General features: G+C 38.2%; 3 protein-coding genes across 5 annotated transcripts in view; all 3 read left to right on the top strand.

Moving 5' to 3' along the window:
- Nucleotides 1-33,186: 33,186 nt before the first annotated feature.
- Nucleotides 33,187-35,703, top strand: LOC149821936 (cyclin-dependent kinase inhibitor 5-like). The gene is made up of 3 exons (XM_089980717.1): nt 33,187-33,783; nt 34,872-35,081; nt 35,483-35,703. Exons 1-3 carry the CDS (start codon nt 33,284-33,286, stop codon nt 35,550-35,552), a joined length of 780 nt encoding a protein of 259 aa, XP_089836843.1. The 5' UTR covers nt 33,187-33,283; the 3' UTR covers nt 35,553-35,703.
- Nucleotides 35,704-49,149: 13,446 nt separating this feature from the next.
- Nucleotides 49,150-62,868, top strand: LOC149821935 (protein NPGR2-like). Of its 3 annotated transcripts, XM_089980583.1 has the most exons (6): nt 49,150-49,262; nt 49,945-50,615; nt 57,079-57,328; nt 58,540-59,756; nt 61,999-62,149; nt 62,228-62,868. In XM_089980583.1, the coding sequence occupies exons 2-6, from the start codon at nt 50,358-50,360 to the stop codon at nt 62,563-62,565; spliced, it is 2,214 nt and encodes a 737-aa protein (XP_089836709.1). In that variant the 5' UTR covers nt 49,150-49,262; nt 49,945-50,357; the 3' UTR covers nt 62,566-62,868. The 3 variants fall into 3 exon arrangements, with proteins under 3 accessions (XP_089836709.1, XP_089836710.1, XP_089836708.1); XM_089980584.1 differs by lacking the exon at nt 49,150-49,262 and having other exon boundaries at nt 49,484-50,615; nt 62,255-62,868; XM_089980582.1 differs by lacking the exon at nt 49,150-49,262 and having other exon boundaries at nt 49,484-50,615.
- A 3,588-nt stretch (nt 62,869-66,456) lies between these two features.
- The window catches only part of LOC149821934 (rho GDP-dissociation inhibitor 1-like), a 5,876-nt gene continuing 243 nt past the window's right edge, over nt 66,457-72,089 (top strand). Inside the window, exons 1-4 of the mRNA XM_089980857.1 lie at nt 66,457-66,653; nt 69,826-69,889; nt 69,973-70,191; nt 71,497-71,621. Coding sequence (XP_089836983.1) covers nt 66,459-66,653; nt 69,826-69,889; nt 69,973-70,191; nt 71,497-71,621 — 603 coding nt within the window. The 5' untranslated portion in view covers nt 66,457-66,458. The remainder of the gene's footprint in view (nt 66,654-69,825; nt 69,890-69,972; nt 70,192-71,496; nt 71,622-72,089) is intronic.

Genomic DNA, 72,089 nt, shown 5'->3' with positions numbered 1-72,089 from the left:
GAGAATGATACTATCTGGATCCAACATTAGATCTATTCAATACGACACTATCCATGCATCAAACCATAATTGGGTACATATCATAATATTAGATTTGAGTCAAAACCAGTCAAAACCTATTCCAAACTGGATCTCAATACTTGATTCATGTTGAGTTACTTGCTCAATATCTAAATAACCTCAAAACACTCATAAAATGTATCGTTCAAGTATGTTCAATGATATTTCTTGAATCCATAACTTATTAATTGGATATATTTATATCTATTAAAGTTCAACAAGATCCAATAGTATTGTCTAGATCTAAACTCATTCAATTAGATTTATACCCAATAAATTTGATCTTATTCTCATTTTGATCAGTTCAGATTCAACCAGACCAAAATTATTTTACTGAATCAAACCAAGGTCTATGTTACCTTATTAAATCCAAGCATCTGATCCAATACTGATTAGATTCAATCTTGACCCAAACATTATATGTAATGTTTCGTAGTCCAATTAAACTTTGATCCATCCTAATACTAGGCCATACTGGATCTAGATCTATATATAATAAGATATGAACATTAACAAAAATACATAGCATATAATGCAATCATGTAAATCATTTGAAGATCCAATAAATAAATGCATTTTAAAATTCTTCTCCCATATCAGGGTAAAGATCCAAAACAGATCATAAATGGATCTAAAAGAAATTTACCAGATCCAACCAAGTTTATAAGAAACTACCTATATTGACTGGATCTAATTCAAACATGTCTGGATAACGCTTTTGGAGGTATTCCGTAAACCAGAAGCACTTTTCTGCGAAATAAAAAAAAGTCATAAACGATTTTGGGTAAAATCTGTAATGTAGAACACTAAACCATAATATCTAAAACTTTTTGAGTTAAATAGAAAACTCTAGGTAGTTTTTTTATAATTTTAGAAAGCTTTGGGGATGTTCTAAACAAACCACAAAACAGGACCCTGTCTCTGGTATTAACTAGGGGACTGTTTCTAAAAATTCCATAAGCTGAGCCTCTGCTTGAAAAATATAAGGACACATATGGAATAATATGAAAAGAGCAGAGGAAGACCTGTAATTCTATGTAAAGAGGGATAAAACCGAAATTATCAAAAAAAAAGTGAGGGGCCAAAGCATAAAACCATATTAGAAACCACCCTCTTCTTTCTCTTTTATTTTCTTTTTTTATCTCTTTTTTTTTCACCCTCTCCCATAAAAGAGGAGAGGCCTATAGGGTTTACCTCTTTTACGAAAGAGGGAAATCTAAGAGAGAAAAATGGGATTATGGGGCGGTCGCCGCCGATGCCTACAACGTGAATTCTGGTAACCAAGAAGAACTGGGATTGTGGGGCTACCATCATCATCGCCTTCAACGTGAATTCTAGTAACCGCCTCCTAGTGGACCGCAACTTTTGCCCGTCTGGTGGAGGAACCTACACCTCCTTCGATAGCCTTACTGCCTTTCATGACAGTCGTTGCTTCTCATGGCACCAGGGGTCCTCATGGTAGCAGAAGGTTCTCCTCTGCCTCTACCGCTGCCGGCTTCGGTTTAACCTCCTCTCTCTTAATCTCAGGATCGATGTGGTGGGGGCGGTGCACCGAGAAGGGGTATTAGCTCCACGCAAAAAAAAAATGGAGGTCCTTGGCCAGATCTAGCATTTCAAGGAGGTGAAGCTCCATGTTCAGTTGAAGCCGCTCCCTTGACTGGCTCTGCACTATGTCCACCGCCTCACCATTGAGCGCAGTGTTATTGAAAACGCGCCTCAAGGCGCAAAAAGCGCGCCTCGCCTCGAGGCAAGGCCCTTTTTGCCTTGAGAAGCACTTAAAAAGTGTAACATCGTTAAGGCGTACGCCTCATGCGCCTTGAGGCGAGGCACGCCTCAAAGTGAGGCGCACATTAAAAATCGGATGGCCCGGACCCGAGTTCGACCCGGATCCGGGCCCGTATTCTCGAAAGATCGAGAACCTGTGTCTTTAAAAAAGACACAGGCGCTTCGGGGCGAGGGAAAGCCCTCGCCCCTTCTCTCTCCACTCCGTCCCCTCTCGTCCCCTGCCACTGTTGTCGCCGGCCACCACTCGTCGCCGATCATCGCCTCTTCCATCTTCTTCTTTCCTCTGCTGAGAAGGCATCGGCGACCCGCCGCGCCAGCGACTCACAGCCACCGTCGTGCGACCACTCGCCGCCACCACTGCTGTCGTTGGCCACCACTCGCCGCCGGCCACCACCCGTCGTCGATCATCGCCTCTTCCACCTTCTTCTTTCCTCTGCTGAGAAGGCATCAGCGACCCGCCGCGCCAGCGACTCACAACCACCGCCGTGCGACCACTCGTTGCCGCCACTGCTGTCGCCGGCCACCACTCGCCGCTGGCAACCTCTACGTTTTCCGGTGACAGGTAAAGTTCTCTATTTTCTGAGACATCGTTATCTGAAGGTAACAATTTTCTGGGTTTTCTTCTACCCTTTTCGTTTTTTATTTTGTTTCTCTCTCTTTCTTTCTAGTTGCTTTTCGTGATTTATACGTAGATGTGTTTGTTTCTGAACAATATGTTCCCTTGTTTTTATGTTATTTTGCATCTAAATATGAATGAAATGATACCATTTTTATCTTTAAATGTAATTGGTATGTTTTCTTTCCCCTGTTGACTGATTTCGTTCATTAGAATTAGTGGGTTCCTCTTTTTATTAAGTTTCATCTTTTTTTTTGTGTTGATTTATGTGAACTCATCTGATTCAGATATTTTAAGTTTCATTAAAATATGTATTTTTTATCCCTGTCGAATTGCTGGAATCAAAAGATCTCAGTCCTCTGATTGGGAATTTTTCATATATTCCCCCTTTCTTATGTTTTCTTTCCCCTGTTGACTGATTTCGTTCATTAGAATTAGTGGGTTCCTCTTTTTATTAAGTTTCATCTTCTTTTTTTTTGGTTGATTTGTGTGAACTCATCTGATTCAAATATTTTAAGTTTCATTAAAATATGTATTTTTTATCCCTGTCGAATTGCTGGAATCAAAAGATCTCAGTCCTCTGATTGAGAATTTTCCAAATATTCCCCCTTTCTTATGTTAAGCATCTGAAATATTCGAACATAATGGTGACCTATGTTTAGCATATTCAATATATGGTTTTTTTTTTCGACATTTTCACAATTTCTTGGGGTTGATCTCCGGAGAAGTTCTTGATATATCTTCTTGTTGAATTCTAGGGATGGTTATTTTGTTGGTTTAACATGCTCTTCTTTCTTCGAAAAAAAGGAAGACAAATTTCGTTGGTGTTTTATTTGTGTTTTTAAGGATATTTTTTGTCTTTTGTTGGTGCTTTTTTGTGATGGTATTCATTTCAATCGATGCAAAATTTGTTTGGAGTGCCTTGGAGTTGGTTGGTGTTTTCTTTTTGTTTCTGAGAAGAAATCTTGGATCCAAACCACCTCCACTCTATCTCTACTATGTGTGTGTGGCTATAAGTGTGCATTATTGAATGAACTTTGAGACCCAATTAAAAAACTGACCTAATTATATTTATTATTTTTTTCTCGTCCATTATGTTTTTTTCTAGGATTCGTATATAGCTTATACACCAAGATTGTCTATTTTGCATTTGTTTTCATGTAATGTGGTCAGCAGAATGCATGATGTTAATATATATTTTGTGTTATGTATTTTTGCAGTTGAACAATGGCAAAAGATGTAGGATGGGATCATGGAGTTAAAGTTTCAAATCCTACTAAAGATCCCAAACTCGTAGGACATGTAATTTGCAATTAATGTCATAAAGAGACTACAGAAGGTGATCATGCATATAATTCAGGGTTAATTAACATTGAAATATGCATGATTTTATGAAATAATGTTTCAAAAATTCAATTTTATGTTAGTTTTCGAGTAAATGTGCTAAAATGATTTAAAAATAGAAAATGCATGAAAAATAGTTTTATTTTACATTTTTATGTATATTTTAGTTTTTGTTATATTCATAGTAGTTTAGTTTTAGTTTTCAATTAAAAATGAAATAAAAAAAAATAGAGAAAAATATTTTTATATTCATTTTAAGTGTTTTTTTAAAAGAAAAAATTTTTAAATACAAATATAAATTGTTAGAATAGTTTTTTTTTTAGTTCTTCATAAATAAGTTTTGTTTTTTTAAATCTTTGAAAATTTTATAATAAACTGGTACATAGTTTTTGATTTTTGAAAATTGCAAAAAAAAATAAACACAAACCCGTTTAACCGGTTTGCTTTTCATAATAAAACTGTTTCAACCCGGTGAACTGGTTTGAACTCTTTTAAAATCCCTCAAAAACGTAAAAAACGTTGTCTCCCCCTTCCTGAAGCTACAACCCTCTCTTCTTCTCCTTCCTCTCCACTTCTCCTGAGTTTTTCTTCCCCTTCTCCCTCTTTCTCTCTTCTTCCCTGTTTTCCGGTGGAGAGACTTCCAGCAACGGCGGTGGCGTACGGGAGGAGGCCGGCCATTCTCCTCTAACCCCTCAGATTCACGGTGAGTATTCTGCAACTTCTTCTTCTTCTTCTTCTTCTTCTTTTTCCACAGTAATATTCTTCTTCTGGTTCGTTTAAGGAATTCAAGTAATGTTTCTGTGTAATGAAAAACTAAAAAAAGAAAAAAAGAAATAAAAACAGAAAGAAAAAAATTAAACTCGATCATTGTTGTTTCTGATTTTTTTTCCCCCGATTTTTAATTCTGTAATTGATGTTAGATGAACGATTGATTTTAAATTCCAGTACATTCTGAAATCCATAGTTTCTTTGATTTTAAAAAATTTGTTTTCGGATTCCAATAATATTCAAAATTTTGATCGATCATCTGGATCGATTTCTGTTTTTATCCGGCGATAATTTTTCTGGTGTTCATTTTTTAAATCTTCTTAAAAGAGAGTTGCCTGCAACTGAAACTATGGATTTGCTGTAGATGTTGCCGGAATTCCCTGCGTTAACCAGAGAGAGACTGATTTTTGAATCAGTTTACTGTTTTTCCGGTGACTATTTTGTGATTCAATTTGCTGATTTTCCGGTGGCTATTGATTTTTTTTTCTCTTAATGATCGATTGTTGGAATTCAATTTAGTGTTGTGTTTTAATGATCTCCAAGAGGTGTAACATTTGAATTCCAAATGAGTCCACCTGTGTAAGCAGGAAACTTGAGAATTTCATCCATGATTCATGAATGAATCTGATAAATTTCAAGGAGATTTTTAAGGTTTTCCGGCGATATCACTTCGGTGGCTGAAGATGAATGAAGTCCGGCAGCCGTGAGAAAAATTTTGGATATCTTTGCTACAGGCAATAGATTGTCTGATCTATCTAGCAATCTGGAGTGCTGCTGAGCATTTAATCACTGCTGAACTATAACCTTTGCTGCATAATTTGTGATTTCTTGTACTGAAATTGAGGATCAAGATTTTCATTAATATTTTGGATAGTATATCTTCCGGTTTGTGATTTCAAGTTTTGATGAATGTTTTTGATCGAATGTCTGAATCCGATATGAGTGTGAAAATTAATGATTTTTTGAATAAATGAGGAGCTGGATCATTTAAAAATCTGATTTGTGATTAGTTGACTTGGATATTATTTGATCAAGATATATTGGTTAAGTTTTTCGGTGATGCTATTCGGTGATGCTACCAATCGCTGTCACTGTTCAATGATCCACATTGCAGCTGGAATTTTTGGTGTCCATTGATCACATGATTTCAGAATTTTTGGGCGGATGCATGGATTGCTTTTATGTTTACATTCTGATAATTAGGTGTTAGTTTTTGTTTTTCTTTCGTGTACTGCTCGTGTTTTGTTGGACTTGTGCAAGATAGCACATGATTGGAGCGGAAGCGATTACATGACACGAAGTACAATAAAGCTTCTTTTTACTTTTTAGTTTAGAATTAGGAATTTAATTGGGTTTGTAAATATTGCACTTTACGCCATCTGGGAAGGGTATTCATTTGTTGTAATAGTTAGTTGTTTTACTTTTCTTAAACATTTTACATTTCAATAATTCGGCAATAAAGATTAGTTTAGATTTGTGTACTTGAATACGATATATTCCCGTTCCCTGAGTTCGACCCGGTCTCATCCACTAGTGAGAACCGGTTTTTATTATTTGATGTCTGGTTTTCACATGTTTTTCATATAAAAATCTTTTCAAAATTACAACGATTATAAAGAAGACATCAAATTTTTGGCGCCGTTGCCGGGGAACGGCGTAATATTAGTATTCACTTTATTGCCTAGTGTTTGTGTTCCATTTAGTTTTAGAACCACGTATGTGCATATCTTAGAGAAGAGCTTACTTTTCTGCATAGCCCACCTACTAGGACCCCCTTAGAGGTGACTGTGTATGATTGGTACCGTACACATAGATTTTATATTTCTTTGCATCATCTCTGTTATGTTTACGTGCGTGGTGATTGTTTAGTTTTTGTCGTTTTTAGTTTACTCGCTTTGTGGTTTACGTGGTTTGGCCGCTTAGTGTGTTAGTTAGGTAGAAAACCCAAAGTTAGGACGTGAGCTACACCGGTCTATTACGAGGTGTATGCAAGGGCGACGCTCACTTGACCCCGAGCTGGTAGAGCCGATTGAGGACCCCGAGTCCCTTATTAGGAGAGCCCAGAGATCTGCAACCATGGCTGAGAATCAGCAGATTACTCGTCCTCTGAGGGAGTATTTCATGCCCAACACTTACACTCCCGCCTCCTGCATCACAAGACCTGATGTAGGAGCAAACCATTTTGAGATAAAGGCCAGTGTGATCCAAATGTTACCCTCGTTTTATGGCCTTAGCAATGAAGACCCATATCGTCACCTCGATGAATTTTTAGAGATTTGCTCGACAGTGCGAATCAACAACTTTGGAGATGACGCGATGAGGTTGACCCTGTTCCCCTTCTCTCTGAAAGACAAAGCGAAGAGTTGGTTAAAATCATTAGATACTGTTCGAATTACCACTTGGGAACATATGCAAAGAGAATTTTTAAAGAAATATTTCCCAATTGGTAAAATGAACCAGTTTCGTAAAGCAATAACCAGTTTTACCCAAATTGAGGGAGAACAGTTTCATGAGTCATGGGAGAGATTGAAAGATCTTCTCCGCAAGTGTCCCCACCACCAGGTGCCTCGCTGGCAACTGGTGCAATATTTCTATGACGGTCTTACTGAAAAGAACCGTCAAATGGTGGATGCCGCGTGTGGGGGCACATTTATGCTCAAAAGTGAGGATGAAGCATGGTCGCTTTTTGAGACATTAAGTGAGAATTCAATGCACCATGCGACAGCCTCACGGTTTGATAGGGCTGCACCTGCACAGGATAGCATTAAGAAGGCAGGTATTTTTGAGTTAGGGATGAACCTTGAGTTGGGCAACAAGGTAGACCAACTGTCCCAAAAATTAGATCAGTTTTTGTTGGGTCCCTCCCCTGCCATGCAGGTGTGCGCGTTGTGTGCGAGTCCTGCACACCATGTCTTCGAGTGCCCAGTTGCGCCACAATATCCTGAGTTTGTCCAAGAGCAAGCTCAGATGGCTCAAAACTTCGCTAGGCCCGTACCTAATCCATTTTCCAATACTTATAACCCGGGTTGGCGAAATCATCTCAATTTCTCATGGCGCAACTCACAGATCCACCCACCCAACCCTTCCCAGAGTCAACCAAGTCAAGGCGGTTATGCGCCTGGATTTCCAAGATCCAGTTATCCCCCAGTTCAACCTGTTTATACTCAACCTCAGTCTCATGAGCTTTTACATAGTCAATCTTTTGATGATAAGATTTTGCAAGCTTTGAGCTCACATACCCAGTCTATTGCAAAATTAGAGACTCAAATGGGGCAGCTTGCCGAAGCACTTAGCAGGCGAAGTGAGGGGACATTGCCTAGCCAGCCTATTGTCAACCCTAAGGGAAAGGAACCCATGCGTAGCTTGCATATGACTGATGCACATAAAGAGCAAGCTCAAGTAGTAACCCTTAGGAGTGGGAAGCAGTACCAAGCGAGGGAGGTTGCAGAAGAAAGAGAGAAGATAAGCGAGAAGCAGTCTGTCCCTAATATTTTACCTCAGGAAAGCGAGAAGGTTCTTCCATCTGAGCCTTCACCATCCTACATTCCCAAAGCCCCCTTTCCTGAGGCGTTAGAGAGGCCGAGAGCATTAGGTAAGTCCGGAGTGAACATGCAAAAGATGCTTGAGATATTCAAGCACGTTCAGATAAACCTCCCCTTACTAGATGCTATTCAACAGGTCCCTGCATATGCAAAGTTCCTCAAAGAACTTTGTATGCAGAAAAGGAAGTCGATGTCCCATGTGCAGAAAAAGATTTATTTAACCGGGCAGGTGAGCGCAGTATTGCAACATCAAACCCCAGCTAAGCTCAAGGACCCAGAGACTCCTATCATCTCATGTGTCATAGGAAACATCACTGTTGGGCGTGCATTGCTCGACCTTGGGGCAAGTGTTAACATCTTGCCGGGTTTCTTTTATGACCAATTTGGATTGAAAGAGATGAAACCTACACCTATGACTCTTCAGCTCGCAGATAGATCTATCAAGGTCCCAAGAGGGATACTTGAAGATGTTTTAGTCAAGGTGGAGGATTGTTATTTCCCTGTCGACTTCGTGATATTAGATATGGAGGGAATTGATAGTCCACAGCAGACTCCTATTATTCTCGGTCGCCCCTTCCTAGCTACCGCCAATGCGTGCATCAATTGCCGCACTGGTGCGATGGATGTGTCATTCGGAAATAGAAAGATACGGCTAAACATTTTTCGTGCTGCTATGGGGCATGCTGTTGAGGAGGCTTCTTTCGAGGTTGATGTCATTCAAGACCTCGTAGAAGCAGAATATGCTTGGTTATTGGGTAATCCACCTCATGAGGAGGATAAAGAATCATTAGATGAGGATCACCTAGAATTACGTAAAAATCAGATAGGTGAGTTGAGTTGGATCGGGCACTTCAAGCCATTTAGAGGTAGACAGGACGGGAACATAGTGCGCAGTGTCACAGATGACACTATTTTTCATAGAGAGCCCGATTGAGTCTGACTTCATGTCCATTGATCTCATGGACGATGAAGGATTTTTCCAGGGATCCGTCTGGCTGGAGACGTGAAACTTAGCGCTTTATGGGAGGCAACCCATATCTTGTACATTATTAGGTTTACTTAGAATTTATAGATTTTATTTTGTTTTTACTTTTTAGTTTTCTTCATGAGTTTTTCATATTCTTTTTGTTTCATTCATGGTTTCATGTTTTGTCATGTATACATTGCAATTATTACATTCATAGAACATGTATTTTTAATTCATGTCAGGTCATTCTACTCTTTTCCCTCATTTATTTCCTCTCATGTGCATTCACTTAGTTTCATATAAGCATGGGGGAGTGCCACTGGGACAGTGTCATTCAAGCATGGGGGAGGGTGTAGAGTGCACACCTTGATATTTCTGTTTAAGTTCTTGCACATGTTTATACATCTCTCATAAAAAGTAGATTTTTAAAGAAAGAGTTTGAACTTATATGAATGTTATTTCAAATCTAATGTTTTTAGAGGATTTTTAAGCCCCACAAAAAATTTTTCTGACATAGATCTAAAAATTATGGTTGTTTATGCGGATTTCGAAGAAATGATGATAGATACATGTTAGAATTTATTTTGAATCATAAATATGAATATGCACAGTTCCATTTTTTGAAAAACTAAGCAAATGAACAAAAGTGAAAAAAAAAGAGCTCAAAAGAGAAAAAAATAGCATGTGTTAGGTTGTTTGGATAATTCCATAATCCTTAGTAGATGGAACTTAGATGTAAGTTGAAACTTTTAATTCCATTTTCGAAAAGGAGAGTGGAAAACTTCGTGATCCTAAGTAACTGAGAACAGATACAAGTTGAAATATTTGACTCTCATGTTATAAAGGTGAATGAAGGAAGTCACTTTTATGTCTTAGTTGATATCTTTTTGTATGTATTGAAAAAGTATAGAAGATATTGACATTGCACAAGGCATAAAAGCAGACCACACGCAAGCTATAAGAGAAGAATAAGTGCGCAAAAAGAAAAAGCGTGAAAAAATGAAAAAATCGAGAAAAGAGCTGAAAAAGATAGAAAAGTTCAGTGCTTAGAAGTGTGATTGAGAAAACCTGTGCAGAAAACATATGAGTGAGGATAAGTAAATAATAATATGTTTTTATTAGATTTTCTAAGAATAAAACATAAATAATTGTGATATTTAGAAAAGTGAAAGGAATTCTTTTTCTGTGGTGGTATATAAAAGACTCTAATTATGTTTTGATTTTGAAACAACAAGAAATATTTGTGAAAATAAAGTCTTTAATTACCTACTGCTTATGAGGATGTGTAATATTATGCATACATGACAGAGATGTTTGTGGGTAGCATCACTGCAAACCCTCACGAGACCTTACTCGTCCACTGGGGTAACCCAGGGGTTGAAAGGGCTTGTTGCATGAGCTAAATGCAACCGTGATTCCTACGAAAGTGAGTTAGGTGATAGTTTGATTTCTTGCATTTTTCTAGTTTGCTCGAGGACTAGCAAAACATAAGCATGGGGGTATTTGATCATGCATATAATTCAGGGTTAATTAACATTGAAATATGCATGATTTTATGAAATAATGTTTCAAAAATTCAATTTTATGTTAGTTTTCGAGTAAATGTGCTAAAATGATTTAAAAATAGAAAATGCATGAAAAATAGTTTTATTTTACATTTTTATGTATATTTTAGTTTTTGTTATATTCATAGTAGTTTAGTTTTAGTTTTCAATTAAAAATGAAATAAAAAATAAAAAAATATTTTTATATTCATTTTAAGTGTTTTTTTTTAAAGAAAATTTTTTTAAATACAAATATAAATTGTTAGAATAGTTTTTTTTTTTTAGTTCTTCATAAATAAGTTTTGTTTTTTTAAATCTTTGAAAATTTTATAATAAACTGGTACATAGTTTTTGATTTTTGAAAATTGCAAAAAAAATAAACACAAACCGGTTTAACCGGTTTGCTTTTCATAATAAAACTGTTTCAAACCGGTGAACCGGTTTGAACTCTTTTAAAATCCCCCAAAAACGTAAAAATCGTTGTCTCCCCCTTCCTGAAGCTACAGCCCTCTCTTCTTCTCCTTCCTCTCCACTTCTCCTGAGTTTTTCTTCCCCTTCTCCCTCTTTCTCTCTTCTTCCCTGTTTTCCGGTGGAGAGACTTCCAGCAACGGCGGCGGCATACGGGAGGAGGCCGGCCATTCTCCTCTAACCCCTCAGATTCACAATGAGTATTCTGCAACTTCTTCTTCTTCTTCTTCTTCTTCTTCTTCTTCTTCTTTTTCCACAGTAATATTCTTCTTCTGGTTCGTTTAAGAAATTCAAGTAATGTTTCTGTGTAATGAAAAACTAAAAAAAGAAAAAAAGAAATAAAAACAGAAAGAAAAAAATTAAACTCGATCATTGTTGTTTCTGATTTTTTTTCCCCCGATTTTTAATTCTGTAATTGATGTTAGATGAATGATTGATTTTAAATTCCAGTACATTCTGAAATCCATAGTTTCTTTGATTTTAAAAAATTTGTTTCCGGATTCCAATAATATTCAAAATTTTGATCGATCATCTGGATCGATTTCTGTTTTTATCCGGCGATAATTTTTCTGGTGTTCATTTTTTAAATCATCTTAAAAGAGAGTTGCCTGCAACTGAAACTATGGATTTGCTGTAGATGTTGCCGGAATTCCCTGCGTTAACCAGAGAGAGACTGATTTTTGAATCAGTTTACTGTTTTTTCGGTGACTATTTTGTGATTCAATTTGCTGATTTTTCGGTGGCTATTGATTTTTTTTTTCTCTTAATGATCGATTGTTGGAATTCAATTCAGTGTTGTGTTTTAATGATCTCCAAGAGGTGTAACATTTGAATTCCAAATGAGTCCACCTGTGTAAGCAGGAAACTTGAGAATTTCATCCATGATTCATGAATGAATCTGATAAATTTCAAGGAGATTTTTAAGGTTTTCCGGCGATATCACTTCGGTGGCTGAAGATGAATGAAGTCCGGCAGCCGTGAGAAAAATTTTGGATATCTTTGCTACAGGCAATAGATTGTCTGATCTATCTAGCAATCTGGAGTGCTGCTGAGCATTTAATCACTGCTGAACTATAACCTTTGCTGCATAATTTGTGATTTCTTGTACTGAAATTGAGGATCAAGATTTTCATTAATATTTTGGATAGTATATCTTCCGGTTTGTGATTTCAAGTTTTGATGAATGTTTTTGATCGAATGTCTGAATCCGATATGAGTGTGAAAATTAATGATTTTTTGAATAAATGAGGAGCTGGATCATTTAAAAATCTGATTTGTGATTAGTTGACTTGGATATTATTTGATCAAGATATATTGGTTAAGTTTTTCGGTGATGCTATTCGGTGATGCTACCAATCGCTGTCACTGTTCAATGATCCTCATTGCAGCTGGAATTTTTGGTGTCCATTGATCACATGATTTCAGAATTTTTGGGCGGATGCATGGATTGCTTTTATGTTTACATTCTGATAATTAGGTGTTAGTTTTTGTTTTTCTTTCGTGTACTGCTCGTGTTTTGTTGGACTTGTGCAAGATAGCACAGGATTGGAGCGGAAATGATTACATGACACGAAGTACAATAAAGCTTCTTTTTACTTTTTAGTTTAGAATTAGGAATTTAATTGGGTTTGTAAATATTGCACTTTACGCCATCTGCGAAGGGTATTCATTTGTTGTAATAGTTAGTTGTTTTACTTTTCTTAAACATTTTACATTTCAATAATTCGGCAATAAAGATTAGTTTAGATTTGTGTACTTGAATACGATATATTCCCGTTCCCTGAGTTCGACCGGGTCTCATCTACTAGTGAGAACCGGTTTTTATTATTTGATGTCTGGTTTTCACATGTTTTTCATATAAAAATCTTTTCAAAATTACAACGATTATAAAGAAGACATCAGGAGGCATCTATAGGCTAAAACATCACTTAGCTGGCACAAAGCATGGTGTAATTATGTGTGAAGCGGTTCCACCTGACGTGAAACGATTTTTTAAGAATCATCTAAAGGATCAGAGGATAAAGAAAGAAGAGTTAGAACAAAACAAGTTGGATATCGAGAGAAGTGTTTATTTTGGATCATCAACCAGCGATAATGTGAATAAAGAAGCTAGTGGATCAGATAGTGATGCAAAAACAAGTACAGGTGGTCCTATGGACCTTTTTGTGAACAAAAAGCACGACAAACCACAATAAAACTGCTTTCAAAAGAGATAAAAGAAAAAATGTATGTCGTGCCATTGGTAGATTTTTTTATGCAAATGCCTTATCATTTAATCTTTGCAACAGTCCATATTTTGGTACAATGGTAGAAGTTATTGCAAATTATGGGCGAGGGTTCAAACCACCTTTTTATTATGAGATCAGAACATGGATTTTGAAGGACGAGGTAGATTGTACTCATGAAGTTTTGAAAGAGTTCAAAAAAGAGTGGCCAAAGGTTGGTTGCAGTATTATGGCAGATGGTTGGACAAATGGGAAAGAAAGAAACTTAATTAATTTTCTTGTGAACAACTCATCTGGGACAGTATTTTTGAAGTCTGTTGACATCAGCGACATGGAAAAAACTGGTGCAAATTTGTGTAAGTTGTTTGGAGAAGTTGTTAAAGAAGTTGGTGAAAGTAATATCGTGCAATTCATTACAGATAATGCACCAAATTATGTGGCAGCTAAAAATATATTAACAACAGGAAAAACATGTTTTTGGACACCATATGCAGCCCAGTGCTTGGATCTTATGTTAGAAGATATTGGAAAGATATCAATTTTTAAAGATACAGTGGAAAAGGCAAAAAAAATTATAAGATACATTTATAGTCATGCATGGGTATTAAATTTAATGAGAAAATTCACAAAGAAGAAAGAACTTCTGCGTCCAGCCGTCACTCGTTTGCCACAACATATCTTACACTTCATAGTATTGGATGTTATAAGAAAAAATTAAAGTCGATGTTCTTATCTTCAAATTTTAGAACATCTAATTACTATAAAAAATCTGATGTTAAGAACATTTCTTATATTGTTCTTAATGATCATAAGTTTTGGGTTGTCATATCATATGCAATTAAAGCTACACTACCTATCGTGAAAGTGTTGCGACTCGTTGATGCAGACGAACCTGCTATGGGATTTTTGTATGAGGCAATGGATAGAGCGAAGAAGGAAATTGCTTCAAACCTTGACAATGTCCAAAGAAAATATAAACCTATTTGGGATATCATTGATAGACGATGGGACTTGCAACTTCATAAGCCTTTGCATGCAGCTGCCTATTATTTAAATCCACATTTTCATTATGCTGACAACTTCAACCATGATGGAGAAGTTATGGGTGGATTTTATGATTGTGTTGAAAAATTAGTTTCTGATGCAAATATTCGGTTGAAAATTATAACACAAATCGATGCATTTAAAAAGGCAAAGGGCTTGTTTGGCAGAGAGGCAGCTGTTATAACAAGAAAAGTAAAAAGTCCTGGTAAGTTTGCAATTATGTTGTTATTTGTCAATATTTTTTTATGTTTTTGTTAATTATGACATTCTTAATGTTTTTATCAATTTTTTATTATTTTATTTGAATGCAGCTGATTGGTGGAGTTCATTTGGGCACGAAAATTCTGAGTTGATGAATTTTGCAATTCGAATTTTAAGTTTGACATGCAGTGTATCGGGCTGTGAGAGGAATTGGAGTACTTTCTCATTGGTTTGTGACTTTGTATTTTATTTTTGAAATACATTTTTATATGTTTAATTATCTTATATTTGATTATCAATGATTTGAAATTATAGGTGCATACAAAACGAAGAAATAGACTTGAACAAGAGAAGATGAATGCATTGGTTTTTGTAATGTACAATATGAAATTAAGAGAGAGAAATATGAAGAGGAGGGCTACCAAAGACCCTATATGTCTAGATCATATATAGACTCAGACGATGAGTGGATTGTGGAGAAGGAAGATCCAGTGTTGCCAAGTGATCCCAATTGGTTGGAGGATTCATGGTTGGATCTGAACTTCGACATAAATGCCATTGAGCATGTGCCTATTGAAAAAGTCACTTCACCTCATGTTTCACAAAGTGATTCTAGGCAAGACATGTCTTCAAGAGATCGAGGTAAAGTTATATTCCTTTTACCTAGCTATGAATATAAATGTATTTTTTTAATTACATAACATAAATATTTAATACATGATTTTTTATTGAAGGAAAAAGAAAAGCAAAAGAAGTAATTGAGGACGTTGATGAAGAAAGTGTAGATGATGAAGAGTCAGAGAATGAAGATGAAGAAGAACCTATTTATATGGATTCTTCAGATGATGATATTGAAGACTTAAATATTGATGATGACGAGACACAACAAGAGCCTAGGCCCTAATTCATATCATAGAGCTATTCGCCATTTATATGTTTTTGGTGACTTTCAGTTGTAATTGTGAATGTTAACACTCTCATTTTGAAGAATTCTGGACAAATACATTAACATTTGGTTGTTAATGTTAACATGCATTTTTTAATTATGACATGATGTTGTTAGTGCTAATATGCATTTTATTGTTAATGTTAGTTTTTTATTGAATGAATGCTCATATTTATGCAATTAGATACTTATATAGATCAAGTTGTTGCATTAATGTTACTTTTACATGTTAATCTCATATTTTTTTCGTATTTATTTGAGATTTTTTATTTCGTGTTGGTTGGCGCTTCATCAATAAAGCATTTCTTATTTATTTATAATTTTAGATCATTTTTATAGTTTTTTTTAAGTTAAAAAAAAATTTAGGCTTACGCTTTGCGCCTTGAGGCTTACGCCTCGCCTCAAATTTTGGTGGAGCGCCTCGCTACGCCTCAACGCTTTTCACAACACTGATTGAGCGTCATTGTGTCCTCTACTCTGGTATTGACAATTGCTAGATTCTATCGACAATCAAAAAATGACCTACTAACGAAGGCCCTCTCTATAGCAACCTCTTCTTTGCCACTGTTTTGTTTTGGCTCATTCGTTGGTTGTATGCTCGTTGTTGTGGATGTCAACAAGGCTTTGGTTGTGGCCTCGAGTGTCATCAATCTGGAGGATGATGCCACACATCCAACATTGGCAGGGAGGACAATGATGCCCTTTTGTTGTTCCTTGGGTTACCGCCGCAAGGGCCGCTCTAGTAAGGAGCTTAAGATATCGCCCTTTTTTTTTTAAAAATGACGATGTTGCACTCATGAATATGGTTCCCACCAAGTCGATGGTGGTCAGAGAAGGCCAATACCTTCTTTGAGTACTCTCTGTAGGGGTGTTTTATCGTCTGATATAAATTATTTTAATTAGACCATCCTTTTAAATTCGAGCACTGCTACGCCTCTTGCTGCTGGTCATCGACCGTATCGAAGGCCTGGTTGGCAAACTCTAGTGGGTGGATCAGGCTTCCTTCAGGGGTGGTTGCCACGATGTCACCTTCTTCACCTCAACCGTTGTCGATCTACTCCTCTTTTTTGCTTGAGAGGGATGAAAAAAACCTTTAAGGTTCTTGTTATATGCTTTCGACAAAAAGTACAGAGTGAAGCGATGTCGTTGGCAACATCGCCCTCATCGTTGGCCTCTAGCCGCACTACGACACTGCATTCTGGTGAGCTGCAAGTATTGTCGACTAGCGGAGATAGTTTCTCAGTTTTTGTTTTTTCTTTTGCAGCATTGTACTCTGGTTGCTCTGTCGGGATCAACCATCTTTGACTTTGACAACGCTACTGCTACAGGGGTCTCCTCCACCCCTAGTGCTGATAGTGATGTTGTGATAGGGGGGGGGGTCCACTCTCTGACACCAGCTATGTTCACCTTGCTTCGTTGCCTCTCGTTGAAGGTTTCGCTAGATTTAGTGGTGATTGCAACCATTTGATAGAGTAATCCTTTATATGTGGCAGTCGTCTGACCATCGTGCACACTGGAACCAAGCTTTGATAGCAGTGAAAGATTCTAGATCGTGGTATGCACAGAGAGGGTGGAGCACCGTAGAGGAGAGAGTAAAGAAGGATGAGAGATTTCTGGTAAATGGCCTGCTTCAGAGGAGATTTTCTCGATGTAATTATCGAGCTCATTTTTCTATAGAGGCAGATGTCGGGTTACTTATCCTTTCATGGGTAGCCATTATCACGTCATAACTGTTTCATTGGATTTTCAAACATGCTGGATATCCAATGTAATATGGGCCCACCACTATTTCACTTATTTATCACTCAATGGCCCACTACTCAAGTGGGTCATTGGATTCACTACTCTTGATTTAATACCTAGATCTATATTTCAGATCCACTACTTGGATCTAGTTCACCTACCTAACGGCTTAGGTCCCGTCACACAACCCCAAACCCCTTTGGGGCAAGCTATACCACCATCCTTGCAAAAGATCTTTACATTCTTCTGGAATAAGGGAATGCAAAGCGCTCAATTTAGATGTTTGTTGTTCATTTGCATGTGCTCTGTTGTGCGTATTTTTAAAACTAATGGTTTAGGTTGCATGTTCTCAAGTATCACTGAGCATCTTTAGATTTAATTATTGGGGACAGAAATATACGTTTATAAATCTACAGAATAATTGCAGAGCCGAACATCATTAGTGCAAGTGGCATGAGGAATGCTTTAATTTAGCACTCTTTTCAGCAATAATGTAATGCAGGCTGTTTAAGATGATGAAAGAATACATATTCCATGTACTATACACCATCTCTCTCTCTCTCTCGACAAAAGTTTTATACAGCAAAGAAACGGCAGTCAATTTCTCCTGAGAAATCGACATTTTTTAATATTTCCCACATTTTCAGCAAAATATTGACTAAAACAAATAATTAAGTATAATAAAAGCATACATGAAAATGGAATAAGATTTTGAAATATAACTTTTTTGTTTTTGTTCTTAGGATATAGACGGTAAAACTATAAATAGTATGGATCACATGTATATTCAAAATATGGTGATATATTGAACGTTTAAAAAAGGCCGAGAAAATATATTTTATGATATTTTCAGGCACGTTTGCTTTCTTCATAGGCGCGATGAGTTTCTCACACCTGGGAAAGTCGTTCCTACAGTTAGACTTATGACCAACTTTTTCAAGTTTCAATGGCACAATTCACCGTTCAAATGCACCTTGCATGTTTAAAATTTTGTTGGTGCAATTAACATGGTTGATATATCAACAACCTGTTAAATTAAGTAATTTGTGCTCCTTTCTGTATGAAGAGCAACTGGTCAGTAACACAACTACAGTCCGCTATTAGAGCAGGCACAGGAAAGTAACTATTTTTTTTTTTTTGAAAGGTAAGATGGGGTTAGGCTGACCCCTCGCAGAACAACAGCCGTACCATGTGGCAGAGGGATTCGATCTTGAGCCTTCAGCTTGGCACAGGACCCTAGGGGTGGCAATCGGGTCGGGTTGGCGGGTTGGCGTGTCAGCATACCTCAACCCGAACCCGACCCGTTTATTAAAACGGCTGTGGCAAACATGAACCCGACCCGTTTAATAAACGGGTAACCCGACACGACCCGCCAACCCATTTAATAAATGGGTTGGGTCGGGTAAACGGGTTTTCAGGTTCGCGGGTCAGGTTGGCGGGTTGACGGATTGGGTTGGCAGGTAGGCAGGTTGGTGGGTCGGGCTGGCGGGTTGACGGGTCGGGCAGACGGGTCGGGTTGACGGGTCGGGTTGACCCACCCGCCTAACCCATTTATTAAACGGGTCAGCCGGGTTGGCGGGTTGGCATACCCCCAACCCGAACCCGGCCTGTTTAATAAACAGGTTACGCGGGTCGACCCGTTTATTAAACGGGTTGCCTTAAGCCCAACCCGAACCCGCCTAAGAGGCGGGTTGGCAGGTCGTGTCAGAAATTGCCACCCCTACAGGACCCTGCTTATCACATGGGATACCGCCTCGGTGGTAGGCACAAGAAAGTAACTACAAAATGAATTAGTGATCACTTTACTAAATACTATCACCTTTCAGGGGAAAACAACAGAAGTATCACTGATCAATTAACAGCATTGCCATATTGGAACCACTTGAAAAGGGTGACTAGTAAGCTATACCACCATTTTTTTTTTAATATTTACAAGGATAAACCTTTTCCCAGGAGGATCAGAGACCTAGCCGCTGGCTCTGCCTGCCATACTTATGGTCATGCTTAAAACTCAGTGGGCTTACTCATTGCCCTCTGCTTTGGCTTGTGCAAGACATCTGCCTTTGGCATGGGCCGCACATCCAATGCAAAAACGGAGGACATTATTTCCTCCTCCTTTGAATGTTTATTCTCAAATTTATAGGGGTGTTATCGGATCGGATTTACCCCGACCCAACCCCAACCTGTACAAAACCTTATAAGGTCCGGATATTGTGATAAATAAGAAGACCCAATTAAGACCCGGGTTCAGATCTGAAGGTTTGATTAATACATGGAACCAGGTATAGTTTGTGAAATTTTATACCAAATCTGCCGGGCCTGACCTAAATTTCGATTAAGACCCACAATTTTTTAAATGTAAAAATGATAAAAAATAGTATTTTATTGGGTATGGCCCCTGGTTCATGTAATTCTTATCTGGTCTGCGTATGGTTTCTCTTATGATGGGTCTGACTAGATCCGGGTCTGGTTTCACCTTACGAGTGTGATCTACATGCTTGGATTTATATGAACCTGCTCTTGAATCATCCGATTTTGATGAATAAATAAGATTTTTTAAGGTTTTAAAATCAATGGCAGATAATCTTCATAAATATTCAAGCATTCACAAATCACAGTTTTCATCCAAAATACATGATCCAATGGTTGATTCCTAGCAAATTCACCATGCCAAGCACATCCACATTATTGGATTTGCAAAAAAAATGTTAAAATGCTTATATTTCTAGTTCATATATTCTAGTGACCAAGCTGCCCTCCAACTCTCTTTTTACACCACAGTTCAGAAAGAAAAACTTACACCTCTAGGGCACGTTTGGAAGTGAGAAAATAGTAGAAAAAGTAAAGTACGAAAGAAAAAAAGTAAATTTTTTTCAACCATTCTAAAGGAGAGAATTTTTGAAAAAAAATGCAGTTTAAAAAGAAAAACTTACACCTCTAAGGCACGTTTGGAAGTGAAAAAAACATTAGGAAAAGTAAAGTAACAAAGAAAATAATAAAAAATTTCAACCATTTTAAAAGCGAGAAAATTTTTCAGAAAACGTTTTTCTAAAAATATAATTTTTTATATAAAAATTTTCTCTCTTTCTCTCCCTCTCTCTCTTCATTTTTCTCTTAGCTCTACTTCGCTAGAGTAGATAGAGAAATCTCTAGTCTTCGTCCCTTCTTATTCCTTCTTTCTCCCTCTCCCATTTCCATCTTCTTGCTTCTCCATATCCACCTTCACCTCCCTGCAAATTCAATCATTACATTGAGATTTGAAACCAATGTTTTCAATATTTGTATCGGGCCTAAATTGTTTGGCCAATGATTCAAATTAATAAAAACATATTATATGTCAATCATAATGTGACACATGTTAAAACTATTAAAATAATATAAAAATATTTTTGTGTTTTTTAATTATTAAAAAATAGTTGATTCAAGGGTTAAGCGTATGTTTTTTCTACCACTACATTGATACTGAAAACATGGGTAGAAACTAGGGTGTCAAAGGGTCGGGTTTGGTTCGGACCCAAGTGGAACCAGACTTGGACTAGATTTTTTGGTATGGTATCGAGTCAAGACCCGAATCTAATCAAGTCTACTATAAGAGAAACCATACCTAGACCTCATAAGAACTACATGAACCAGACTCGAACCATACATGATAAAGTAATGTCTTTTATCATTTTTACATTGAAAAATTGTGAGTCATAATTAGAACTCGGGTCGAGTTCGGGTCTGGTATAAAATTTCACAAACTATACCCAGGTCCATGTATTAATCGAACCTTTAGGACCAGACCTGAGTCTTAATCGAGTTTTCTTATTTGTCACCATACTCAGACCCTGTAGGGTTTGGTATGGGTCGAGTCCAAGTAAACCAAACCTATTGACACCCTTAGTTGAAACCAACCCAAGTCATCTAAGGTATAACACCCCAAAATTTTAACTCAAAAATTTCATAGATTTATTTTTTTAAATTGCAGAAACAACTTTTTTCTTTAGGTTAAACATTCTGGCGGTTACAATACAATCAATCATTATAACTAAATTAAAATATGAATAATATTCACTATTAAAATTTAATTCAATTCTAATAATTTAAAATTTACATGTCTTTTCAATCCAAAATAACAAAATCACTTTTTTAAAACTATCCTCAAAAAAGAAAAAGAATGACTCTCGACGCCGACCAAGCATTCTACATCCGCTCCGCAATTACATATCATACTTCACCTGAAACATATAAAATAGGTCAGGCTCGTGAAAGCCTGGTAGGGATTGCCAATACAAGTAAATCGAAAATAATATATGAGATATACTATTGTGCATTCAAACAAGTAAACATGCATCTCAGGTAAATAAAAAACAATATACATGATCATATTTCAATGAACTCATGCAATGATCCAAATAATTATTCATTCAAATATGCATATTATCACATTTCATCACAAGAATATCATTAATAAGCAATTAAAATCTTATGCATGATCAGTTAAGGAAGCATGTACTTACCATTGCAGAATGGGTGACCATTTATACATGAGTGACTTAATTGTCTTTGATTAGATTTTCTTTTAAATGATGCATGCTATGACTATCTAAATGTATAATCAATTTAGGTTCTCACTCCTTAACCATGTAGTTACAACATAGGCATAAACCTCGATCATGGCCATGGCGCAAGTAGTGTATTCATACAATTTATAGATTTGGACCTGGTCAAACACCTTTCACTAATTCTATGGGTCAAGAACGATCATAGCGAGAGAGCGCCCCCAACATTATAATCCTAATGCATCAGTTTTTCACTAATGAGTTTCTAACCATCCACCCATCAGTCTACTATAGAGTCTTTCCCTATCTTCGTGGCTGGAGAGGAGCAATCTTCTGTGCTCAAAAATAATATTCACGAAGTCAATCGTATTGCTTACTTTCTTCTTATAAGCATCAATAGTTTAGTGTTATATGGTTAACCTTTTTAATTCATTAAGTTCATATAGTTCACAATATAATCTAATTAAATATCCAGGCCCCCTTCGGGCTCATGAATGCACAATTTCAAATGTTAATTAATAGTCATGCACCATTACATATTTTTTATTTTAGATTTTAACATTTATTCATCAATAGGCATTAGTCAAACATAATTAGATCCATCTATTTACATTTTTATTCAATGCATATTTCATATAATTTGATAGCAATTTACAATAAAAATCAATTTGTGTAACGAGCACCTTATTCAATTTGTGCCTCTATTTGGGCACTCAACACCTACATAAAATCAGTGTTGAAATTTTATATTGTATCAATCATTTCAAAACAAATCAAATTCAAAAATTGGTAATGTATTGCATTCACTATTGTCCCGGTTCTTAATCGGATTGAGACTCGTTGGTCCCCCAAACTGGCTTCTTGTTATGACTGTCACAGTACTATGTACAGTCTGTGGATAGACCTCAATTTCTGATAGAATGTAGGAAATTTCATTAGATTTTCAATGCCATAAATCACTCATAAAAATTCTTTCAAATGAATGAGATACGATCGATTTAATGTTCACTTGTACTTTTCTATTTTGACTGTCACTGTTCTTTACACAATTAAGGAACAAAACTTAAAATTTTATAGATTCTGTGTTAGCTTTCCAACGCAGCAAACCATTCATAAAATCTCATCCAGACAAGGGAGATATGAGTGATTTACCGAACGGGTGTCAGATTTTATACACACAGGCGGGAATAGCATAACTCGTGAAACTAATGACACATGTAGATTATTATTTTTTTGCAGACATCTAAACTATTTATGATTTATCTCGATAATGATGTATGAGATATATATTACATATTTATTATTATTATTATTAACTAGGTTTAAGCAAAAGCGACCAGTCCCTGTCCCAACAGGGACTGATCTAACACCTTTCTATGTTTTGGTACAGGTCTAATCCGCAATAGATCAGACCCGCAACAAATGTATTTTTTCCTTCTTTGCTAAATAAAATAATTCATGAAATCAAGATTTCCTAACTTTTGTAAACCTTTACACTCAAATAATTTCTTAAATAGGATGTGATAAACTCAGAATGGACAACCCAGAAACTCTCCAATCTGTTGTGGTTGCTAGAATATTACATTATCACACTCAGTTGTTCAAAACTCAAGTTTGAATATTCAGCTGGTGTGAGCAAAATTTCTAGATTATTTTGCCTTTGAGGCACATAACTGAACCACTAAGTACTAATTAATTACAAGCATGTAATATCATCTCGTACAAGACATTCACTATAGAACATATAGTAATGTTAAACACATTAAAAAAATCATTGTATATGCAACAAAACATATTTCAAAAACTTCATGATAGGTACCTCAGGTTTTTGAAAAAAATCATCAAGAGTGGAAATAACCATCCCTTAGGTTATACACTTACAAGGAAATTCACAAGGATTTGAAGTACAACACACATGCAACTATTCGATTATCAAAATATAATAATATATTATATTTCTTTTTTCTCTTGCTCAGGTTGATCAGTCTCAACATTAGGGACTGATCTTGATCATTCTCAACCTAGTAAAAGTCTAATCCATGTGTAGATCAGAACCTTAAACGATTTCACAACCGTACCCAAAAACATACATACTCGAGCTCGATAATGATCGCACCAACATCAAATTTTTTCCTTCTTATTTTTTTTTAAAATTTTGAATTTACATGAGTCAATCTGGTTTGCATTGTGGTTGGACTAGGTTACCCTAATATCGGGTTTACCCAAACCGTACATGGAAGAAACTTGTTTTTCGCACCGAAATCAATGTTTTTTCTCAAACTCGATTTTGGTGCTTATTAAATCTGAACTGATATCAGTCTTATTTATATTAGGATTGGTATATGGGTTTCAAAAATATGTTCGCATTCAAAGTATGCGCGTGCATACAGATTCCAATCTACCCATATCAGTTTAGAACCCCTAACTTGTTAAGACAAAATCGAGCTCCAAGTCGTAAGGTACACGATCTACAGGGGGGCTGTCAGATCGTTCGGCTGGCCCTTTCTCCTTCATAGCTATGCCTCCACTCTAATGGAGGTCACTACCTTAAAAAAAAGAATGAAATCTGGACCGAAATTGGGACAAGAAGATCAAGAGAAAAAGAGAAAGAATTTAAAGAGAGCGTGTGTGTGTGAAAGAAGGCAAAAATAGGCAAATAAGGGGGTGTGGACCCCTCTCAACCTATATATAATATTTCTACCATCTTTATCTTTCCAAATTCCCTAACTTTCAGCCCTTGTTTCCTTTTTACTAATCTTTCTCTTTTTTTTATATGACATATATGATACTTTATATCTTATATAATATAGCTATATTATCTATCTATATATATATATATATATATGTGTGTGTGTGTGTGTGTGTGTGTGCGCGCGCGCGCTCTTGTAAGCCCATGGGAGCCCACAAGCATAGGACATTCTCCCTAGCTTACTTACTAATTCTCAAAGGTAAGCTAACATGAGTTGCTTGTTTGGCAAGAAATTGACTTGTTCCTTTCTTTATTCTTTTTTTCTTTTCTTTTCAAACTTGCTTTATACTTAATATGTTATTTTTTTTCTTGTTTGTAAATCCCACCTAGAAGTTTCTAGGATGGGACGTCCCCCTTCCTTTGGGAGGGATATTCTATTGGTCAAAAATCAAAACAAGTTATTTTTGGCAAGTTTTAAATTAACTTTTTTTTATTTTATATTTCTTCTTTACTTGTTTTATTTTTTGAAAACTTTGAAAATCGATTTAGTGTTTTTAAGTTAAATTTCACTTGAGGTGCCACGTAGAATGGGCGTCATAGGGGGACACCCCACCTATGGTGTAAGACCCGCGAATTTTCTGAGGGCTTTACTGTTTGATTTGAGTTGAAAATATATGCTTTTGTGTAATTATGAGAATATAACACGTAATTTTATGTAAATTGCTTATGCTTTGTATTTTTTGCTTGTACGCGCGACTCAAAAAATCGCGTAAATATATTGTGTAAGTAAGAAGTGTCTAATTCTGGATGAATTAGCTTCTAAAAATTTAAGGGTTAAATTATAATATGTTTTTATGGTTTGTCCCCGAATTTGGGACCTATACGACGTAAAAACCTCGTCACTGCATGTGAATTATGAGTTTTGGCTCAAGTTTGGACTCAAATTGTAATACGCTTAATTCTCGCAATTGGATGAGAATTTTCTTGAGAGACTTCGAGCATTTAGTATTAATTAAGGTTTAGTAGAGCACTAAACGATTTATTGGAATTTATTTAATGTTTTAAGGCATTAATTGAGCGTTGTTTTGAAACTTAAGGCATATCGATTTTGGATTTCAGATCCGGGTCAACTAGAGGACCCAAGCCCTATGTGCGCCCCTCTAGGGGATGATTTTTTCTATGGTTGACCAGCTGGTCAAGGTTTGACCAGCTGGGTGGTACTTTTGAAAAGAATTGCATGAGTTTTGAAATAGAGGCCACGATTGGCCAAGGCTCTTTTCAAGAACTCATAATGAAGCATGAAGTTTCATTATGGGAGGCGCACTTTCCAAAGTAAAGGCATGGGGCTGGCGCCCCATGGCTCTTTTGTAATGTTTTTAAACTATTTCAAATAATAAAAGCTGATTGGTTGGGTTGGAGGGTAGCCTGTGTAATTCTTTCAAGTTATAAAGGCTTTTTGAAAACCTTTTCAATGGCATATTTGCAAACCTTTTTAGAAACTTCAAATGCATGACATGCATTGGTCCATGGCTGGCCATGGGGGGGCGTGGAGCACCCCAGCCGTCTATCTAGGCTGGATTAATCCCAGTCATTCAATGTATAAACCCTACATATTTAAGGTTTCAAGTAAGAGAGGGAAAGAACCCCTTGGGCGATTTTCTTGGAGGAGCCTCTCTCTCCTCCCCTTCTTCTTCTTCTTCTCCCAAACCGAGTTTGAGAGTGAGTTTTGAGTGTGGTGTGGAGCATCTCCAGTCGTGGTACCTACTTCCTTCTCCTCCATTGTAAAGCCTCGTAGGTGAGACATCTTACCCTCTACCCATATTGTGGATTTCAGTTGAGCCTTTGAAGTTTGTATTTTCTCATTTAAGCATCTAACAAATAGGTTGCATGCATTAAGAACATGGTTCTTCATTTTGAACATGCCTTCATGTCGTGGGTAGCTTAAGAGCATTTTGAGTTTTTCTATCTTCCATTTGTTGATTTCCTCGAGTATGCATGCATTCATTCGTGTGGCGTAATGTTGTAGTCCAGTCACGCTGCCATTTTAGTATTGGTTTTTGCCTTGCTTTCCATTTCAGGTTCATACACCATCGGCCCCCTTTCTTCCCTTTGATTTAATGTCTTTTTGTTCTGTTTCGCTTGGCTATTGTCGCTGTGAGCCCTTCATTTTGGCCCAGTCAAATCTGGTCCAGACTGTTGGACGTGTCCGACAGCTTGTTGACCTTGGAACGACTCCCAGCCAGGGTGTCTTCCTCTTCTTCTTCCTTGTGGTGCGCTTCGAACCGGGGCCAAACCCACCAAACCGGGTGGGTGTGGGTCGGTATGCCCCTGGTCTGACAGGTCTGGACCGAAGGCTTGCCTCACGCTGATTGGTTGGGGCGTCCTTTTATTCGCCTCACTTCAATCTTTCTCCTTTTGAACCGCAATCTCCCCGGGTGACTTGGGTGCGCAGGCGCCCAAGCGCCGTGCTCCAACACTTCGATATTGGCCCCTTTGTCGGCTCGTGTTGGCTGCAGTGCTCAGCACTGCATCCTGGCTGGTGCGAGTTGCACCATGATGGGTCTGGACGCCTTTGTCCAGACCAGTGCACAACACTTTTCCTCCCGAGTTTGAACCCGCGCCTGCAGCAGGCCCGAGTCTTAGTCGCTGCATCTGAACCGATTTAGGTTCAGGTGTCACTCTTGTTCGGCGTGGTGCAAGTCTGGACTAGACTTGTCGTGGCCTCTCTGGCCCCTTTGACGCAGGCACAAGTTTGTTCTTGACTTATGTTTGGCCCTTTGCACCTGAACCAAGCTCGGTTCAGGGTGGTTTTTGTGGACCCTTGAGCTGGAGCAAGTCTGGACCGATTTCCAGACTTGCTGCCATTTTTCAGACCCCATGGTCCAGCTGTCTGGGGGCTGGACTCTTGTCCAGACCGGTGGCGGCGTGCTTGCAGGACAACAACACCTAGGGACAATGCTTATGCTGTTACTACGACTCCGTGGTTGTGTTAGCCGGTTCGGGTAAGTCTGGACCGAATGTCCAGACTTGCTACCGAGCCTTTCCGGACCCCATGGTCCAGCTGCATGGGTCTGGACTGTTGTCCAGACCTGCGGTCCACTTGGACTCGCGTGGCAGCAGTACCTATATAGTGTTTTCGGGCAGCTTATATTCCTACGTTGTGTGGCTGCAGTATGATGACAGCGGCATGTGTGTTTGTTGCAACCGTAGCATGACCTTTGTTGCAACCAGAGTAGGTTGTTGCTGCAGTAGTTTCGGGGCAGCATATGTTTGGACCCCCGCCCTTGTGTGTTCGCGGGCGTCACGCGTAGTATGGCTATCTTGGTTTGGCAGCACATCGCAATGTGCACGACATAGTGGCCAAATCAACTTTTCGCAAACAACACACCTTGTCACCTCTAGGGCAGGAAATGCATATAGTTAAACAGGTCTTTAGCTTGTGCAATGGCATGCTTATGCTTCGTAATTAGCCCTTTTAGTAATTTTGGGGTTCGCAACTATAAAGCAATTAAAGATATGCATGCATAGCATGTATTCGCAATGTAAACGTAAGAACCATCAATTTATGTAGTTTCGACTCACCTACGTTGAGGTTATGGTCGCCTCGACATAAACACAATATAGTCGCAAATGAATGCCTTCAAGTAAAATAAGGGTTTTCGTAACTACGAAACTTAAGGGCAGGTCATCAGATAAATGTAGCCACATAATCATGCACGTTGTGTTTGTTTATGTACTCCTATGACTTGCTCGCACTACTTGAATGTATTAGTCTCATTGGCAAATGAATGGTATTGTCCCTATGTACGAAGGGAGCTTGATGTACATTGGATATCGCAGTCTTGTGAGACTTGTGCGACAATTGAAACTCCTTGGCGAGTTGTTTTGTAGGCGATGGACCCCACTTAGCGAGATGAGCTCGCTTTTGGTTATAATACATTGGTTTACGACCTTGGCACTACTTGTGAGTCACGCTTTACCGTGGCAAAATGTTTCTAACTGTCTCATCATAACGTGCAATGTTTTGTATTTTTGCTTAGCTAGTTCTTGCACTTATGGCACGATGCACATACTTGGTCATTTGTATTGGTACACGGTTCACAATGACACATTTGTTGCACATCAGAGTCCCTTGTGTTATTGCATTAATTGCTTATGTTCTGTGATGCATACCTTGTTACAGATGTCGATACATTGCTTACTTATGTTCCTTGATGCATACCTTACTATTTTATATGAGCTGTGAAATGAATAGTCGTAGTTAATTGCTCATGCTTGCCTATTGCCCTGATTCTTGCTAGTTGCAGTCTTTCATAGATCCATGTATAGTTTTGTATTTGCTCTTATTGTAATTGCTCAAGTAATGTAAGATTAACCATGCTATGTATTGTATGAATAGCCTGCTTTCGATTTCCACATATGGTACATCGTGTTTGGTTTGTCTCACCAGCTCGAAAGAGTATTGACCCAGTTTTATGGGGATACAGGTGTTACTTAGGCGTGCGATGGAGCTCGGTGTGCTGCAGCGGACTCTGAACCCACACTTCCGAACCTCACCTGTTGGATCTTGGCAGTGTTTTTGTATAAGGGAATGATTTGCAAATTTGTAAAATGATTAATGAAAGTTGTTTCATTTAACTGTTGTTTCACTCCCGTAGTGGCCGCCCGGGGTTTTTCTGCTTGTTGTTGTCCCTTTTGGTTTCTTCCGCACTTGCACGCTTGTTTTCAAAAATAAAAAGAAAAAAGTTTGCCTTAAATCCAAAGGATTTTCAAGTCGGGAAATCTGGGGGCATTACATATAGAACTCTACCAATATATAGGTTTTGATTAAATTCAAAATTGCATTCCATAAAAATTTTAATTTGCTAATTAACACTATTTTATATTTTGGGTTTTGAATACCTAAAAGCTAAATTCAAATTTATTGAAATTACATTACATACATATCAAATTATTCTAAATTTGTCTGAAATCATATTCAACTTTATTTTGAAAAAATTTATCAATTCTATTTGTTTCATAAACTAAACTTTGAATGTGAATTTTAATAAAGTCAACTTTAATTTTTTATAAGATATTTTTTATCATTCATCTTATACTAATTTATATTTTTACACCCCTTTTCTCATGACATTCATCATTATTAATATTTTATTCATTAAAAATACCTTGAAGAATCACAAGTATTACATTCAAATTCAATTTCGACAAAGATTCAAATTATTATATAATTAAAACTTAAATTGACATTCAATTAAATCATAATTTAGGTTCAAATCAAACCCAAGTATAATTATAATATTCGAGACATATTTATTAAATATGAATTAAGTCCAAATCTTATCTAAATTCAAATTCCAGAATTGAAAATCCAAATTCGATAAAACTCTAAATTCAAATGCATATTCAATACGAATCATGACTAAATAAAAACTCAATTTAAATTCTAATTAAGTCCAGCTTAAATCCATATTAAATATAATTAAAAAACAAAACTCGTTGCATAATAAATTCATAATTTGAAATTTATTCTAAATCAAAATTAAAGCTTGAAATACAATTTAAATCTCATCTTAATTTCAAATAATATTTTAAGATTCACCTTTATTTCTCGTAAAATATAAAAAAAAATCATAGGTTTTACATAAGTTCACTTAGTACCTTGTTTCTGGTGCTTCTGCAATTATGACTAGCTCATGCATTTTTAAGCGTGTCTAAGGTGTTTGTTCAAACCCAGAGACACCCAAGAACTTCCAAAAAGCCATGCACCTGCTTTTTGTGTAGTTGAAATTGGCCCAAACGCTAACAATTGATTGTCACTCTCATCGTCTAGCCTGACTAGATTGACTAGCTCATCCGAAGCATCCAGCCACCATCGACCTTTTTAGCATTCACTCTAGCCCCCAAGATTCCCTCTGACTTTTGAGATGCCTCCTCCAGAGCCAACCATAGTCAATTCCCTTTTGGAGAATGATGCAAATTGAGAGGGCCCTATTTATGAGGAAGACTAACCAACTAAGAGATTATCTAGGAAAATCTAAAAATATCGAAAGATAACTAGAAGATGCAGGAAATTAATGTAAAACACAAAATAATTGGAATAAGATAAAACTAACAATCTTTGAAAATTCAACTCTCAATTTTGAACTCTACATAGGGTTCTCATCTTTTTGTAGATGAGGTCTCATGAATCTCAATCCATGTAAGTTACCTAATCTAATAAACACCTAAAAAATAAAATTCTAATAAAATTAAATATCAGATCAAAGCTCGATTACAAAATAATCTAAACACTAAAAATGTTCCAAATAAAAAATCTAAAAACATCAAAGCGGATCCAAATAGATCCTTATGGACCTAGTTCTTCTGCTCCACTCCAGCATCATTCTCTCCTGGTTAGAGAATACTTGCTCTCAAGTTTGGATCTCTCTTACACTTTTTTAAATTAGGCTCCACTTTATGGGGTAGGGATTCACAATATATAACTAAATTTGTGTATTGCTCTACAAATTGAGTAATCCAAACTACTAGAATATGTGTTGGAAAGCCGGTCATTCTTCGAGAATATTTTGTAATCATATGAATCCCTATAATGATCTAGATTAAATGGATCAAATAGCACTAGTATATATAGGCTTGAAACAATTTGAAGAAATCATTGAATAAAAGATCTAAATCGCTGGATGTGTCATTTAGTGCTCCAACTACTGGTTCAAAACATGGCTTTGGACCCAAAGACTAAAAGAAATCGAAAAACTCGAGCCCTCAGACGAACGAGCCAGGATATGAAGGCACGAACCAGTACACATGACTAAGGATGCACATGAGCCAGGTTTGAGCTGGCTCGGCTTGGCTCGTGAAGGAAAACAAGTTGTGTCAGGGTCTGGAGTCCCTGCCTAGTGGTTGGTTATTTCTATGAATAATGTGAACCAGTGGAACCTTTTGAGGGTGGCTGTGTCCAACTGGAGGATGGTAGCTGGGCTGACTCACATGTGGTATAAGTTTGTTGAGTCTATGTTTCAACTCTGCAATTTTTTTTTTTTTGTAGTTGATCAATTATTTTCAATGTTAAAATGTTCTTTAGCATCATTGTGAGATTGGTTGTTCTGATCGAGACCACTCCTTGAGTTGAATGCGTGGAGAAATTGAAAATTCAACAAGATCATCTCTCGAATAGAATTGATTGATGTGATAATCCCTGGCTCTAATACTATTTTAATGCAAATTGAGAGGGCTCGATTTATGAGAAAGATTAATCAACTAAGATATCATCTAGGAAAAGCTAAAAATAATGTAAAATAATTAGAAAATTATAAGAAATTAATAAAAAATAACTGAAATAAAATGAGAATAACAATATCTGAAAATTCAACTCTCAATTCTAAACTTTACATAAGGCTCTCATCTTTTTATAGATGAGGTTTCCGGAATCTCAATCCAAGTAAACTACATGATCTAGTAAACTCCTAAAAAATAAATTTCTTCTTAATTATCCTAATCTAATAAAATTGAATATCAGATCCAAGATCTAGTACAAATGGATCTAAATACTAAAAGTGACCCAAATTATAAAAAATCCAAAAATATCAATGCAGATCCAAATGAATCTTTATGGACCCAAAATCTTCTCTTCTGTTCCTACATCAAAGAAGCATTTCAAAATTAAGACCGAACAACCCTAACATTTGCGTTACGTTGGTGACGGTCTGGCTGGTCCCAAATCAGGTTACTAACAAACTGAACACCTTCTCATGAAGTCTTTGGCACCCCTCCATCCCAAACTATCTAGGGCAAACACCCCCTTCATTTTTCTTAAATTTTTTGTTTTGTTTTTCTCATGCTACACAAACAAGTAGGGGGGTGTCAATGGATTGGGTTTGGTTCAGACCCTGGTGAAACCAGACCTGGACTAGATTTTCGGGTATGGTATCGAGTTCATTATAAGAAAAATCATAATAGATACGAACTACATGAACTAAACCCGGACCATACCCAATAAAATCATATTTTTATTATTTTTACATTGAAAAGTTATGTGTCTTAATCAAAACTTGAGTCAGGTATAAAATTTCACAAATTATACCCAGGTTCAGGTCCATGTATTAATCGAACTTTTGGGTACATACTCGGGTCTCCTTATTTAACATGGTACCCGAACTCGAACTCTATAGGGTTTTGTTAAGGTCGGGTCCGAAGGTAAATTTTTCTTTTTTTGTCAGTTTTTTATTTTTCTTTATGCTATCACATGATACAAAATTTGTGCATTAAGCGCCTGATTGCCCTCCTTCAAGCCTTGGGCCCTACGATGACAGGCCCTGCCTTTAAGGTTGATCAGGTGCTTATTGCACAAATATATGTGCAATCATATTGCACGTAATCTTTTCGCAACAGGTGCAATATGACTGCACCCTCCATCTCGAGACAGGCCTGTCAGTTGTGGGGCCCAAGGCCCGATGGAGAGTGATCAGGTGCTTAATGCACAAATTTTGTGCCATGTGATTGCACCCGATCCGGATTCAATAAACCCACATCCCCATGACAAGCCATCCACATCCAAAGGACTCCTCAGTCAATCAAATAAATCTCTCGTACATTTGGGTACTTCCCATTAGGGTTTCCTTTTTGCCCTTTATTTTCGGCCCCCACTCCCCCTCTGAACTTGTTAAGACCTTTGCAACGACATCTCTCTCTCTCTCTCTCTCTCTCTCTCTCTCTCTGGTTTCCGTTTCCCCCTTCTTCCCCGCCCCTACCCCTTTCAAACCTCTCTCTCTCTCTCCATGAGCCTAGAGAGAGGAAGATGGGGAAATACATAAAGAAAGCGAAGGGCACCGGGAAGGTAGCAGTGATGGAGGTGCCGCAGGGGTACCTCGGCGTACGGACGAGGGCGAGGACTCTGGCCCTACAGAAGGACGCAGCGGCTGGCCTCCAGAAGGCCGCCTCATACCTTCAGCTGCGTAACCGGCGACTCAAGAAACCCCCGTTCCTCTCCTCTCCACAACCACCGGCCGAGCAGACGAAGCCCCCCATCTCCGACCAACCCTCCAAGCGCGCGCATCCGTCGGACCAGAGCTCCCACCAGACCAATTCCGCATCGGCGAAGTCGAACGCGAGGCTCAATTCCGCCAGGTCCCGCTCCGTCTCCGTCTCCCTCGGCCGCTCGAAGCCGAGGCCTCCGCCGCCGGAGAACGAGGCGGCTTTCGCTGTAACGGCCTCTTCTCGGAAGCATGGCTCCGAGAGAGAGACGGCCGTTGAGGCGTCGTTCGGGGAGAATATCCTCGACTTCGATGCGAGGGAGAGGTAAAACTGCCTCGATACCCTCTTTCTGGTGTATTTGCTCTTCGCTCTATCTTTCGCTGGCAAACCGCTTTTTTTTAGCTTTCTGACTTTTCGGTGACAGAAAACTGGGTTTTACGTTCGGGTGGTTTAGGGGGTTTTGAGATGGTGGTTTAGGGTTTATGAGTACCTGCCGTTTCCGTCGCAATACCACTCACCGGACTCGGTGGTGCAAAATATAAGGAGCCCAAAACCGGGTTTCTGGTGGTTTCCTTGTTTGAGAAAACCCGTTTAAGAAAATACCTTTTTTGGTGCCTTTTTTTCAATTGTTATTTATTAAAACGTATACTAAAATACAGCGTCTCTTTGAAATTCCGATTTTCTTACCAGAAACGCTATATATTGAAAATGAAAAATAATTTTTTTCTCTTTTTTCCTTTCACCCATCTTTACCTTTGTGAGTTTGAATGAAAAAAGGAAGAAATCATGAATATGCTATTTTTTCTTGTTTCTATTTGTTTTGAATCATTCTTATGATGGATAGTGGTTTGTTCTGATTCTTTGAACGTTCTCTATGGGAGAACAACGGTCCAAGTAAAATTTTCTTTTCTTTTCTTTTTCTCTTCCAGGGAGTGTTAAGTTGGTTTTTTGACTAATGTTTTTTAAGGGACCATCTTGCTTCGTTTCTTTTAATTTATTGGTGTTTTCTTTGAAAATTTTCTTGTTCTTTCTTCTTTCGCGTTAAAAAAGGCCCTTTTTTGTGCATTAAGGAAAACCATTTTTGCATGATGGTGGTAGCCTCTCTTTTGTGCGTTTCTTTTCTCTTTCTGTTTTTTTGGTTCCCAAGCTTTCATTAGAATCCTGGTTCTTTCACCATCTTCATCATCATGATGCAATGCTTTTTTGTTGTTAAGAGAGAGAGAGAGAGAGGTTGGTTGGTTCTCTATCTTGTATCTTTTCTGTAACATGAATTCGTATATTTTATAGTTTCGGGTAGAACATGAATATGAACTCATTTGGGGTTGATGGGTTTCATCATGATCTTTGATTATTCGTAACTTTTGTCCAAGAAACATATTTATATTTGGTTTTCGCTTCTTCTTCCTGAATAGTTCTAGGAGCATTAGGGAGACGACGCCTTGCAGTTTGATGAGGAACTCAGAGAATCTGGAAGCGCCTGGTTCTACAACCAGACCAACTAACCAATCTGAAACCAAGCGGAGAATACGCAACGATCAGCTCCGGAGCATCCCGACCGCCCACGAGATGGAAGAATTCTTTGCTGATGCAGAGCAACAGCAGCAGAGAAGATTTACTGAGAAGTATGGAGACTCCTCCCCTGCTTATAAAAGTTTACCTCCACTCCTCTGTCTCATTCTTCTTTTTGTCTCTTTTTTACTGTGTTTTAATTCCTTTTTAGTGCCTTTACTCGTCGTTAAGGCATTACTGATGAAACCAACTTTTTTATTTTCCCCCCATTTGTTGAAACTTAGTTGTTGGCTATTACTAGAAAAAGACATAATTCATGCAGTTGAATCTTGGTTTATTTTTTCATGTTGGTAACTCGAGTGTTTGGTTGCCTCTGTTAGACTGTGACATACATGATAAACAAATCAAAAAACTTCATGACCGTATGTGTGGTTAAAAACTTAAAACTAATAGCTATTCCTGGTTTTTGTTTCTTGTGTGTAAAAGTTAATGAAACTGTTTGAATGGTTGGCAGGTACAATTATGATCCAGTGAACGATTTGCCTCTTCCGGGAAGGTACGAGTGGATACGAGTAAATCCATAGGTGGTGGTGTTGTCCACTCGGACATGTGCAGTATCTCCCATTTTTCTCTTCACAGGAGTTCTCAGACCTCACTCGTTGTAAAGAAGTGTCTAGAAATATAGGTAATATGTATGATGATCTGCTGTAATATATCGGCCTGAGTTACACGCATGTAATTCGCGCCCAATCTTTAACAGATCATTTATGTCAATTCTTCTTTTCTCTCTCTCTCTCTCTCTCTCTCTCTCTCATATAGAGGAAGGTAATGGATACTACACAATACACAATGGACAAAAACATCTGGGGGATTCGGATTCCTGAATTTGTTAGTCCCTTTTATAACTAACTCGTGAAGCGTCTCTTCCTTTCTTCTTTAGCTGTCTGTTTCTCTATGTTTACTGTTTCTTCAGTCTTACGTATCTCCTTTTGCATTGTGTGAGTAAATTTTTGGAACATTTCCAAAGTGGTATGAGGTTGCCCAGTGCAAATTGAGGACCTAATGGCATGCATGGGGCCCGGTGACCTTGCGAGGTTGCCCATATGCGATCTCGGCTGGTGGATAGGGAGATATCCTCTTACCCTGAGTTTGAGTCTCTGCGCACCTCTTTCTGCAAGGCAAAGCAGGAGGCTTCATGGGATCAAGGGAGGCATCACGGTTTTACTGCTATGACTAGGTCTGATTCTGGGTGTGGTTTCTCCCTTCTGCCATGCATGGTGTTAGACCAAAAGGAGATTGAGCAGCTTCCCAAGTTCTCATTAGTCCTTAAATATTAGATGAATCTGCTAATCCACTTTTAACTCAATAGCCAAATGGTAATGTTTGCTAACGTATTCATCTCCATCACTGACATCAACGTTCAGCGTCTGTTTTGTTGGTTTTCTCCCCATCTTGCACCCTCCAATGGGGTGGTGGTGGTGGTTTTCTGAGGGGGTCCAAAATCAGCACTGTAAGATACAGCTCAACAGGCCTTGAAAATAGACCGCTATCATCGAGCGTGCTCTGATTGGTGATCCCCTTCGTGCGCAATGCAATAATTTCAGGTCCTCTGGTCAAATTTTGTTCTCGTGTGTAAATTTGCTCGGATTTTGTCTCCTAAATGTTTAATCTGTTGCATTTCTGTATGCACTGATTGATGTTTTTATCTTTGTGCAAGATGGAAAATCATTAGTACTTTGATGGTGAAATGATATCTTGTCTACCTGCATTCTCTCTCTCTCTCGCTCGCTCGTCCATGCAATAGGTTGATAGACACCCGCTTCGTTTTCGTGGGAACTGGGGAAGTCTGATCTTGTCCTGCATCCAAGCCTGACTTGAGCCAGAGAAATGAAAGTCTGATGGCCTCATCGAGTTGGAGTAGACTGGTAGGTAGGAATACACGTTCGGGTTCAGGTTGGACATCTGATCGAATTTGAATCCGAGTAGTGGATCTGATTCTGATTAACATTCATGTTTGGATTCCACATACATTTCTGAATCTTAATCTAAATCTAGTGGATAATGTGACCTGATTGCAAATATATATATATATATCCAATTGAGTAATTATAAACAGATTTGGTATTATCTTTTATTCATCTAACTCTGACTCTGCATTCAAATTTGATTATGCCAAATCCGATTAGGTCGGATTCAGTAATTCTTAGATCTGAACTGAGTCTGGCGTTTACATTCCTACTAACTAGGGATGCAAATGGGTCAGATCCATGATGGAGGTTTTGCAATTTTTGGCTGTTCCAGATCAGATTCTTCCATGTATTTTTTAGCTGTTCCGGATCTGAACTGTTTGCATCCCTACTACTAACTGGGTGCTGAAATAGCCTGCCAACTTTTTCGCCTGGCTCAATTGAAGCCTGTTCTTTGCAGCCAGACCATACTGTTGAGGTGGGGGGTTCTGGTTCAACCAACTTGGTCCACTTTGAGTCCTTCATCTGGGGAGACAACATGAGACACTGTTCCAGACGTACCATCATGTTGACAGAATGGGATTCTGCAAACCGCTTTCTTCTTTAAAGCTTCAGGTGTGCCCATTTTCACTCAAGAATTGAGAGAGAGAGAGAGAGAGAGAGAGAGATCCAACTACCATTCATGTGAGAGTATGGAAAGGACTCCTTTGTTTTCATTTCATGTTTTGGACTCATGGATACGATTAGTTATGGTCTGTGACTGTTGGTCTGCACTCACATGGTCCGCATTGAATGATGCCTTTTTGAAGCAGGACAAAATTCGAGTTTAGAGTCGCACCAAAAAGTGAAAAACCCACCAATCCCTAAAGGGATTTGATTCCAATCATGGTTGAGTGGCAAATGGACCATCAACCATGACTACCCTCCAGCACTTGCTTCTGTTCTTATTTAACAATATGGATGGTCTCAGGCCACCATGCAGATCTGCTGCAGGGGGGGGGCGGCGTCCATGGTGCAGCGTTATTTACTCGTGTTCGCACTGTTACTCTCATTGCTTTGAGTTTGTCTCATTGAAATGAGCAGTGATTGAATCTAGGTATGACCCTACACTGCACAACCAGACGACCATCAATACTGGCTGTTTCTCTAGAGAAAATTGAGGTTCGCTATTCTGGAGGTTACTCTGTGATATTCTGCAGCTTGGTCCCACCTCTGGTGTCCATCCTCAAATCCATGTCAAATGGACGGGGACACTACGAGTTAGAGAATATGAATACACGATTTTTTTTTAAAAAACTAGGACACTAGGATGTAAACTATTAAATTTTGTTTTTATTTGATAAAAGATGTATATTTATATTTATATATGGCGATACATAGTATTGTTTGCATGGATATCAACCAAATGTTGCATGGTTTATTTATTATGTTGAAATGTTTTATCATGTTTAATACACTACAAGATTTGGTCTTTAAGATGGTGAAAAATCAGCTGCTTACATTTTATGAAAATATGGGTGCTTTAAAAATTGTTAAAACATCATGTTGGAATCAACTTTAATGCATGAAGTTAGTAAACAGAATATGCTAAACATTATCCACAGGTTAGATTTTTGCTTTTAAGATCTATTCTATGTAAATCAAGTGTACCACCATTAAGTTATAAGTTATGTTATGGTGGTTGAACACCACAATAGAAGATATACATACCTTACGGTTAATGTGAGATACATGACTGGGGTCTTCTCTTTTTTTAGATAATCCAAAAGAAGCACACCCCTTCCACCGCACATTGGCTGGCCTCCGGTTGCTAAAACCCTTTGAGGTACCCTTTGCCTAGCAGGGAGTACGTCCCGTCAACCTGAGGTCTTCGTTTGACAGTTTTCATTGTGAAGTAGGGCCCTGAAATGTGGTTTTAGAAAACATGGGACTCCTTTTGAAATATCGGGTCTATGTTTAGTGAGAATTGCCACTGAACTACTATGATATTTTTCGGCAGAGAGAGAGAGAGAGCATTTGATGAATGAGTTAATGTATTGAAACGGAATGAAATTAACTAGTCATCTAAGTGGACACAGAGAGCAAAACCTCATAAAGTTGAATGAATAAATTCAAATGAGCCCGTGATTCAAATTCGCAGTGAAAAAAGTATCTCTTCTGTGCACTATTTGGCATGAAGATTAATGAATAAAGCCAAAATATGTACCTAATGTAGTGCTAAACATGTAAAACTGTATAAACATGGAATTGGTTGCTGAAAATTGAACTTTAATTATGCAAATTTGAATTTGAGAAGTCAGATCATTGTACAACTGCATAAGCTATTCAATCTTCATGTCAAATCTTGCAAACTTGGAACTTAAAAAAGTCATGCTGCACAAGACCAATTAGAATTACAATAACTTTCATTTGAAAGCTTGAAGTTAACCAGATGAAGGGTTATCACCAGAATAGTGATACAGTGGCCATTAACACATTTATACAAATGAGGAACCTTAAATGGTGCATTTAAAGCTTCTCAATTAGGATGCTTTGTAGGAGTAGGATAATTCTTGGGAATCCAATGTTAGGTAAGTAGGGCACCATTAAGTGGACAATAGTAGCACACTTTGAATTTTTAGCAATGGAGCATTAAAAACGAAAAGCATCCTATGCTTTAAAAACATAAGCCAGAATCCATTTGTAAAGGCCACAGGGAAGGTGGGAAAGGGTGTCAACAGGACCGATCTGGTCAGACCCAGGTGAGTCCGAATCCGGATCTGACTTTGAAGTGTGGGACCTGGGTCTGATTAGGTCCATCATAAGAAAAACATACCTGGGTCCTATAAGGATTACATGAACCAGACCTGGTTCATACCTGATAAAAAAAATGTACTTTTTATATTGAAAAATCACGTCGGAACTCGGGTCTGGGATGAAAATTCACAAACATACCCGGCTCCATATACTAATTAGACCCTTTTGATCCAAACTAGTTTCTAATTGGACCTCTTTCTTTATCACCAAACTCTGATCCTACAGGGTTTGGTACGCATCAGGTCCGGGTCATACCCAACCTGTTGACACCCCTAGGTGGGGATAACAATATAGGGATGCAAGCAATTTGGATAAGGGCTTGATCATGGTTGATCTGAATCCAAATAGGAATCTTAAGCAGCAAGTCTGCATGAGAATCCGGATCTGTGCTACATCTGGTGATGCAGAGTTGAACCCGCATCCAAAATTTATATAGAAATACCGAATCCAGTAAGAAAAAGGTAAAAACTACATTTTACATATAAAAAAGGTCTACACCTACCAGAAATCTTCCAGGTGTGAACACTGATCCGACAGAAGCTGTTGATCTAAATTTGAATTCTGATCAGTATAAGAGGAAAAAAAATAGATCAAATCAGATAATTCTGACTCCAATCTGTACACTCATGTTTTCTATTTTAAGATCGACATTTGGAAGCAATGCATTTGATTTGGATCGAAGATCCGAACCAAACCAAACAAATTTTTTTAAAAGGATTTTTTTTTAAAGGAGAAACCAACCAATTTTCAACCCTAGATAAGATGCATGTGCTTGTTTCTAGCTTTCATGAGTATGAGCTAGATGGTTAAGTTAATCTGTGTTTAATTTTCAAGAATACCCATTGAAAATAATATGAGAGAGAATCGTTTACGGTGGTTTGGACATATTCAGCGAAGGCTTAATGATGCTCCAGTTAGAAGGATGGAGAAATGGGAAAATATATTAGTTAAAAGAGGTCGGGGTAGGCCTAGGAAGACTTGGATGGAGATGATAGGAAAGGATATGAATGCTTTGTCCTTTGAACCTCACCGAGGACATGGCATTGGATAGAAATGATTGGAGGAGAAGGATTCATGTGGAAAGACCCATAATGATTTTCTTTTTTGGTTCATATCGCTGACCCCAATTGTTTTGGGATGAAGGCGTAGTTGTTGTTGTTGTTGTTGTTGTTGTATCCTATTAAAGAAAAAATTATAAACACTGAGGAAATTGCTATATAACTTGAGTCACTGAAATGTCCAGGAAAATCCAATTTTGCCATTCATATCTTTGAAAATATGGATTGTGATGCATCCAAATACAGGTGATTTTTTCTTTGGAAGAAGCATGGTAATTCTAACAGGCCATTATAGAAGCATGGTGCCCACATACCTTAACAAGTCCCAAATTTTACTATATGACCTTGAATATTGGCAACATTGACTGGGATGCTTACAGTGTAGAATTGATCATTTCCACAAAATCTGGCAAATCATGACCGTTCAATTTACCAAACTATATCAACCACATCACAAGAGTTTTTGGCATGTGCAACTGAGGGGAAAAAAGGAAGATAGATCCAAGGGGGTTGACTTAGAGGGATGGGGCCTAGACCGTTTGACAGGCAGTCTAGGTTCAAATCCCATGGTCGTCACCCCTGCGTAAGCCGAAGCTTGGCAACTCCCTGGGGTCGAGGGGTACGCCCTCGCTCAGAGTTTTACGCTGACATGGACAGAGATCTAAGTATGGCAGGCTGAGCCAGCACGGCTAGGTCTCTGGGCCTAGAGTGGTTTCTCCAAGTCGGAGTAAAAATCAAAAAATAAAAAGGAAGAAATGGAGCTCATGTCCTTCCAGTAATTTTGCTGATATGCATGTCTCTACTCTATGGTACTATATATTGTGTTTGGCCCCACCTTACTGCATTGACAGCCGTTGTTAGTAGTTTGGCCCACAGTTACCGGGCAGATATGGGGCAACATTTGTCTTGGAGAGGGACACCGACAAGGGATTATACATGACATTACCACATGATTTATCTCTTTGCATATGATTGAACACAATTAAAGGTTGAACTGTACCATAATTGGTCTCAGTTAGTACACTAAGGGTGCGTTTGAATCGCAGACTCCCGTGGACATGAAGTGCTGGAACGTCCACGCACATCCGCAAACAGCACTGTCCTGCCCTGTCCATGCACCCCCAAAAAATGATTATTTTGTTTTTTGTCGTCTGTCACTGTTCCATGGGGGGCACGGAGCAGCGGCGGACGCCAAATAAGCGTCCATGGGATGCACCAAATCCCCATCATCCCATGTTTGCATGGGCGTGCTGACACGTGTGGGGGCCCAGACAGAGATTTCAAGCGCCCCTAAGGCTGATTAGCAGAGAGAAAGAAGAAGAGGGATAAAGTTTGGGAAGTTTAACTGCTTGCTCAAGGGGGCTTGAATTCTGTACTGTGTATTTTCATTCACAGTCTGGGCTTTATATAGTCATCCTTGGGTTGCCATTTCAGCCCAAGGTAACAGCACTTTGCTCAACCGTCATGGCAACCCATGCATAAAAGAGAGTGGGCCCACCTTCTCTTTAATGCATTGATTTCAAAGGTTGAGGCTCTATGGCCATGTACAGGCCAACAAAGACTTCCTCATACACCTTTTTGGAGCGTTGAATAGTTCAACTCATCATGCAGCGAGGAAACTGGACCTAGGCCCGATCAAGTTTCAATTTTCCTCATTGATCAAGAAACCTTGGTCTGTATTAAGCAGATTGTTGTTTGAATGTGACTTATTAATGAATGTTTTTTGTAACTTTTGCCTTGTCGACTTACAGAGGGCCAAACTTAAACTTGATTGAGTGATTCCTTCCACTTAAAGGGGTTTGCTAAGTCAGAAAATTCATGCCCCAAAATGCACAATGTTGGCCCCAATGGTTCGCCAACATGGTCTAGGGCTCTTTGTGTGGACCCTTCCTTCCACAGGGCAAAGGAGGATCATTGTAGTGGAAGGGGGTGGCCACAAAGTTTTATGCCACAGGAATGGAAACTGTAAGTTTGTTAGCCCACAAGGGCTCCACTCATCTGGTAGAGGCAACTTGTGAATGTCACCAAGTTGGCGGGCCGTCACAAGTTAGAAACCCACAGGTAGCATCCTTTGCGGCAAGGCCCAAGCTGGGTGTACACACTGATCATCATGGAGAGCTCAAGGGTTTTATCAACGGGAGGCCAGCCAATGTGCAGTGGGTGATGGGAGGTTGGAAGTGGGAAAAAGATTGGAACGTTCTGCACTAAGTATGAAAAGTAGAAACTACCCTGAGTTTCACATTTTTGTATAATTTTCACATCCATGAATGAAAAGTTTTTTAAACTAAAACGGTGGAAAAAATTGAGTGTGAAATTGTTCTTAGCCTTGGATATGCTTTTCATATGACACGAACTTTTTTCTCTCCTGAGAAAACTTTTACAACTTCGAGACGTGGCCTAAACATGCATTAGTAACACGACTCACTGCTGTTATTTTTTAAAGCTAAAGTTTAATTCATCTGATGTACTTCGTGACTGTAGTGAGACGAGTGCAGAGAAGGCTATTCAAATGACTTTATTAAAGAAACAAAGAGTGCCAAAATGATGGCTTTCAGGAAGCAGATGTTCTTTAGGAAAAACAGGCTTTAAAGGGTACCTCCTAAGCTTCTTTTTGGGCAAAGCTGTATGAAACTGATTATAGAATTATCTCGAATCCCGACGGGGTTATTCATAATGACGCAAGAATATGGATGACATTTTATTTTTTTAATAAGTTTAATGATGAAGGGAAACGTATGCACTCACCATACTTTTCATAATTAATCTAGTGGACTCCAACTTTGACTTCAACCAAATAAGATAGTCTATAGTTCAAGTGATCTGGGAGTTGTTTAACATAGACATAGTACCCTCTGAAATGATTACTAGGATCTCTGAACTTGAGGGAGATTTCTTTTCCAACGTGCCTTACAGTCGTCAGCTTCCTAATATTTTCACTTGGCAATGGATGCATCATTTTTTCTTCTGATCTCAGCATTTCAGCCTTCAAACAGCCTAAAGCTTACATACTAAAGCAATTAAGACAAAGGATTAACATGATATCATGTGTTAGCGTTACATGTGTAACTAGGGTTACCAGGATATCTACTTGCGTGTGGGAAACGTTTCTTCAGAGTCCCTTGCTGAAACGGGAAACCAACATTTGGGAAAACTTGTGTGGGAAATTTGTGAGAAAATCATGGGAAACATGTTTCCTATCATGTGAGAAACCTGTCTTCCATTTTTTATGTGTTTTTCATGTTTTACACTTAAATAAAAAATTTATAATATATATATATATATATATATATATATATATATATATATATATATATATATATATATATATATATATATATATATATATGGTTCTACCTCATTTTTTCATTAAGTCAGGTTAGGACCCTTTGAAATTAAATCGTACTTTCAAGTATTTTTTATTGGATATGAAACGTTAGATGTATTTATCACTGCTTATTCATTAAGAAATGAGCTTTCTTTCAAATTGATTTGATGTAAAAATGTATATATTTTATCATCAAATTTTAGTATAATATCAATCATTGTTATTTTTACCTCTTTAAAATATACAATGATAAACACAGATCAAGTTTTCTATTACCTCTTTAAAAAAGCTTAATCAAGTTTTCTATTGAATAAACAATGATAAACACAGATCAAGCAAAAATACCTGAAAGTACTATTTTTAGAAGGTTCTTACATGACAACGAAAAAAGAGATAGGACCATTCACCCTCCTTTCTCTTTCTCTACAAACTGAGAGAGAGAGAGAGAGTTTTTACTGTGATAAAATTTTGGCTATAGTAGGCAAATAAGAAATGTGAAGGCAGCACCAACGGGAGGCTCCGCTTGTCTGGTAGAAGCAGCTCGTGCACGTCACCTAGTGCATGTTCGAAACCCAATAGTATACTTGTATAACTGGTAGGGGTTTGCCTAACCCCAGCTTGCCTATAAAAAAAGAAATGTGAAGGCAGCCAATCAACGTTCCTTGAGAGAGAGAGAGGTGTTATTACGTTGGAACTCTAAGCCTCCACCGACAGAATAAGTTCTATCAGCAGAGGCTCCCAAATGATGCCAATCTATGGCCACCCAATGGGGGTGGCCCTAGGATTTCTATTTATGGTATCCCAACGGCTAATGACAATGCCACTTTTTTTCTGTCCCAAACCATAAGCAAAATAGCTCATTTATTCAACTCTCTCTCTCTCTCTCTCTCTCTCTCGTGATTGAGAGAGCTTGTGCAGAAGTAAACAGCTTCTCTTATGATTGATTAAGTATCTACTCGAAATTGAACCACATTGAGCTCCACCCTACGTGGTAAACTCGTAAAGTGAAATTGATTGATTGATTGATTTCTCTGCACAAGACTTCTACCACAATCTCAATGTGAGTGAAAACGACGCGGCGAGTACTTGGAGCCACAAGAATTGGTATAATATGATAGCTGACTTTAGAAATTTCCATAGTTATTTTGTAGTTGTATCAACGGGCTTGACTAGGATCTGCAAAATGCGCTCACTCATCTACCTGTAGGCTGGCTTCCAATAGCTTGAAACGCCAACAGTATCATACTTTTGAACTATGATAGCATCATTTTGTTGGATCGTATCATCCAAAATCAATGCAGCAGAAAAGAGAATATATCAAGAAAGAGAAGAAGATAAGTTAGAGTTTTTAGAGGTTTGCTTCGAGAGTCTTACTTTGTATTTTCACATATATATTCGATTGTTGAGCATGTCTCAATTTATAGATTGCATCTCTCAGTTTCTCTTTGGCTCAGCTGTTGCAAATACGCTTAGCAGAAGATTTTAGGGATAGGCAAAAGCAAAACAGTTAGAGATAAAAATTTCATTTGAAAATTGGTTTTGAAAACTGCTCAAGCATATCCACGAACGGGCTCTGTTCGTAGATATGCCGAGATGTGCGAATAATGACCACACACCCCAACATCTCTCACTTGGTCATAAATCTGTGAGCCTTGCTTCTACTATTGTGGGCTTTTCATGCACTGATTATGGATTTTTCATAAGAATTTGCCTCGCAATCACAAATATCTTAATCTCATATGTGTCACATGTTTTGTAAACAGATCCTCAGGGATCCCTTTTGTGAGAAGATTTGATACCATGTTCGATATTGATAGCTAATCAATGGTTATCTCATTTTGTTCAATCATATCATGTATATAATGGTATTTTACCATTATATGCTTACTCTTAGAGCTATCTACTTCACTCTTCATCAAAGAGATTGCAGCCTAGTTATCACAAAAAAAAGTGTATAGGTTCAAATATTAGATCTAGTTTCAAATCACATATGAACCTACTAATTCACACTACAAAGGTTATATGACTGCATTACATGCAATATACTCAGCTTTCTGAGTATGCAGGATCACACAACTTTGTTTTTTACATGACCAAGCTACAACACTTCCTCCAAACAGGAAGATACATCTTTGCATCCTGCAAAGTTAGTAAAGAAAATTGACATCTAGGGTGCATTTCCAGGCTGGGCTCATTTTTTTTTTGTTTTTTTGCGAGGGGGGGGGGGGGACTTGTCCACAAGGAATGATACTTCAGTCGTCTGTTGAGCTATTAGAATAAGGATAAATGTAGGCATATAAGATTGTCATTCAAGGTCCATTTTTTGGATTCAGTGTTGAATATGAAAGTGTGAATTCTAGAAGAAATGATACTACTGCATAAGAAATGGGAAAAGTAATGGGTTCCATATATAGTATCATGAATTATAATTACTGACCTCTCTATAGGTGGTAAATTAGATTATAATGGTAGGGGTCTATATTTTTGTCCTTAATTTTAAGAATTCAAGAGAAATAGGTGAATGTGGCATTCTCGTTTCATGAGATTTTAAACAAGGAATTATGGAATTGTGCGGCCCAATGAAAACTCCACGTCCAAACACATGCCTGCTTAACCATCTGTAGAGATAGAAACTGTAATTCCTGAAATTGTGAACCAAGACTGTTACTTTTTCCTATGCAATCACGTGAATTTGTGTCTCCCTTGATCAGGAATTCACATTTACTTTGTCCACTTAAATCCAAATGCACGCTTGTGGAACAGAATCATGACAAGCCTCTATCTCTATCAGGGGAACACGTTTGTCCATGTAGTTGTGGCATAATACGAGATATCTCAGCACCCTCACAACCGTATGTTTTGAACTCATGACGTCTCGGCCACTTGCCGATGTTGACAAGGCCCCCCTTACGTACCAGACGAGTGGAGCCCTTATGAGCAAGGTAGTCGGAGTATCATCTCTCATGAAATCTAAATTTGATTGTTTTGCTTAGGTCACTGGATTCTATTCTGATTTTCATTGATGAGATGGTACTGTTGTATACCATCGAGATGGTATCCCATGTGGTAAGTGGGGTCCTATGTCAAGCTGAAGGCTCAGGATCGAATCTCTCTGCCAAATGGGGTGGCTGTTGTTCTGGTAGGGGTCGGCCTGACCCCAGCTTGCCTTTAAAAAAAAAAAGATGGTATTGTTGTATGCATGAGCACTCTCTTTTTTATCAATAATTTCTTCTTTTTTAAGTGTTGAAAGCTGAAAGTTGAAACTACAATAATCACTATCAAGATTTTTCATTTATTAATAGCTTGAAGTCAACTTAGCTGTAAAGGCTGCCTTCATCAAATGGTATAAAAGGAGTAAAGGCTAAATCCTTGGATTTAAGGTCAGATGAGGAAGGTTCTGTTCTCACATCCTTGAATCCCATTTCCAAGGATCTCTCTCTCTCTCGAATTTGAGATCTAAGGCTTTCAAACACAAGTATATGAAGGAATTGAAAAGTCTAAGGAAGAATTAGAGATGTTGGTGATGCCTATAGCTGGGAAATGTGACGAGCAGTTCGCCGTGCAAATCGGTTCGGAGCCTGAACTGGGTGAGCTGAGCTACATGCCGATCAGGAACATGGCAAGCTCAGCTTGTATAGGCTAGTTTTACATATTATATATTCTATATATAATATAATTATATTCACAATGAGCTTATTCACTGTTTTGATGGGTGTAGTTCATTTTTAAGATGAACGACATCCAAGGCAGCTCAACTGACTTGATCCTCTCTCTATTTTTTAAACATTAGAGCATTGCAAGATTAGACTTGACAATTGACACTCGATACATAAGATTTTGTGGTTCATGCAAGACAAAGGAGTGGAAGAGAGCTAGGTTCTTTCCAAAGCAATTTACAAAAAACTGTTTAATGTATCAATTTTTTTTGTCATTTTCTTATTGAATAATTCAATTTATATTTTTATTAAAAAATAAAAAACATTTTAACCATTTTATTTGACTAAACAAAGGCCAATTAGGATGGGACGACTATGGTTTCAAACCCAGTGGGAGAATCCTTTTCCGTTCCGTTAGGTGTGCTCTTCTGTTGGCAGGGGAACTTCAATTGAAGAGGCCTGCATTTTTCCCTCTGCCTAATCCAAAAAAAAAGAGTAAAACTTAATAGCTTTAAGGAATGTTGTAAAAACCGATTCAGTATTGAATCATTTTGAATCGGCTAACTTTTAATCACAGAGACACATGTCAAAAAAAATTTATTAAAATTTGTTTTTACTTTTTCTTTTATTTGAAATTTAGCCAGTTCAGGCCAATTTCGTATTGATTTTCTACCGATATAATCAATTCATGCAGTTTTTTTTTTTTAAAGCAGGCATTTAATTATAATAATCAAAACCTTGGACAACTTTTTGTTAATAAATGATAAGTTAGTCTGCTTTGTTTAAATTGCTCTCTCTCTCTCTCTCTCTCTCTCTCTCTCCTGCCGACCCATTGTGACACATGTAAATATTATTCGAACCATTTACATCCCTACATGGGGCCCACCATTATGCAGAGGGTTGCATGAGTGACAACAAAAAGGAGAGCAAGGTCTTGGTTTAAGACGAGGCTGATCCAGTCAACCAAGACCAAATTGAAACATCCAAAATTTGCAGGTGATTTCTTGCCGAGTTCGGACCCAGTCAAAGACCATTTCCATGTAAAGAGACCCTAGTTGGACTACGCGCCGCCCCAACCAGGCCGAACAGAACCGAGCCAACCCCTTGCAAGACTTGCTCAAGTTGGCCCAACCAACCCTCCAAGACCGACACCCGGCCAGGCTGCCAATCCCGAGTCCACCGCCGGAGAGCTGACCGCGTTAGGGGAACCTAGAGTTGTGGGTCCCACAGCATCGGTGGATACACACTTGACTTCTCTTGTCAGCGAGACTCGTGGCAATCAGGATCTTCCACGTGGTCGATCCAGAGCCTTCGTCTGCCTTTCCTCTTCAAATATGAGCCATTAATCTCGTTCCCTTCTTCTGAAGAAAGACTTCGCCCTCCCCATGAAAACCTTTTCTTCCCTAATTCTCTAATTTCTCGAAAACCCTAAAGAAACACAATTCCTTCTTCGTTTTCTTCAAAAGAAATCCGGTTGTTCGGAAGAATTCAGGTTAGAATCTAACTTTTTTTGTTATTTTAATGTTTATTTTGATTGGGAACGAGGGATTCTTTCTTTTTTGGGTGAATTATTATTGATAGAAATTGATTTCTTTGATTTTATTTTAGTCATTTTTTAAATTTATTTATTGGGTATGGAGGGATAGGGGGCCCAGTGTTTGGAGAAGAAAGGAGGTTGGCGTTTAAAAAAGGGCTCGGTTCGTTTCTGCCTTCGCCATTATTATTTTGACGTTGCCCTCTTTCTTGAATTCTAGGGTTTGGGATCTCGTTTGATTTTTCTCCGCCCCCTTTTTCTTCTTCTCACGCCTTGAGTTTTTCAAGATTGTAGTGGGTTTTTTATTGTTTCCGGATTTTTTTGTCCTTTTTTAAATGAGGGTTGGTGGAGAAGAGCGTTTGGATGGGTTGAATTTCGTGGGTTTCGGCGTGGAATTTGGGGTTTTGTGGGGTTGACTTTGTGTGTGGTTTTGATCCGCTTGGACAATGGTTTCTTATTTCATCAGTTTCCTTTTTTTGTGCTGGCTGGGATAAGACGAAGTTGGATTAGAATCAATTGGTCTCTTTTTTAGGGTTTTCTCGGGCAAATTTGGGAGGGTTTTGTGGTTTTTTTCTTTTCTTGGTTTTTGTTTTTTCTTAACTTTTGATGCAGTGTTGATGGGTTTATTTTGTTTGAGTAGGTGTGGAATTTGCTTGGATGAGTTGAAGTGACGGCTTTTTTATTGTTGGTCTTGCAATTTGTATTAAAGTTTGATGGTGCAGAGGTGTTGGATTTCTGGTTTGGGGAGTTGGCTGAGGTTATGTTATGATGTTATCCTTCTTCTTGAGTGAAATCCCATTTTCTAGACCCAGAGTTGGATTTTGTCATCTCCCACTTTATGGTTGAGATCTGATTGGAGGCGTGCTCTTCCTTTTGTTGATGCCCTAATTGTTTATAATTTGGTTGTTGAGGAAAGATTTTAGCTTCTGATACAAGAAGAATTTGGATTAAGAACGCAGGAGATTGTACTTGGATTTTATTTTTCATTTACTTTTGGTGGGGATTGGAGATCATGGTGCTGAGAATTTTGGCTGTACTGGAGAAGGATGAGAAATGAGAGATAGAAAATATGTGCGAGAAGATGGTAGCAGGGTAAGACAAGGGTTGAAGAAGATAATGCAGTGCCTATGCTCGGGGGAGCAGCTGAAAAGAGATGATATGGATCAGTCACCCGAATCCCTTGCTACGAGGGATTATTCTGTGAGCGGATTTTCTTCAAGAACTGGTGAGGGAGAGCCGCCAAAGCCTGACAGAGGGAACATCGAAGAAGCTGAAACCTCTCTTCGCGAGGGCCTGTGCTTGAACTATGAGGTTGGTCTATCTCAACTTTATTTTCTTTGTTATTGTTGTGGTTCATCTTGCCAATTGGGCAATTCACAATGCTCTGTTTTGCTTCTCCATTTGCAAACTAGTACATAAATGCACAAAAGTAGCAAAAACTTATGTTAAACATGCCTCATATACATGCATCATATGATCGTGATATGCAATTGAATGACTTGATGAACCCAGGAATATGATTGTGAATCGAACTGGTTTAGGACTCTTTAGTCTCTTGAGTCTTGACCATCTCTCTAGTCTCTCTCATTACCTTTATTATTATCTTTCATATATCTTAAAATCTTAATCTTTTGATCTATCTCTTGCAATGTATATACTGTCTTATGTTTTAAACTATGGTTTGGTTGATTTTTGTCCCTTGTGTGTTTTCATCGTGGGATTGAGAAATGCAGGTGTTTTGTGCTCCAACTAGTTATAGTAATTTTGCTTGGCTTTGTTTTTTTCTGAACAGTGATTCATGTCTCTGCTCTTTTGTTCTATATGTAGTTCATATCCGTGTGATCATTGTGATGGTCAAGGAATTTTGTTGTAAGTAGTAGCTCATCCTCCAGCGTCTGGGCTCTACTTATCTTTTTATGTGTGCTTGAGATAGGAATTAGAAATTGTCATGTTGCACAATTTGCCCACATCATATGTAAAGCATACTTCATCTAATTCCAGTGGTCCCCAAGCTTGTTCTTCCCAGAAACTGTCTCTCAAATTTTGCCTCGAGGGTTTTCCATTTTTCTGATTTTGTGTCTATGGTTTCCCATTTTTCTAAGTTTGTTGCTATGAGTTGACCATGACTGATAGAAGAGTTGGCAACTCTACAATATGATTGACCATTGTAAGGAAATGAGTTACTTCAAAGATGTTCACTCAATCACCAATAGTGGACACTCAAGCGAGTTCCACCAAAATACCAAAATGAACACTCAAAAACCACAAAATGGGTTCTCTCACAAACACCCACTAAAGGGAAATACAAACAAGAGATAAAAAATAATGATTTTATTTATCTCAACATATGCAAGATTCATACATTTGTACTGGGGCTTTGCCCCATATTTATACACAAGTGAAGGAGGCCATAGGGAGTCGTTGGGACCCCAACGGTTCCCTATGTTGACTAGTCAACATGTGTTGACTAGTTCAAATGCAACCAAAAAGGAAAAAACTAAAGAGACTATTCCTAGTTACATTACATGTGACAATATATATATATATATATAGTTTTTAACACTCCCCCTTAAACTTACTGAGAAAGTGAAATCTATGAGCCGCGAGAGGTTTGGTGAAGAAATCCGTCAATTGATATTCTGAAGTAACATAGGAAAGATCAATAGTGTCGTGTAGGAATTCCTCTCGTATATAGTGAGTATTCATCTCAATGTGTTTGGTTTGTTCGTGAAGGTCTGGTTGCTAGCAATGTATATGGAACTTTTGTTGTGCTCCTTTACTCTGAACCCCCATGTCAGCCAGCAATCTCCTTAGCCAGACCACTTACATAGTGGTTGTAGCCATGACTCTGTATTCTGCTTCAGTTGATGAGAGAAAGACTTTTTGTTGCTTCTTGCACCTCAAAGAAATCAACAATTCACCTAAAAATACACAAAAACCAGTGATTGGCTCTCGGTTATTTGGATCACCTCCCAAAACAACATCAGTATAAGCAATTAAATCTAAGGACGAAGAAGCAGACAAAAAAATCTTCGAAAAATAAAAGTTTTAATGTATCTAATAATATGCAAAATTGCTCCCATGTGAACAGTGGTAGGAGCATGCTGAAACTGGCTTACTGTTTGAATTGCATTAGCAATGTCAGGTCTCGTAATTGAGATATATGACAATGACCCGACAAGTTGTTTGTACGATGTTGGATTTTCAAGTGGTTCCCCATCATCAATCTTCATTTTGACATTGACAAATTCGGGAGTGTCAACCTTCTTATCATCTCAGATACGAGACCTATCAACAATATCTAAAGCAAACTTAGATTGAGTCAGCAGATAACCTCTAGAAGAATAAGAAACTGCTATACCAAGAATTTTTTTAAAAATCTCAAATCAGTCATTTCAAAATGTGTTTTAAGAAGCCTTTTAATGTGTTCAACTCCCTGTTTATCACCGTCAGCGATAATCATATCATCCACGTAAAGGAGAAGGATAATAATACCTACATCAGAAATCTTATAAAAACAAAGTTGTGTCAGTCAGACAAGATTGAAATCCAATATCAATCATAACTTGACTAAACCTATCATACCAAGCCTTTGGTGCTTGTTTAAGACTGTACAAGGTCTTGTCTAAGCGAAGAGCTTTTCCATTAGGGATAACTATGTCAGGCGGTGTTTCCATATAAACTTCTTCAGCCAAACTTACATTAAAAAGAACATTTTTAACATCCATTTGATATATAGGTCATCTCTTCTCAGAGGCAGGAGCTACTAAGGTCCTAACTGTGGTCATTCTAACATCTGGAGCAAAGATTTTCTCGTAATCTATTTCATACTCTTGAGAATATTCCTTGACAACTAATATGGCTTTGTACCTTTCAAGAGTTTCATCATTCTTGGTTTTAACCTTATACACCCATCGAACAACCTATAAGTTTTTTTTCCTGGGAGAATGTCTTGAACAATCCAAGTATTTTTCTTTTCTAAGGCATTTAATTTCATTGTCATAGCTTCTACCCACTCAGGATGTTCCTTTGCTTCAGCATAGTTGAAAGGTTCTATAGAGGAATGTATTAATGCAATGTAATAGGACAAATTTTTCAAGGATTTTTTATACTCTAGATGACCTTCTGGTTTGTATCTCTACTTGTTTTTCATTATTGGTATACTTTTCAAGAGCACATGGATATTCTAAATTACCACGCCTGGAATATTGGATACAATCTTGATCTTTGAGATTGTTCTTCACTTATCACATCACTTTTAACTTCTTGATCTTCATCAATATCACAATCACCAATCTTTGAAATTAAATCCAACAGAAAAGAATACTCATTTATTTTCTTAGTTTTCTCAATTTCAAAAAAACTTTTTTTCTAAGAATGATACATTCCTTGAAACATATAGCCTTTTAGTTTTAAAATCAAAACATTTGTAGCCTTTTTGTTTATTTGCATATCCTAAAAAGACACAAGAAATAGCATGAGGAGAGAGTTTGTCATTTTTGTCAATAAAAACAAAACACTTACATCCAAAAACTCTCATTCTAGAGTAATCTAGGACTTGTTTGAAAAGTTTTTCAATAGGAGATACGTTTGTAAGGAAGAAGATGGCATACTGTTAATAAGATAAACTCTCAGCCCAAAATTCTTTAGGTACTTGGTTTGTATTGTTTCTATAATATGCCTATGTTTCTATAAGGACAAGATTTTTGATGTGTGACATCGTATAGGTCTAGGTAATCTTTAAATTCTTTTGATAAAAACTCTGTTTTGAATCAGTGCGAAAGATGGAAATATCATTCTTGAATTGATTTTTAACTAAATTATGAAATGTTTGAAAATCTGAGAAAACTTAAGACTTGTGTTTAAGGAAATAATTTCAAGTGTGTCTCGTAAAATCATCCACAAAAATTACATAATACATAAAACCACTCTTTGATATAAGAGGTACAGGTCCCCACACATCCGAATGTATTAGCTCAAGTGGTCGGGAATAAACAAAGGTTCTTTCTTGAAATAGTAATCTCTTCATTTTACCAAGAATACAATTTTTACATGTAAAATTTTTAAAATTAAAAAATTTAATCTTTGAAAAAAACTGAATCTTGAATATACTAGGATGACCAAGTCTCTTATGCCATAGATTCAAATCCAATTTCTGAATTTTGCAACAAAATGTATTATTGGGTATTTCCAAAAAATCCATGTATTACAAGTCTCCTTCTCTATGGCCTTCTCCAATCAGCTTCACTAACCGGTGATCTTGCACTCGACAACCACGAGAGGAGAAGGAAACATTACATCCATGGTCAGATAATTGAGAAACAGATAAAAGATTTAAGTTTAGTTTAGGAATATATCTAATTTTTGGAATACAATTTTTTTTTGAATTTTGAGAAAAGTTTTCAAAAAAAATTTATTTATTTTACCTCAAGAGATGTTCCATCAACAGTGAAAACATTTGACCCACTAGAGTTATGACATTCGGATAACATATCACCATTTTATGTCATATGAAAAGATGTACCTCTGTCAAGAAGCCAAATATATTTACCGAGATCGGAGAGGCCGAAGGAAGAGATCGTAGCTCCAGTGGATGAGGATGCTCTTTTGAGTAGAGGTTGAAGAGCCTACACTAATTGTGTTAAGGACATGTTTCCAATAGATGGCTCACTTGACTCTTTCGGAGGTCTGAAAGAGGCAACCTTCTTCTCATAAGATTTCTTCAATTTAGGATAATATGTTTGTACATGTCCCGGTTCACAACAATAGTAACAAATAACTTTCTTTCTTTCGTATTCATTATCTTGCTTTTCATCATTTGACCTTCCATAGTATGGTGGTTTGTAGGTACAAAACATAGTTTGTCGGTTTAGATAGGGCTAAAACTGAGTCATCATCACTCTTAGAGATTCGCTTTTTAAGCTTATTTTTCTTCATACTTAATTCTTTTATCGTGTCTTCTATCGAAGGGACTTTCCTTCGATAAAGAAGAGCGGATTTGGTGGATTCAAACTCTTATCTCAATTCATTAATAAATTGGTAAAAGTGCTCCGCATCTATTTGATTTTGATGGAGTTCTATGTCTTCGGAAGAATGCCATTTTGGTTCAAGAAGAGTCAACTCTTTTCATAGTTCGGACAAACCATTATAGTATTCTTTAATGCTTTTGTCTTCTTGAACCATATTTCGTATCGTATGTTGCAAGTTGCATACATGTGCAATGTCTTTAAGAGAATATGTTCTCTTAAGATAATCTCATGGATTGTTTGCATGCTCGAATTTAGCAAGACTTGAACACTTCTTAATGTTGACACTACTAATGAGCCAAGACATAATCTTGACATGTCTCATTCTCCATTCCTTCCACTTTTTTTCATAAGTGGTCATTGCCTTATTTTTCTCAACCTCCGTAAGAGATACCTTTTTCTCACCTTCTACTTTGATAAGGATTAATTTGGGTTCTGGATCGGTCAATTCCACTAATCTTTACAACTATTTTCTCCTATAAGGTGCTTCATAATCGAAGCCCATGTTACATAGTTTGAATCATTGAGCTTAATGGGTTTTATGGTGACATTTTCATTGTCATCCATTTTTACAAGGTTAAGACAAAAGAAAAGAATAGAGAAAGAGGAGAGAAAAGAACGAGACTAAAGGTGAAAGTCACTAGCACTTTGCCACCAAGTAGATGCCATTAATCACGAGCACTTCAAATAGAAATTGCAAGAGAGCTTCAAACTTTCAAATTTGGAGTGGCATGCTTCTCAATGTACCAAAAACAATTTCATCTTGATCACTCAATCACCAATAGTGTTCCTTCAAAGATGTTCCCTCAATCACCAATAGTGGACACTTAAGAGAGTTCCACCAAAATACCAAAATGAACACTCAAAGAACCACAAAATGGATTCTCTCACAAACACGTACTAAAGGGAAATAAAAAAAAAAGAGATAAAAAATAATGATTTTATTTATCTCAACATATGCAAGATTCATACATTTGTAGTGGGGCTTTGCCCCATATTTATACACAAGTGAAGGAGGCCATAGGGAGTCGTTGGGCCCAACGGCTTCCTATGTTGACTAGTCAACATGTGTTGACTAGTTCAATTGCAACCAAAAAAGAAAAACCTAAAGAGACTATTCCTAGTTACATTACATATGACAATATATATATGTACATTTACATTTTTTAACAACCATATCTTCACATGATTCAAATTTTAGTTGAAAACCTCAAAGGTCCAGTAAGTATCCTCTGTTTTGCTGATTATAATGTTTGTAAATTGCCCCTCTTCATCGTCATCATAGCAAGAGAGACTCAGTGTCCTTTGACAGGAAACTATAATGAAAATAGTGTCACTGTAATGGTTCACATGATTCAATTAAACGTGAAAGCAGTTGTGTTTATATGTTAGTTTCTAGTACCATGTGATATGTTTAGTTGTACTTCTGTCAACACTCATCTAGATATATTACATGGTTGTAGGGGTTGCTGGTTATTTTATTCTCTCTATTTCACCTTTGTTGAACAAATCTGGTAGCTACAGTATCACCTGATATTATTATGTTTTCTTTTTTGGTTTCTTTCAAAAATAATTTTTTTTTGGGATCAACCTTGGCTTCTATTTCTCCAAACTGTTGGAATGGTTCTTTGTCTTTGGCTTGTAGAAGTTCTGCATGTAGCAGAATTCCCCAAGTGTGGAGACGATGCTGGTAGATTTTCTTAGAGCTCTGTTAAAAGTGTTGATGTTATTTTTATTTTCTAATACAGGAGGCTAGAGCATTGTTGGGGCGACTTGAATATCAAAGAGGGAACGTGGATGCTGCACTTCATGTGTTTGAGGGGATAGTGGTGGCTGCAGTTACACCCAAGATCAAACTCTCAATTGCAAGAAAATTTGAACGCCACAAGCGTCGTTCTCACAATGATGCTCCACCAATTACCATGCATGCTGTTGGCTTGCTTTTGGAAGCCATTTTCCTCAAAGCAAAGGCACTGCAGGACCTGGGAAGGTTTAAGGGTATGTTGATAACCAAGTAGAGACGTGAACGGTTCAGGTTTGGGTTCTATATCCGACCGACCCAAACCCGATTAATCGGATTTGGTTAAAAAATTTAATCCGATTACCAAATCGGTTCGGGTTCGGTTTAGAGTGGTGGTATCTGGTTGGATTCGGATTCGAATTTGGTTTGGTGCCAAGATCTGACTGGATTCTCATTGTTGATGTGTACGCACAAACTCTTAACACGTTATCAACCAGCCACTTGCCCGCTTTGATATTTGTAATATCTTGTGGAAAGATATTATTCATAACCACTATTGGTGGATTGACCCTGACATCTTAATCGGATTTCAGGTTGGATTCGGCTAAGTCAATCTCAGTCAGTTTCGGATTCAGTTTTTGTTATTCGATTCTGAATCCGACTCCGACTCCGATTACAACATATCCGATTAGTCGGATATGGTAATGCTCACATCCGATCTGTTTACATCCCTATAGCCAAGGCTTTCAATATATTAGTTTTTATCCTTTTTGCTCTTCGAAATAGATATGAAGGTTGGTCGGTCAGGATCTACTAATTAGGTGTATGGGCGTGGATGTGTTTGGTTTTACTTATTTTCAGTCTTTACTGAGAGTTTAATTGGCAACACAAGCTAATGCTACTTCAAATGCTTGTGGAAAAACTATATGAATTGCATTTTTAACTTATCAAAGAAGAGAATAAACTGAATTTCGCCATCTTTTTAGATGATCTGCTTTATAAAAAAAATCAATTTGTTATTGCAGTATTCTCTAAATTATGTGCAACAGTTTATTGTATAGCAAATGGCCTTTTTTTTCTTTATCTTTCTCCTGCAGATAGGTTCTTTTAAAATGAGCTTGGCATTGAAAACTACCCCTCCCCACATTCCTCCACACCCCTTCTCTGACCCTCAGTCCGAAAAATAAGATAAAAAGAACAAGAAGAAGAAAAAAGTAGCATTATGATCTGTAACCACTTCTGTGTTTTCCTTCTATCTCTAGGTTGTACTAGTCCTGTTGATCCGCTGGAAAAATGGGTAACTTCAACTATATAAGTACATTTTTATCTTCCATTGTGCATTTTATTGGAGTTATTTTTTGAAACTTGGAATATCCTTAATTGGTTTGGCAGTCAGGGTGATTTAAAAAAAGATTTGGTGGTCTAATTCTTTTTCTTGTGTTTTCTTGCTCTTGGTTGGTTTTTGCAGAAGCTGCTCAATCATGCAAAGTTGTTCTGGACACTGTTGAGTCTGCCTTGCCTAAAGGCTTGCCTGAAAACTTTGGTGCTGATTGTAAATTGCCGGAGACTTTAAACAAGGCTGTTGAGTTGCTTCCTGAACTGTGGAAACAAGCCAGTTATTTTCATGAAGCAATTACATCATACAGGCGGGCCCTCCTCATCCACTGGAACCTTGACCCTGAAACTTGTGCAAGAATACAGAAAGAATTTGCTGTTTTCCTTCTTTATGGTGGTAATGATGCAAGGCCCCCTAACCTTCGTTCTCAGGTGGAGGGCTCATTCGTACCCAGGAACAATCTAGAGGAAGCAATTTTGCTGTTGCTTATTCTATTGAGAAAGATCACCCTCAGGAGAATTCTGTGGGACCCATCCATCATCCACCACCTTACATTTGCATTATCCGTTTCTGGAAGCTTAAAGTCACTAGCCAATCAGGTTGAGGAACTCCTTCCTGGCAACTTAGAACGATCTTCCCGGTATTATTATCTGGCACTCTGTTACCTTGGTGAAGGTGATGATTTGGCTGCTTTGAATCTACTGACGAGAATGCTGATTAGTAGAGAGTTTCCTAATTGCGTCCAAGCTTTGTTAGTTGCTTCAAGAATATGCGGGGAGAAAAATGACCGTGCTCAAGAAGGTGTAGAATTTGCACGAAGTGCACTAATTGTCTTGCATGGAGGATGCAATCAATTGGCTGGTGTTGCAAATTGCTTATTGGGCACTGCTCTTTCAACTCAAGCTAGGTTGGCTGCTTCTGATGGTCAGAGAATTAGCAAGCAGTGTGAGGCACTTGGGTCTTTAGAAGAAGCAAACAAATTGGCAGATGGGAAGGACACAAAGATTATCTTTGCTCTCTGCCTCGAAAATGCTGAGCAACGGAAATTAGATGTAGCACTTGGCCTAGCAAAACTGTTGCTGAAAATGGAAGCAGGATCTACGGTTGAAGTTTGGCTGCTTTTGGCCAGAATATTATCAGCCCAGAAACGATTTTTTGAAGCTGAGACTATCTTGAATGCTGCATTAGATGAGACAGGGAAGTGGGACCAAGGCAAATTGTTACGAACAAAAGCAAAGATCCAGATTGTTCAGGGTCAATTCAGGGATGCAATTGAAACATACACTCATCTTCTTGCCGTTCTTCAAGTTAGGAGCAAAAGCATGGGGATGGGGAAAAAGATGTTTAAGGTATGAATATAATAGGTGTCATTCTTTTGTTTCATTGTTAGCTTCAAAATATTTAAGCAAGACACTCATATATATTCCCGACACATCCAAATAGTTAGATTCAGTATGTAGTGGCTGGATCCATGCAAAGAAATGTGTAGGAGTAGGACGGATGGTACATTCGGAACCATCTCTCTCTCTCTCTCTCTCTCTCTCTCTCTCTCTCTTCTCTCTCTCTCTCTCTCTCTCTCTCTCTCTCTCTCTTTGTGTGTGTGTGTGTGTGTGTGTGTGACAAGGGAGTCAGGTTAAAGAAAATGTCATTTTAGCTCCAGGAGGGTCCAAGCTATACTTATGTGTTTCTTAGATATATTTGGAAATGGCTAGATCTTTCAAGCCGCGACCAAATTTATTGCTGAAAACAAATTGGATTTTGACAGCCAAATTTGCCCATCGGTATTCTCTTTCTCTCTCACGGTTGGGTTTTGGGGGTTGTGTTGGTGGTTGAGGAGAAGAAGGTTGTTATTGTTGCCACTTGGTGGTGTTATACAATGTGATTTATCTTCTTTTATTATTATCATGTCATGTCACTTATAGGTGGCATGTTGTAATGTTTAATTGGCTGCCCTGGCCTCACTAGTGGTGCCATTCCTCACCATAAACAAAATGTTAGGAGCTCATGATGCAGCTGAGCATCTTTTCTTCTTCTTTTGATTTCTTCATAAGCAGCTTCCATCCACATTTACATGGTATCAGAACCACTAATATCTCGGATTGAGTTGTGACGTTTGGGACAGTTCATTTTCTCATCTCTCTCCCTTTCTTTTTTCTTTTTCCTTTCTCTTATCTTCTGATCTTTTCTATTCTTTCCGTTTCTTTATTCCTGTGCCCAGATTCCAATCACGTCCTTTCATTGATCTTATTTGATTTCTTTCTTTTCTGGCTGACCCACATCTTTACTTTTCTTTCTTTTTTATTCATTATTATGTTGTATCATCATATTTTATTTCATATCTAATACATATTCTTCTTTTTTCTTAAACTTGGTCCCTTTTTGTTCTTACCCCTCATCTGCCTATCTTCTTTTATTATTCTTTCTTTATCATTTTTCTTTTGCTTTTCTATTTCTTGATTTTCTGTGGACATTATTGACCTCAACCTTCTGCAGTTGTCATTGCTGATGCCAACCTAGTTGGTTACTATCATTATCATCTCTTCTACTGGGATGTGAAGCACAATGTGTTGTTCCATCACTCTTTATGAACTTATTTTTATTCTCTTTGTATTCCTTTTTTTTCATGAATCCTTCATCTAGTAGTCTTCCAACCTCCTCTAGATTTCATTCTGCAGGATCGGAATCAAATTGACTCCTTCAAATCCATTAGAATTTATTTCTAGAGAAAAACCTATCCCAGGAGGTTAGCACCTAAGATTTGCATCATATTAAGGCCTAAGAGTACGAAGATTGGTTACTCAGTCTATTAATTTACTTCGTCTGAGTAAGTCTGGAATTGAATGATTGATGTGCTCAAAAGCCAACTTAATGAATCTTAGAGGAGAGTTAAATTCAGAAAGGAGGGAAATATGTGCTTGAAGATTTGGCTTAAATCAAATCCATGTATGATCAATTAGCTTTAGTTCATCAGCCAGTATCTATTATGCACTAAATGGGTTGGGGTACTGGTGTCGAAGTTCTGTGACTAGTGCAACCACGAAGCTACTGTATCTTTCATTTGCAGAGTTGATGTCTATGTTGCTAATAGTGATTTTAGGTTCAAATGCAATTGGCTGCACCAGAAATGCACAGCTTGTCTAAGCCCCATGTACTAGTAGGGAAAATGGTAGGTTGTATTTGTGTTCTTGCAGGAAATTCTATTTTTTGCTCACACAGTCACACTTGATAAGACTAAACCTGAGATTTGCATTAGATTGTTTACCACCCGTCTCCCACAGTAAAAGAACCTGCATACTGATAAAGAAGCACTTTGTGACTGCTAGTCAATTGAATATCGCATGTTTATAGTTGTTAATTGCACATGCATCGGCATCGTGTACTTACAAAGCTATGCACATACCAATTACCTAAATTATTTCTTCCACCTTCTGGAATAAGCATTTGGGCTCACACATGAAGAATTCATACATTTGATTTTGTTGGTTCTTAAGGAAACAAAACTATTTTTTCATCTTTCATGTATATTGGAGGCATTTGATATCACGATTCAACTCACTCTCAAGTGCTCGGTTTATATCGGCATGTTTACAGGGTGTGGGTGATGATCGTTTGCTAGAAATAGAAACATGGCATGATTTAGCTCATGTATACACAAACATGTCACAGTGGCGAGATGCTGATATTTGTCTTGCAAAGTCCTTCGCGATTAATCCCCATTCTGCTTCGAGGTGGCATGCCACAGGTTGGTAGATGGTTTTTGGTTTCTCTTCATTCTCTCTTGGCTGGTTTTTTATAAATATGTGTAATGCCTGGAAGTTAGAAGACCAGATCGATTCTGTATCTGCAGGTCTGCTTTATGAGGCCAAGGGTCAGCGTGAAGAGGCGCTGAGAGCCTTCATGAATGCACTGGAGATAGAACCTAACCATGTCTCCAGTTTGATCTCAGCAGCATCTATTCTCAGGCAACAAGGCAGCCGGTCGCTGCCGACTGCTGGAAGCTTTTTATCAGAGACCCTCAGATTGGACAGGACAAACCATTTGGCATGGTACAATCTGGGACTGCTTCACAAGTACGGCGGAGGATCAATATCAGCCTCTGATTGCTTTCAAGCTGCTGTTCTTCTGGAAGAAACATCTCCTGTTGAGAATTTCAGATAATAGGCGCCTCTTCTTCTTGTATATATACACCATTTACGTGTTGTAAATTATTCGGAGGATGGTGTCCTTTTGATATCAGAGATCATCTCAAAGAGTTCCTGCTGTGGCACTTCACCTTGGAATTTCAGAGGTTGCAGTATTCCCTCAAAAAATTTTTTGCAGAGGTTGCAGCAAGCATTTGCTCCAGCTGGAAATTCAAGCTAAAGGGTTGAAATGTGTTGAAATCCTTCATCATCATTAATGAGAATATATATTATACCATGAGGCAATATTTCAATAAATGAGCCAGTCTCTTGATGCAGAATTCTTTTGATTTCGGTATGATAATCTACTTGATCCAGGTTGGTCTTAGATTTCGTAGCAAAGTTCCAGATCCAGTTAGGGTTTGAGCTTCTGTGGTACTGGATTCTCCAATGTGATATATGGGTCGAACTTGACCCATATCTGGACCGACTTATATTCAAAGCAGGTCTCATATAGGTCGGCTTACCTGATAGTGTATCCATTTTTGATGAGTGGCCTGGTTGCGTATCCAGGTTAGTCTTAGATCTGATTGTGAAGTTTTGGATCTGTTTAGGGTCTGAGATACTATGGTAACGAATCTGCCAAAAATGGGTAAAACGTGATATCCAGTTGCCTACTCGATTCTGTCCTGGACTGAGGTAGATCTCTAACATATTTATTCAGTATCCCGACTCATTCGCAAATGTGTCATTCGGAGACAACACGGGCATGACCCAAACCCAAGTCAGAGATCCAGCCCATCTACACCTTTAGGTGTGAGAACTCAAAATGGAAAACTTTTTTTAGGGCTGGGACTCGTTGGTGCTTTGTATCATTTGACCCCTCTTGCTAGGGTTGGAAATGGATCGATTCAAGCCGGACCTTTTATTCAAACTCGACATGTTATTTTTGACCTAGATATCAAAACAGAATCTTAATACGTTTTACGTTCGAATCCAGTGACCAGATGCTTTTGAGATTCTGACTTGGATATGGATTTTCATTTCTGCATGCGTATACACATGTTTCAATTTGGACTTGTTCCAACCCATTTGTACCTTTTGCATGGATAATAGATGCCTTTTACTTTTTTTCTTGGTATTACCACAAAATCTGGATAGCTCACAAGGGCTTTGCTCATCGGGTAGGGGTAACTAATGAATGCCATTAGGCTGAAGGGACATCACTGGTTCAAAAATCTATGGGTGTGCTTCCTTTGCTACAAAGCCAAAACTGGGTGAACTCCCTGATTGGCTAGCTGGCTAAGAGGCAAACTAGGCCGCTATAGGGTGGTCAAGGTTCCATTATCATGGGTGTTAAACCCCTTGGCTTACTTTTCCATGAGCCAAAGCATAGCAAGGCAACCCCCTGAGGGCAAGCTACATTCGGCAGACTAAGTCGAGTGTGACTAGGTCTTCCTCTCCACTAGGGATGGCAGTGGACCGGTGGACGACGGGGCTCCGCCCCACCTTGCCCCATTTGGATTGGGGATGAAGGGCATGAAACGGGGATGAAGGTTAAACTTATCCCCGTGCGGGGATGGACTTATGCTTTTTCCTGCCAATTCCTGTCCCAATCCCCGCCCCTGTCCCCAATCCTTTAAGGGATGACTATAAACCAAGGGAAAATGGAGCCCCGCCCCACCCCCGATTGAACCGGGGATGGAGGCAGGTAGGGGTGGCAATCGGGTCGGGTTGGCGGGTCAGCATACCTCAACCCGAACCCGACCCGTTTAATAAACGGGTTAGCTGTGGCAAACACGACCCGCCAACCCATTTAATAAATGGGTTGGGTCGGGTAAACGGGTTTTCAGGCTGGCAGGTAGGCAGGTTGGCGGGTCGGGTTGGCGGGTTGATGGGTCGGGTTGGCGGGTCAGGCAGACGGGTTGGCGGGTTGACGGGTCGGGCAGACGGGTTGGCGGGTCGGGCGGGTTGGGCGGGTTGGCGGGTTGGCGGGTTGGCATACCCCCAACCCGAACCCGACCTGTTTAATAAACGGGTTACACGGGTCGACCCGTTTATTAAACGGGTTGGCGGGTTGGCATACCCCCAACCCGAACCCGACCTGTTTAATAAACGGGTTACACGGGTCGACCCGTTTATTAAACGGGTTGGCTTAAGCCCAACCCGAACCCGCCTAAGAGGCGGGTTGGCGGGTCGTGTCAGAAATTGCCACCCCTAGAGGCAGGGGTGAAAGTTAAAATCCATCCCAGTGCAAGGATGGAGGTTAGGATTTTGAAACGGGGTGATTCTCCCCCCGCCCCCACCCCGGTACACTGCCATCCCTACTCTCCACAGCGGTTTCTCTGTGTAAAAAAAAATTACAAATACGGATTCAATTCTATTGCATCGGACCTAGTTTGGATTGGGACTTACTACTTAAAATTGGTTTCGAGTCCATATCCGATCCGTTTTACCCCCGCAACGCAAGCAGCCGACCATTAAACCGCCAATCACGCAGCTGCGACCCTTGTGGGGCCCGTTCAACTAAATGACACGGCTGACTGAAGGGACTACTTTTTCTATGCCTCGAATTGGAAAAGACAGACACACCCTCGATCTCTATTAAAAACCACGATTCTACCTTGCCGTCTTGGATTGTGAACGGTTGGAACAGCCTCTTCTTGTTCGCTGGACTTCAGACGATTAGCAGTTCTTTTTTTCTGAACCGCCCGAGGCTCAGAGACCTAACCTCGCTGAATCAACCTGCCGTATTTAGGTCGATGTCCATGTCGGCATAGAACTCTGAGGGCTTACTCTTAAACCCCAAATAATCTAATCGCCAAGCTTCGGCTTACGCAGGGGTGATGCCCATGACTGTCCCTCAAATGGTCTACACCCCATCCCACTGCACCAAACCCCTCGGGTCTCATTAGCAAGAGATTTTAAAGTGCTGCTTTTTTTTGTCCCAATCCCAACAAGACAAGCTTTCTGTGTAAATGAGATGTTATGGTTACACAAAACAAAGAACCATTAACTATTTACTTACTGATTACTTCAAGGGAAGGTTGAAGCAAAATCAGGGGCTTGCAATATGACTCGCATGGCTCTTCTGCTGTAAGTGCATTCTTTTTTATCACTTTGTATACTAGAAAACATACTCCTAATTGAATTTGTTTTGACAAAAGGATTGAATTTTCTGTATTTTGCAGTTTGGGTATGATATCAAAACATCAGTGTTTTGCCCACATGAGCTCTGCTCATCTGGTGTGAGGGTGACACATGAACATATCACCACGTTGCATGTTCAAAACCCAATGGTACGCTGAATAACTGATAAAAAAACAAAAAAAAAATCTGAATGTAGTCGCTATGGTCAAGACTCAAGGAGGACCTAAAGTTTTCCACCAATAAACTCGGATTTAAAAAAAAACATCAATTATTTGGTTTCATTACATGTACTCATCTTGTTGTCCAAACAAATTAAACTCCCAAGCCAACAACTGCAATCTTTCCATTCAGGGCGACCACAATCATCGTAGTGGATAAACCTGGCTGTGGATGGCAATATTGTAATATAATCAATCTTTACGACGTCAAATACAACTGATTGTTCAAACCTCAAACTAATGCAGTACATGTCATGTGCACAACACTCAATGGTATCTATCCCATAGATCCTTTTCAAAGAGGTTGGAAGGAGGACAAGACCCCTATTACTTTTTCTGATTTATTATTATTTACTTTCTGTTTTTCTCCAATGTAAGGAAAATAGATTTTCTTGGCAGACAATAGATACTCTTTCCATTTTGCCTGCTTGGTATCTCTTTCTGCCTTCAGACATACCCTTGCATAGCCTGGCTTTCTTTTTCTCCTTTTTTTTCTTTTCCACCACATCTTCTTTCTTCTGTTTGATCTTTGTGGGTTCCTTTCCTTCTGTTTTCTTCATTAATGGAGGATTTGAAAGCAGGGCCTTCTGGTTCGTGGGTGTCAAAAGGGATGAATCTTGAGAGGAGAGTCTCTGACATCTCACTGTGTGATAGTGATGATGATTGTTGCAGTGAACATGATCCTAAGGAGAATAACGATGACGGTTTTGTTCCCAGTCCTCTTGTCCCTCTCAAAGAACACCTAGAACGTGACAAGGTGTGGGATCTACCTTTCTTCGCTTTGCTTATGTTATGTTGTATGAATGGTTTTATATGCCTTTATAGACTTGTATTCAGAGGCCTGATGATAATATGCATATATGGGTTTGTTTGTCAGAAAGCCTCATCAATGATCTTGATTTTTAATCCCATTCTTTCTACTTAAATAGAAGTGGTTCCTGAACTTTTATTTGAGTTTGGCAGAAGTGTCTCTAAAATTTGTGATGCCAATCTTCTGTTTTTCTTTTTTATTTTCATTCTTTATTTTTTTGTTAAAAGGTGGGACTTAGATTTTGATCTGACTTCTGCTGCCATTGTGGTAGTAGGTAGTGACTCTTAAAATTCTCATTCCATTCTTTGCAGGTTTATGGTTATGGTATATTGGGTCATTCCTTAAACAACATCTCCAATTTCTTGCAACTGATAAAGTTCATGCTTCAGTTTTTGGAAGTATCCTTTCAGGGAATCTGGGAGAATGGTTTAAATTGATTCTCTCTTACAGTCTTCCATGGTGGTTGTGTCACTGTTCTAAATATGCCCTTTTTTGTATGGTCTCGGTTGGCTTGTTCTTTATTGATTGTTCCTGGTAGACCCATCGAATAAAAAAGCTAAATTTCATAAGGAATTTATTTTTCCATCCCAATATAATTTAATTGGATATGTGGGATTTGTTGCATCATTTTGAGGCTAAATCTCTGAGAGAGTTTATCAAGTTTGCTACTGAGTAGAGTGCTCTAGCATATCACTATCACCAAGGCCAGACTGTTGAACTCTATCCTACTTAGGAGGCTCCTGAGAGAATGATATACATTATATTTAAAGGAAATAAAGCGCTTCCCTTTGTCCGGGTTACTGATCCTTGTTACACAATCTTCAAGTTTAAATCATATGAAGTTTAACCGTACAATGCGCTTGAGGTCATAAAAGGTGTTGATGGAGCATCTGTAACAGACCTTGCTTTTGTATTTGGTTAATGTTAGTGTAGACATTTCCACGAAGGATAGAAGACCGTGATGCACTGAATGACGAAATTTTCCAGCAACTTGAACCGAAAAGGTTCTGTGAAAGATATGGAACATTGTTATTTTTGTAGCCTGTATTGTGTTTATGAATATAACAAGAAACATGTCAACTTGAACTTCAATAGGCTCCAGATCTGCTGTTGTAGATGCCCAAGCTTCCTATGGCTTTCTTTCACACCAGTCAGAATTTTTCTACTTAATTTCAATGTTGCATGTAGTTCAGATCCCTGTGACTGGAATAAGCAAAGTCACTAATTGTTGAGGAATGCATGTGAAATGGTGCCATGTGCACTGCTAAAAATCATTAACAGATTAGACATGCAAAAGCTTCACCCCTTTGACAATAAATAAGTGGAGAAGCTAATACTTCAAGCAAAACTACTACAAATAGTTCCTCGGTAACAGTATCAATAAACTAAACAAGATCAGCAGTTACAAACTTGCAGCTGCAAGTACAAATATCAACCCACTAGATCTCTGCTCACCTGCCCACTAGATCTCTGCTCATCTGGTAGGGGCACTTGTGAATGTCACCGAGTTGACGGGATGTTACAAGCATAGTTATCAGGAGGCAATGGATACGAGAAGCGATATGTGAAGCGGAAGCGAGTGTTAAAAAATAGTATGAGCAGGATTCGTTTTGGAAGCAATTGTGGAAGTGTGCGAAACTAAAAAGGAAACATAAAGCAAAATGAGGGAGAAACGAGCGAAGTGAAAACAATAAATAATAACTTAAAAACACAAAAAAAGGGGGAAGCAAGGGGGAAACTAGGGGAAGTGATGGGAAAACGAGTGGGAAACGAAAGCGAAATGAGTGGGAAATGAAAACGACGTGAGAGGGAAGCGATTTGAGAAGTACGCTTCCCCCAAATGGGAAGAAAGTTTCCCTCATGCTTCCCCTTTTGGAGGAAGTGTGAAGTGTGGCTCTTCCCGCTTCAGAAGCATGCTTCTCCCCTTAAAGAGGTGCTTCCGGTTACTATGGGCACGAGATCAAATCCCACAGGTTGCATCATTTGCTGCGAGGCAGAAGCTGGGTGTACTCCCTGGTCGGCAAGAGGGTCCTCCTTTATGCCAATGAACCTGGTGAGTGAGGTAGTTTTTCTCCAGTTATTAAGTTTCCTCCGGTTAGAATTTATAGCATACAGAATAGAAACAAAATAAGTTCAACATAATGCAATAAAACTTCACGTGAACTTCCATTTCCACATTCTTTCATGTGTCTGATAGAAATCCCATGCTCAACTATGACTATGACCTTCCGGTTCATAAAGGGAGTACAGCCTTTTCTTTTAGGAGGTTTTGGTTTATAATGTTATTATGTGATAGAGAAATATCTATCCAAACCCTCTGCAAAATGATAACAGTCATTGTGGGATCTTCTTTCCTTGGCAAGTATTCTGCTTTAGGAAATATTGAAAGTGTTTAGCTGTAAAGGATCAGCCTGTTACTTTTCACAAGACTTTGGCTGCACATCCTTTTGTCTTACTACCTGCCACCAAGAAGGGAAAAGCATCTCATCCAGCTGATAGATATGTGACCGCAATTACTAAGAGCTATGCAGGCTACTTCTTGTTACGTTCTCTATCTCATTTTCTTTAAGCTTCTGATCACCTCATGCTTAAAAGTTTCTTTCCACTTAAGGTTGTAGCTCCATCTGTTTAACTCAATCATGTCTTTGTCTTTCTGTATGTTTTCTTTGTGACACTATTTGCTGGACTTCATTATGGATCAGAGGTCTCAGGTTTGAACCTAACGGGGGTTATTCTTCAGCTTGTCTGTCAAAGAAAAGGAAATATTGGCTGTGTTTGGATTAAATTTCCACATATTATGCAGTGTGCTATTATTGAAGCTAAGCCCAAGTGTTGACCATGCAAGAACAACCTAAATGGCATTAACTCACATTTCTTCTTGGTTGTTGCTCTGACATGGCTAGTTAATCAAGTATATAGACTTATTCCTTTATGTTGATGAGATGCACAGACTTAACATTGTAGGTGTCAAACTTTGATTTTTATGTTGATGGGATACACAAACTTATTACTTTTAGCTATAAATCTGTAGGATTTTTCTGTTTCTTTTCTTGATGTCATTGAGGCAAGACTGTTTGTAAGTCCATATATCTTTATCTGGGAGTTTCACACTTTGCAGGATGATGAAAGTCTGAGGAAGTGGAAAGAAAAGCTTCTTGGTTGTATTGTTGATAATGATAATGGTTAGTTACAGAGTGAAAATTCCCTAGTTTGGTTTCATGTAGCTTCTTCAACTTTTTAATATGAAGTTTACTTCATGTTTCAGGTCAGCTTGAACCTGAATTGACATTCCTCTCATTTGGAATTGTGTCTGAAAATTGTCCAGAGTTTACTACAAACCTGCCCATAGATAAAAACCTTGGAAATGTCCTTTTCAATCTTAAAGAAGGATCAAATTATCGCATCAAGTTGACATTCAGGGTCAAGTATAACATTGTGTCTGGCTTAGCCTACTCGAACACTGTGTGGAAAGGAGGTCTGCAAGGTATGCAACTTTTGTATCTTCTATTTTGTAGATGTCAAGTTATTTTATATCCACTGACTGATAACCTAAGTTTGGTTTGACAAAAGTATGTTCAGTTTGTGTGCAAGATGGAAGAAGTATTCCCATTAGTTACAAACTTACAAATTATCTGGTGGAAGTTTATGCATTGCATTTATGAAATGTTGTTAATTTTCCAGGTGTTTGTTTGTTCATATTTTGTGCAATTTTCTCCTGATTCATTTGTTATTCAGGCATGATGTGTTTTTTATATTTGAACTTTTATTTTTTGTGAGCATTTAAAATTAAAAGTTATTGAGGTGAAAAATATCAGGTGGCTTGGGATCAATCAAACTTCCAATAACCACTGTATGGATACTATAGGTTTATTCTCTAGCAAAGTAACTAAGACTTCCTGCCCACCAACCACTTTTTAGGACAATTGGCTAGGAGTTTTTTTTTTCTCCTCATGACCTTCGCCACAAGGCCTTTCAAATTATCAGGTGCTGATTTTCGAACAGCAGGAATGGTCTTGCTATTGTTTTCACAAATACTTCCCTGTAGAAATGACCTAATGGGTGCACTCGCCACATTCTTTCAGAGATTGTATACAATGGAGCTCAATCACTGGCCAACTTAATCGCTCCTCCATTTGGGTCACTGCCTAGGACAAACGATTAAGATTACCACCTTGGTTATTATGCCTTATTCAGGAAAACGTTATGTTGATTGCTTTTCATATCTTATCTGAAGTTACAGGATTCTGATTCTACGAACAGGGTGTATGATCTTACCATCACTATTGTGATCTTATGTAGTAGAAATGGCTTCACCTGTCAGTGCAGCAGCCACTCTGTCTCCTTTACAAGCAGAAACAATTATCTCTCATCATTTTCTTATTGATGCAGAAATTCCTATGTAATATGGATGATTCTGAATCCCTTTTTCCCTTCACTGAACTGTCTAAAGTATAGATGAAATTTGGTAATAAACATTGAAGTTGTTGAATGTTAGCATGAGTCACGAGGAATCTAATGTGTGAAGCCATTATTTCTCCACTAAAACTGCATATTTATGTCATTGTTTCCCTGCTGAAACTGCATATCCATTCCATGTCTTTCGGACAGTGTTGCCAAATTCATAAGAGAAGTATTGCTTTATATGCACCGTGTAAATTTGATATCAGAAGTGAGTTGAGACGCTAGATCTTTCTGATCCATGTTTCATAGATCTCTGAATATATAAATGGTTTTTATAGATTATGAAAGGAAGCATTCTTGATTTCAGTCTTTGATATAAATGTGTCAGTTGATCAAAGCAAAGGCATGCTGGGCACATTTGCTCCACAGCAGGAGCCTTACATTCATATGTTGGAGGAGGAAACGACTCCATCAGGAGCATTGGCTCGAGGGACATACATGGCTAAGCTTAAGGTATATGCCCTTCTCTATTCAACGTACTTTAGTTTTTGGAATACCACTTACAAGAACAATCAAAATCTACATGTTTTTTTATGTCTATAAATTCCACCACTTGATCTAAGAACCTATTTGCCTAGTATAAGCCCATATCAATCATGAGAACCTGAGTTATGATTAGCATCAAAAATACATTACAATGTGTTACATCCTCAACTTGAAATTGCAACTCTTATACATGGAATAACTGAACCTTTGAAGAATAGTCAGTTCCATTACGCTGTTAGCTTCCCACCAAACCATAGTTGTCGATCGGTACATCCATTGGTATATTCATAAGATCAAAAATTTTCATTTCAGGGTGGTCTCTTGTATAATTTGTTCTCCCTTATTTTTGGAGTTGCAACATGCAAGTAGTTGTTTATAACTTTATATTTCATTCTTTTTGTTTATATTCCTTGGACTGACAGTGTCTGGTCTGGC

Source organism: Nuphar pumila, chromosome 11, assembly GCF_984573655.1.
Source record: "Nuphar pumila chromosome 11, dmNupPumi1.hap1.1, whole genome shotgun sequence".
NCBI classification, from domain to species: domain Eukaryota; kingdom Viridiplantae; phylum Streptophyta; class Magnoliopsida; order Nymphaeales; family Nymphaeaceae; genus Nuphar; species Nuphar pumila.
The sequence above is the reverse complement of the archived record's forward strand: the minus strand, read 5'-3'. Positions and strand labels throughout refer to the sequence as shown.

Bases quoted from the DNA above. Each gene is read 5' to 3' on its own strand.
- LOC149821935 (XM_089980583.1), top strand. From the start codon at position 50,358: ATGAGAGATAGAAAATATGTGCGAGAAGATGGTAGCAGGGTAAGACAA. The intron at 50,616-57,078 runs GTTGGTCTATCT...TTTCTAATACAG, and splicing joins GCCTGTGCTTGAACTATGAG to GAGGCTAGAGCATTGTTGGG. The intron at 59,757-61,998 runs GTATGAATATAA...GCATGTTTACAG, and splicing joins TGGGGAAAAAGATGTTTAAG to GGTGTGGGTGATGATCGTTT.
- LOC149821936 (XM_089980717.1), top strand. From the start codon at position 33,284: ATGGGGAAATACATAAAGAAAGCGAAGGGCACCGGGAAGGTAGCAGTG. The intron at 33,784-34,871 runs GTAAAACTGCCT...CTTCCTGAATAG, and splicing joins GACTTCGATGCGAGGGAGAG to TTCTAGGAGCATTAGGGAGA. The intron at 35,082-35,482 runs GTATGGAGACTC...AATGGTTGGCAG, and splicing joins CAGAGAAGATTTACTGAGAA to GTACAATTATGATCCAGTGA.